Genomic DNA, 72,089 nt, shown 5'->3' with positions numbered 1-72,089 from the left:
AAAAGAAGAGGAAAAGTGTAGTTTCTAAAGGAACAGATTATTAAATATGCTGTATATTACTTATGTACATTATGTTATACCTATCAAAGTGTAAATGAAAATGTACAAAGTTAAATATAATAATATAAAAACATTTTGTGCGATTTTATTTTGTTCTTATTATTAAATTTAAAATACATGTATGTTAACCCCTTCACGTCATACGCCGTACATGTACAGCGCATGTTATATTTTCCCCTTTGATCTGGGCTCCGGCGGTGAGCCCACATCTTTCCCAACACATTTCAGCTACAGCTATTTTGAACAGCCGTGGGTGGATTGTGATTAACCCATTCAAACTCTGTTAGAGGCATTTAACGCGTGCTTTCGGCCATTGGGCCAGAAATCCGCCCCCTGGTGACCCCTGTCACGTGATCGCAGGTCACCTCTTGGTTGTCATGACAACCAGAGGTCTTCTACACACCTCTATTGTTGTCATTGCCAGCTTGCTATGAGCGTCACGCTGTGGTCAGCGCTCATAGCAAATCAGCAATTCTTCTACATATAGGTGATCTGATCATAGCCTGTAAGACCAGTCTCACACGTCCAGATAATTCCGGTACTGGAAAAATCGGTACCGGAATTATCCGTGTCCGTGTGCCCATGCGTTTCTGTGGCACATCAGTGTGGCACACATGCGGCACACGTGTGTCACCCGTGTGCCGACTGGGTACCACACACACCGTGCAGGAGACAGCACTAGAGATAAGCGCTGTCCCCGGCATCTGGTGCTGCAGCTGCCATTCATATCTTCTCTGCAGCAGCGTTTGCTGTAGAGAAGATATGAATAATTCTTTTTTTTTTTGTTTCTCGTGTTTAAAATAAAGATCCCTATGGGAGGTGGAGCCGCATATTCATGACTATAATGGGCGGCTCCACGTGACCGCTCATACAGTAAAAGGTGCGGCCAGGACAGGAAGCAGCGCCAGCGAGGGAGCCAGGTGAGTATTTTAATAACAGCGGGCGGGCGCACAGGGGGTTGGAGGGGGGAGGGGACGGGGATCTTTATTTTAAACACGAGAAACAAAAAAAAAAAGGATTATTCATATCTTCTCTACAGCAAACGCTGCTGCAGAGAAAGATATGAATGGCGGCTTCAGCACCACGTGGGGGGGACAGCGCTTACTGTAGCGCTGTCTCCTGCACGGCACACGGACTGCACACGGACAACGTCTGTGTGCGGTACGTGTTTTACACGGACCCATTGACTTTAATGGGTCCGTGTAATCCGTGCGCTCCCACGAACACTGACATGTCTCCGTGTTTTCCAAACGGACACACGGTCCGTGAAAACACGCTGACATGTGCAGAGACACATTGATTTCAATGTGTCTATGTGAGTCAGTGTCTCCGGTACGTGAGGAAACTGTCACCTCACGTACCGGAGCCACTGACGTGTGAAACCGGCCTAAGTAGCAGAGCTGATTGGGTTATGTCAGCTTGTAGTCTCCCATGGAGACTATTGAAGTATGCCAAGAGTGAAAAAAAAAATGTTTTTAAAAATATTTAAAAAATATAAAAAAATATAAACATTCAAATCATCCCCCTTTTGCCCCACTCAGAATAAAATGAAAAAAAAAAAATCAAACATACACATGTTTGGTATCGCCACTTTCACAATTACACGATCTATCAATAAAAAAAGGATTAACCTGATCAATGAGAAACAAAGTCAAAATTCCAGAATTAAATGTATTTGGTTGCTGTAACATTGCATTAAAATGCAATAATGGGTGATCAAAAGATCGTATCTGCACCAAAACGATATTATTAAAAATGTCAGCTATGCAAAAACTAAACCCTCATCCAACCTGAGATCACAAAAAATGGAGATGGTAATGACCTGGAGAATCATAATGGCAGGTCAGTATTAGCATTTAGTGAACATGGTAAAAAAAAAATCCAAACAAAAAACAATTGTAGAATTGCACTTTTTTTTTCAATTTCACTGCAATTAGAATATTTTTCCCATTTTCCAGTACACGATATGTTAAAACCAATGGAGTCATTCAAAAGTACAACTTGTCCCACAAAAAAACAAGCCCTCACATGGCCATATTGACCAAAAAATAAAAAAGTTATGGCTCTGGGAAGAAGAGTAAAAAGGGAGATTTGAAATTTTATATATTTTTTATATTTTTAAAAACATTTTTGTTTACTTTTGGCATGCTTCAATAGTTTCTATGGGAAGCTAGAAGCTGCCATAACTCAATTGGCTCTGCTACATACAGGCGATGATCAGTTCACCTGTATGCAGCAGAATTGCTGACTTGCTATGAGTGGCGACCACCAGGCAGCGCTCATAGCAATCAGGCAGTGACAATCATAGCGGTCTGCTGGAGACCTCTGGTTGTCATGCCAACTCATAGGCGACCCGCGGTCATGTGACACGGGTGCCAATAGTAGGGATTTCTGGCGCGCTTGTTAGAAGTGTGTGTTAAATGCCACTGTCAGAGTTTGACAGCGGTATTTTATGGGTTAACAGCAGCAGGTGGATTGTGATTCCTCCCTTGGCTGTTAGCGCCACATGTCAGCGGTTCAAAACAGCTGACATGTGCCAGGAAATATGTGGACTATTCGCCGGAGCCCACATGAAAGGGAGAGTATCCTACATTGGCGTATTATTACGCCCGATGTCGAAAAGGGGTTAATAATTATGGTAATCCTAATTTACCTAAAACAGGAAAGGTTTATTCTGATTTCATGCAGATATTGAGAAAAAAATGCAGATGTGTCTTTTTATATAGGGAACGTAAACCTCTGGGTTTAACTGTAAATAATTGATGAAACCACCACACATATCATTCATGGAGGGGGTGGCTGCCTAGTATTTTAAAGGCACATGGATGAGGCTTGTATAAGGTGCCTGTCACCTACAGTATAAAGGTGTAGTGCACAATGTCTGGCTTACAACATATTAGCGGCCCTCATGCTATTAGATCAGGAGATCCACACAGCACTATATAGGTGCACACCACATAGACAGATACCCCAATTTCCCAAGCCAACACTAAGGGGCCTAGCTGCTCTCTGCATAAGATGAAAAACTTCCATAAAACAATGAAAAATCTGTAAAGAATAAATGGGGTATTGGCCAATATTTTGGCCAAGATATGCAACCTTGCAACTCAAGTGACTGGTGCCATGTATACAAGCCTTATCATGTGTATTTGTAATAATAGGCAACCCCCCCTCCATGAATTGATGAATTGGTAGGTTGTGAGTGGTGGTAAGTGGTGGTCTCATCAGTATTTTGCACCTGTGTTGTCTCCGCCTTTATCATGGGGACCTGTGGTAGCCTTCAGTTCATTACTGTTGTGATGTGTGTTGGTAAGTAAGGCTAACTTTTTTTTTCTTTGGTGTTCTTGAATTTTATATCCTTTTTGGTGAGTTGTTTTTCGTTTTAGTGTAGGGATTCCCAAGAAAATGAGGACCCTTGTGGATGTTGTGAGCTTGCTTATTTTGGCCAAATATTAGTCAATATACTCCTGGGCAACCTGACCAGTGTTAAATTCAGGGTGTCACCGCAGACACTGCATTACACATATCAGGGCATCTCATGCATGTAATGAGTAATATGTAGATTTGCTGCTAGAAATACTATACTGTAGTTGTATGCTCCTTATTAGTTTTGCTGGCACACAGTATTTTATTCCTGCAGATTAATGTCCAGTAATTACACCACTTATCCCCCAAACCTACAATGTTGATAACAGTACAGTTGTGACTCACACTATTTCTATGACGTTGTATTCTGTTTTGTACTAGGTTGATGGCTAAAAAAAGCTTGAAGATACGACAGCGTTAAAGCCCTATAGCATAATGATCCCTGCAAAAATCTGGTCTAGTGTTTATGTGATCTAGAAAGACAAGAACATTTAGTATCTTTTCAACCCACCACTTGCATCAAAATAAATCACTTTCCAAATAAATGAATTCTTGTACTGTTATCCTGTCCTTAATTAACCATGTATTAGAATGTTTAACCAATAGCATTAACTGGATAAGAAGAGATTTTTTTTAAAGGATGCAGATTCGTGATTAGTAATACTCTGAACAGGCTTCCTCCTCTGTTTTATATATCTCACAGGCCTGCCCAGTCGTGCAGACAGTTGTTCAATTACATATACTAGAAATGAATTAGAAAGAGACACAAAAAGGAGTTAAAAGCAGGTCTGGCACACAAACCTCACCAGCCCTGATACTATATTGCCACCGAAGAATAGGGGCTGGAGTGAATTTTGCTATACTTGGTCACACCCATCCTGACCCCCCTACACATGCAAAACACACTATTAACATAATAAGGAAACTAAAAGTAAAACATACAGTAGAACACCCTCACTCCCCCAAAAAATCACATGGTTACACACAGGCTGTACTCTCCTTCATCAGTAAAGAACAAATGTACTCTGCTACTATACAAACACCTATATAACTGATAAGACCACATACAGTGATAATATAGTTGTCATAAGCTAGTTCTACAGAAGCACTGTGCAGATTATCACTTCTCTACTGTCCCCTCTACCTTCCAACTGTCCCACATTTGTATTCTAGATATAGATCAATGTTCCTCGTATAGAATTATTTTTAAGATAGCATTACATAATTTTCCGGCCAAGCTGGAAATGCAATCATTTAGTATTTCTAATATTATAAAGCTATGTGCACACAATCCAGAAGTGTCAGCGCTCTGGACATAGCACATCTTCACCATGAATATACCACTGCCGTCTATTGAACGCAGGTGAATCCACATGTGATCACTGAACCGTGCGGATTCACCACATCCAATAGATTCTATTGGTGACATTTCTCTTGCGCAGACTCGCGTCTCTACAAGAGATATTCTATAAAGGCACGGATGATTGACCTCGTGGAGACCAAAACATCCAACACCGCGGAGACACCATCACGTGTTTCTCAACGCAGTGATCCAGTACACTGCCCACAAATATGCAAATGCATGTAGAGGAGCTGCAGAGACACCATCACATGTTTCTCAACGCAGGCAGTGAATAGCCAGGCCTTTCCCCGGGAAGGAACAACCAAGGGAAGGGCAGCATCCAATAAAGCACCTATGCCAAGCATGGTATCCATCCACAGACAGCTGTTTTGGGGTTTTTGCCCTTCATCAGTGTGGAGTAGGAAACTGGCTATCAGGAGCAGTGCCTAGTAGAAAGTCTATACATGCACGGATGATTGACCTCGTGGAGACCAAAACATCCAACACCGCGGAGACACCATCACGTGTTTCTCAACGCAGTGATCCAGAACACTGCCCCCAAATATGCAAATGCATGTAGAGGAGCTGCGGAGACACCATCACGTGTTTCTTTATTGGATGCTGCCCTTCCCTTGGTTGTTCCTTCCCGGGGAAAGGCCTGGCTATTCATTGCCTGCGTTGAGAAACACGTGATGGTGTCTCCGCATCTCCTCTACATGCATCTACAAGAGATATTGACATGCTGCAGTCTGGATAGATGCGTCACATATCCGTCTCCGCGGGTGAGCCGAGGGTGTCTGTGGACGCATAGTGGACAAGGGATTTCTTGAAATCCACTCCACTATGCTGTAACATCTGGACATTGCGGGTTTGATGCTGCACAAGTACAGTTCGTGGGCACATGTCCTAAGTGATGTAGACTCATCTTTGCTTACACTGTATTGTCATTTGCTAAAACTGAAGCCTGTATAGCTTTCCTTCAAATGATACTTGTTATTTAACCTGTATTTATATCTTCGCTAGATTGTAACAGAAAAAATATTTCAATAAAATGAAAATACATAAAAAAGCTGCATTTACTCTGCATCTCATAGAGGAGGAGGAATAATAGGACATGCAAAACAGTTGACTGTCTTCATGAGCACTAAGATTAAGTTAGATATAACAAAAAAATCTTAAAGTGTAACTATTGTATTACACTGTGTGCAGAATTATTAGGGAAGTTGTATTTTGATCAGATGATACTTTTTATACATGTTGTCCCACCTCCCTAGTGTTCGGGTTCCGTTCAGTTCGTCGAACAGGGAAGTGTTCGACGTACACCGTTGAACCCCATTGAAACCAAAGGCAGGCAAACACAAACACATACAAACACATGGAAAACACATAGAAAACACCTTAAAAGGTGTCCAAAAGCTGACAAACACATGGAAAAGTCACAACTACATATAGTCATGCGAAAAGAAAGGAGGTGGCGGAGTAAAAGGAGGAGGAGACACAGATATAGGCATGTCATGCCCTTCTAAAATCAAGAAAGGCTGGAGTAAAAATCTAAACTCACTCTACCAACACCCAGACGTCTTGACAAAAAAATAAAAAAATAAATATCTTTAGGTAGAATGGCGGCGGGTCCATTCAGAACACTTTCCTTAGAAGACGTAGTGGTACCCCCGTTGGGAGTTGTGCCAAAAAATGAACCCAATACATTCAGACTAATCCACCATTTGTCATATCCAAGGGGCAGGTCAGTAAACGACAACATCGATGTGGAACCAAGTACAGTACTATGTACTGTACCTCCTTTGACGAGGCAATCAGGCGGATCAAGAAGTTGTTAAGGGGCACCCTAATGGCCAAAACAGACATTGAGGGGGCATTCCGGTTATTTCCTGTGCCTCCGAATAGTGTCCTCCCATTGGGCTGCTTCTGTGAAGGAGCATACTACATAGATCGCTGTTGGCCATGGGGTGCTCCATATCCTGCTCACTATTTGAGGAGTTTAGTTGCTTCCTCGAATGTGTTGTCATGGACGTTTGTAAGGCGGCACATATTATCCATTACCTCGATGACTTCTTATGACTTCTTATGAAAAGATTTGCCACAGTGTGAAAAGACGCGGTAGTCCACCTGTGAGGAGAGAGAAGATACAGAGGATCGACGAGAGAGATACAGAGGATCGACGAGCAACTCGTGGGGACAGCAAGACTTGGACAGCAGCCCCTTCTCCTGATGTCACCATAGTTACCCAGTGCTCAGTCACCGACATGTAACGCCCCTGTCCATGTCTACTCGTCCAAGTGTCTGTGGTGAAATGCACCCTGTCACACACAGAGTTTCTCAAGGAAGCGGTGATGTTGTGTGTAACATGCTGTGAGGAATCTAGGGGAGAGAGGTGGACCCAATGAGACCATGACGACGAGCCCCTTACGGGCGTTGCTCAGCAGGCTTGAGGCGATCAACCTGCATGGGTTCAGGAGAGGTAGTGGAAACAGCCGAGGTAACTAGAGGAAAAGAAGACCCACGAGAGGGTGTTGACTGACGGAGGGGTTTCTTCTCTCTGACAAGCTCGCGAGAGCGCTCCTGTATGGCCAAAGAGATTAGATCATCCAGAGAGGTGGGAGTATCTCATCCTGCCAACTCATCCTTAATCCGAGAGGACAAACCACGCCAGAAAGCACCAACCAAGGCCTCGTTGTTCCAACCTAAATCAGAGGACAGCGTATGAAAACGGATGGCGTACTGAGCTACAGAAAGGGTCCCCTGAAGAAGGTTGAAAAGAGACTCAGTAGTAGAGACCAGGCGACCAGGTTCGTCAAAAACTTTATGAAAGGTGTCAAGGAATGGTGCGAGTTGGGTGACTAACGGATCTACTCGTTCCCAAAGGGGATTAACCCATGCCAGCGCCTCACCCTCCAAATGAGAAACTATAAAAGCTATTTTGGCCCGGTCTGTGGGGTAGAGTAGCGGAGACAATTCAAAGTGCAGCTGACACTGATTAAGAAATCCGCGGCAAAGTTTAGGTTCCCCTCCATACCGAGGAGGCCTGGCTAAACGAGGCGATGGTTGGGGAGCAGAGGCCTGGACAGGAGCAGAGGCGACATTTTGGAGACAGCGAAGCCGATCATCCACAGAGGCCATGAAATTCAAAATATGGGATTGAGTATCCCGCTGTTGACCGAGCTCCTGCTGAAGAGTGGTCAGCTGAGTGGCGTTAACAGGATCGGACGACTGTAAAGCCGCTAGACGGGACTCCATACTTTTAAGGAAAGACATGATCCTGGTCTGATTTTCACGCAGGAAAAGTAATTCCTTCTGGGTGGCAGAGACTCCAGCGGGGTCCATGGCCTGATGATACTGTGAGGAATCTAGGGGAGAGAGGTGGACCCACTGAGACCGTGACGACGAACCCCTTACGGACGAGCTGACCAGGTGGACCACCCCCTATACAGGGAGTGTTAGGGGCAGGAATGCAAGGGACTATCGCCATGGAAGCTGGGTGACCAAGGAGGAAGGAAAAACCAAGAGAACCACGGGGAGACAGGGATAAGAAGGAACACGGTACCGCTAGAAACAGAAGGAGAGCTGGAAACGCAGGAACAGCGACGAAACAGGAACTTCAGGAAACCAAGGACTGACGCAGGGACACTGGAAACAGAAGGAGAGCTGGAAAAGCAGGAACGGTGACGAGACTGGAAGTTCGGGAACGGAAGCCACTGACGCAGGACTGCGGGAAAAACGAACAACAATACACAAGATCAGAGCACAGAAGATGCATAGAGATAATGTGCGACCAGGAGCACTTGCAAAGCACAAGTGATCATCAGGCACAGAGGCATGAACGAGACAGGAAGAAATAGCAGCGCAAGATCTTACTTCCGGGTGGCGAGGGTCCTCCAGGATCATGGAGAGGACCGGGCAGGCAGCATAGAAGAGACTAGAGGTGCGCACATGCAGAATGGAAGCCAGCGTGCGTGCGCACCCGATGATCAGCTGACGCCGGGAGCGAGCGCTGGAGAAGGGACGCTGCAGTAGCAAAGCTGCGCCGGGACGCCGAGGACAGGTAAGTATAGCAGGGAGATGCGGGTGGCGGCGGCAGCGTAACACATGCTGGTGTAGTGCAGGCACAGCTTTCTTTGAGAAGTAGTGGCGACTGGGCATCTGGTACTGGGGCACTGCGACGGACATAAGGTCTCGAAAATCCTCTGTGTCCACCAGGCGGAAAGGCAGAATTTCTGTAGCCATCAGCTTGCTGATGGAGAAATTCAACCTCTTAGCTTTGTCATGGCTAGAAGGAAATGGTCTTTTACTTGTCCACATCTGAGGGACAGAGGGCTGGCTGCCGTGCTTAGAAGGAGTTGAGTAGGGTGTCCCCGGCAAACTGCTGGTCTGTGAGGAAGGTGCAGGTGGAGATGTTATGTTGCCTTCATCAAAATGTGGTGTCGATGTCGGCGAGCGCTCAACACCAGTAGGTGTTTCCACTAGCAAATTTCCTGACGACCTGCTAATCACACTGGCTGCAGCGGGTAAAGAGGTGGAAAGTCTGCACCCAAAACCATGTGCGACTGCTGTCCCCACAGTCACAGAAGATGAAGAGGATGCGGATGCACTTGATGGGGCAGATGGTGGTTGACCCAGCCCACTAGGCCGCATTGTAGCACAGTGAGCTTCCCACTGCAACTTATGCCTCATATCCATGTGACGGTTCATGCATGAAGTACTCAAACTAGTGATTTTTTGGCCTCTACTGAGATTTTGTTGACAAATCTTACAGACAACATGAGTTGGGTCATCCTTTGCGATGTCAAAAAATGCCCAGGCTATGCAAGGCATAGAGCCCGTGTGACCTGAAGAGCAACCAAGACTTCTGGTCTGAGGCACAGTTGGGGTTGAGGATGCACTTGTTGACGTGCTTCCAGTACTCCATCTTTGTCCAGGAAGGTGCACCGTTACCTCATTGTCAGACTTGTCACTAGCATCCTCCTCCACTGCCTCTGCTGACCTCATGGACTGGTGGACTGGAGGTTGACAGTAAGTGGGGTCTATAACCTCGTCATCATCATCCTGTGTGTTCGCACACCTGTCGTCCTCAGAGCCAACCTCTTCCTGCCCCGACCGAAAAGTCAAGTTTTCGTTCCAATCAGGTATCTCAGTCTCATCATTATCTTCCTCATTGTCTCCACCAACAGGAGTTACAGTTTGGGAATGAGGGTCTACATTATGCTCAGAACCTTCTTCATCTGGGCCTTGATCTGACTCACAAAGATTCTGGGCATCAGTGCAGATCATTTCCTCGTCTGGATTTACAGAAGCTCTGGAGCAGACCTCTGATTCCCAGGCTATAGTATGCGTAAACAGCACTACAGACTCAACCATGTGTGTTACCCCATGCTCAGACGGGCAGCTGGAGACTTGGGAGCTGTGAGGAAGCAAGTGCGATTGGGGTGACAACTCTGAGGACTAGAGTAGTTGTGATGTTGAAGTTGACATGGTGGAGAGCCCACTTGAATGAGCACTTGATATCCGTTCAAGCACCTGCTGTTTTTGTGCCTAATCTGGAATTTTTGGCGATGCTTGTAGCGATGGTCATAAGAAAGGGATCATATCAGATTGTCCACGAAAAAAGTAGACATCTTAGTTTGGCTGGAAGATGGTCTTTCTTCTGCAGATGTTACTGTTGCTTTACCACCTACCCCACGGACACAACCTTTTATTCCCTTTCGAACACGCCTATTCCCCTTTCCACCATCAGCAGGCCTTTTGCCACTCATTTTAGTGCTTAACTAATTGGCAACTCTGTATCTGTACTTGTTGGCATAACAACCGATGGATGAAAACTGAGCAGAACTGAGTGGCCAAACTGCGGTACTAGGCCCAAAACTATTAACTGGATTAGATGCAGTGAAAATAGAGATACACAGGTGGTGTAGTTAGTTTCACAGGCGGGCTACTCAGATGACTATCAGACAATACTACTAGCCCAAAAGGATTGGCTGAGCTATATTACACCAAATGCTGTGACAAACACTTGCACAGCACTGGCACAGACCTGCCTGGCAAACAGTGCTATGAACTGCTGTAACCTACCCTGAAAAGGGCTAGTCCCGACTCCTCCCGACTCCCTAAACCTTTCTCTCTGATAATTCGCTCAAAAAAACACTCTTTGTCTGTACACCACCCACAGCAGCAGCGCCATCTAACACTAAGCTGCAGCAGTGAGGAAATGGTGGTGACGGGGCAAATGGCTGGTTCTTATAGGGCAAGGAAATGTGACATACACAGCCAATGACACATGCCCTTGCTTGTGTGCATCACATGCACATTGCTGTGTGTGTGCACTGCTGATAGGCTGAGAGACTGCACCGCCCCACTGTAAATGCAGGAAAAAAAAAATGGAGATCGGCGTTATTTCAGCACAGATCTATCCCCTGTCCCCCCCCCACCCACTATACACTGAAACAGTCTATTAACAATGATAAACAGTTTTCATGTGCAAATCAAGCGAGGTTTTGCTGAACGAACAGTTATCAAACAGAAACTCGAACAGCCAAATTTTAAGCAAATTGTTTGGGTTCGTCGAACGACTCGAACACCGCCCAAAACAGCTCGAATTTGAGATTGGCGAACAGTTTGACTCGAACACCGTTCATCTCTACTGTTCAGGCTTGAGAGCCAAATACCAATTAAGTAAATCAGGTGATGTGCATCTCTGTAATGAGGAGGGGTGTTGTCTAATGACATCAAAACCCTATATAAGGTGTGCTTAATTATTAGGCAACTTTCTTTCTTTTGGCAAAATGGGTCAGAAGAGAGATTTGACGGGCTCTGAAAAGTGCAAAATTGTGAGATGTCTTGCAGAGGGATGCAGCAGTCTTGAAATTGCCAAACTTTTGAAGTGTGATCACCGAATAATCAAGCGTTTCATGGCAAATAACCAACAGGGTCGCAAGAAGCGTGTTGGGCAAAAAGGTGCAAAATAACTGCCCTTGAATTGAGGAAAATCAAGCATGAAGCTGCCAAGATGCCATTTGCCACCAGTTTTGCCATATTTCAGAGCTGCAACGTTACTGGAGTAACAAAAAGCACAAGGTGTGCAATACTCAGGGACATGGCCAAGTTAAGGAAGGCTGAAAAACGACCACCTTTGTACAAGAAACATAAGATAAAACGTCAAGACTGGGCCAAGAAATATCTTAAGACTGACTTTTCAAAGGTTTTATGGGCTGATGAAATGTGAGAGATTCTTGATGGGCCAGATGGATGGGCCAGAGGCTGGATCAGTAAAGGGCAGAGAGCTCCACTCCGACTCAGACGCCAGCAAGGTGGAGCTGGGGTACTGGTATGGGCTGGTATCATCAAAGATGAACTTCTGGGACTTTTTTGGGTTGAGGATGGAGTGAAGCTCAACTCCCAGACCTACTGCCAGTTTCTGGAAGACAACTTCTTTAAGCAGTGGTACAGGAAGAAGTCGGTATTGTTCAATAAAAACATGATTTTCATGCATGACAATGCTCCATCACATGCCTCCAACTACTCCACAGCGTGGCTGGCCAGTAAAGGTCTCAAAGAAGAAAAAATAATGACATGGCCCCCTTGATCACCTTATCTGAACCCCATAGAGAACCTGTGGTCCCTCATAAAATGTGAGATCTACAGGGAGGGAAAACAGTACACCTCTCGGAACAGTGTCTGGGAGGCTGTGATGGCTGCTGAACGCAATGTTGGTCGTAAACAGATCAAGCAGCTGAATCTCTGGATGGAAGGTGTCATCATATAGAAAGGTGGCTGAAATAGAAGAAGATTTTTCTGATAATATACATTACAAAGTGTCTTATTTTCTCATGTACCACTGATTTATTAAATAAAAATGAAAACTCTGGTTACACTTTAAAGCGACCATTCTCCCTTGCTCTGAAAAGTGTCTTAACAATAGTCATGTTTAGTCACTTGATCCATGCCTTTACCACTCAGACTGGCATTCGGTCTTTCGCGCATCTAAGTTGGCCACTGCAGTGCCATATGGAGGAATGGTGAGAACGAACTGCGCCTTCCCAGCCTTTCCTGTGCTGTAGAGGCCTGGTATAGATGAAACACTGCTACAAATGCCACTGTGGTGGCCAGCCTTCCCAGTACAGCCTTTCTCTCTAAGGGCTCGTGCACATGACTGTATTTTCGGGTTCGAGCGCGATCCGACTAAGCACTCGAACTGATGTAATTCTATTGTACCATGCACATGTCCAATTTTTTCCTTGGACAGGCTCTGCCAGAGGAAAAAAGACACAGCACTCTCGATTTGCATCGGATATTCGGATCATACTTAGCCATGCAAGTCAATGACTCCATTGAAAAAATTGGATGACATCTGAGTGCAGTCCAAATTTCATGAGCTGACAGAATGGAGAAGATATAAATATTTCTCTTCCATCTTCTATTCATCCAAGATAATCGGATCACACTCTGATCACACTCTGATCACAGTTTGATTAGCATAATGGGCTCCGATTCTCTCGGATGAGAGAAAGTATGGTGGTGTTATCTTGGCCTATTTCTGTGCCAGTCTGTCACTAAAGGTACCGTCACACTAAGCGACGCTGCAGCGATACCGACAACGATGTCGATCGCTGCAGTGTCGCTGTTTGGTCGCTGGAGAGCTGTCACACAGACAGCTCTCCAGCGACCAACGATCCCGAGGTCCCCGGTAACCAGGGTAAACATCGGGTTACTAAGTGCAGGGCCGCGCTTAGTAACCCGATGTTTACCCTGGTGACCAGCGTAAACGTTAAAAAAACACACTACATACTTACCTTCAGCTGTCTGTCCTCTGGCGCTCTGCTTTCCTCTGCACTGTCAGCGCCGGTCAGCCGGAAAGCAGAGCGGTGACGTCACCGCTGTGCTTTCCGGCTGGCTGGCGCTGACACAGGATGCAGGAGGAGTGCAGAGAAGCACAGTGTCGGGAACAGACAGCTGAAGGTAAGTATGTAGTGTTTGTTTTTTTTAACGTTTACACTGGTAACCAGGGTAAACATCGGCTTACTAAGAGTGGCCCTGCGCTTAGTAACCCGGTTTACCCTGGTTACCAGTGAAGACATCGCTGGATCGGTGTCACACACGCTGATCCAGCGATGTCAGCGGGAAGTCCAGCGATGAAATAAAGTTCTGGACTTTCCTCAGCGACCAACGATCTCCCAGCAGGGGCCTGATCGTTGGTCGCTGTCACACATAACGATTTCCTTAACGATATCGTTGCTACGTCACAAAAAGCAACGATATCGTTAACGATATCGTTATGTGTGACGGTACCTTTAGACAATTTATTGTGCTTGTTTTTTCAGTGTCTCATGTTATGTATTTAAACTCATTCATATTTCATAGGTATAGTGCTCTAGTATTTACATTGGGTTGTCCAATGAAAATACACTGCTCACAAAAATAAAGGGAACACTTAAATACCACATCCTAGATATCACTGAATGAAATATTTCAGTTGCAAATCTTTATTCATTACATGGTGGAATGTGTTGAGAACAATAAAACATAAAATTGATCAATGTAAATCAAAAGGAATATCCCATGGGGGCCTGGATTTAGAATCATGCTCAAAATCAAAGTGGAAAATCAAATTACAGTCTTATCCAACTTCAGTGGAAATGCCTCAAGATAAGGAAATGATGTTCAGTTATGTGTGTGTAGCCTCCATGTGCCTGTATGATCTCTCTACAATGCCTGGGCATGCTCCTGATGAAACGACGGATGGTCTCCTGAGGGATCTCCTCCCAGACCTGGACTAAAGCATCCGCCAACTCCTGGACAGTCTGTGGTGAAACGTGACGTTGGTGGATGGTGCGAGACATGATGTCCCAGATGCGTTCAATCAGATTTAGGTTTGGGGAATGGGTGGGCCAGTCCATAGCTTCAATGCCTTCATCTTGCAGGAACTGCTGACACCCTCCAGCCACATGAGGTCTGGCATTGTCCTGTATTAGGAAGAACCCAGGGCCAACCTCACCAGCAGCATATAGTCCCACAAGGGGTCTGAGGATCTCATTTCAGTGCCTAATGGCAGTCAGGCTACCTCTGGCGAGCACATGGAGGGCTGTGCGGCCCTCCAAAGAAATGCCACCCCACACCATTACTGACCCACTGCCAAATCGATCATGTTGCAGGCAGCAGATCGCTCTCCACTGCGTCTCCAGACTCTGTCACATGTGCTCAGTGTGAATCTGTTTTCATCTGTGAAGAGCACAGGGGACCAGTGATGAATTTCCCTATCCTGGTGTTCTGCGGCAAATTCCAAGCGTCCTGCACGGTGTTGGGCTGTGAGCACAACCCCTATCTGTGGACGTCGGGCACTCAGAACATCCTCATGGAGTCGGTATCTAACTGTGCAGACACATGCACATTTGCGGCCTGCTGGAGGTCATTTTGCAGGGCTCTGGCAGTGCTCCTCCTGTTCCTCCTTGCACAAAGGCTGAGGTAGCGGTCCTGCTGCTGGGTTGTTGCCCTCCTGCGGCCCCTCCACATCTCCTGGTGTACTGGCCTATCTCCTGGTAGTGCCTCCAGCCTCTGGACACAGCCTCTGTGATATTGATTGTCAAACAGTGTTGCTTCCTAAGTGGACAGTTTGATTTCACAGAAGATTGATTTACTTGGAGTCATATTCTGTTGTTTAAGTGTTCCCTTTATTTTTTTTTGAGCAGTGTAGAATGCTTTGATGCATTCCCAAGCTAAATATAAAGAATTTATAGATTTGTTTTCCTAAAGGTGGCTCTTTCTTTTGCTATTAGCCTCAGCCCTGGACCCAGCACCTCCTCTTCTGGTTTGTGCTTGACACAGCACAAAGCTAAAATCATCCTGGTTGCTATGGGCAAGTGCACCAGTTCTGATTTTACTATTAATTGGTAAGCACAGTGCAGACAAAACACAAAAGCTAGGTTCATTTTGTTCACCTATACAGTCATAATGACGGGGGACTGGCTAGCTGGTTCATTTGAATATCTAAATCAGCCCCCCATTGAGGCTCACAATCCAGATTCTGCAAACACAGGGAGAACATGCAAACTCCGTGCAGATATTATACTTGGTGGGATTTGAACCCATGACCCCAGCACTGCAGTACTAACCACTGAGCCACCGTGCTGCCCATATTGAAAACTATACTGTATGAACCAGAAGTGGACATGGGACCAAGGCTGATAGTTGAAACTCAAGATAGTTATATATGAAATATAATTTTTTTCGACTCGACAACCCCTTTAATAATGTAATAAAATTAATAATTATATAATCCTTCTTTCTACCTTCATCTTATTAAATTATGTTTTTTATTCTTTACACTTTTATATAGTATTTTAAACAGAGCATTGACTCGCTCAGAAATCTCATTTTCAGCCTTGTGAAAGTTATCATAAGATATCAACAGAATCCAGACGTTCTTTAAAGCACTCCGAACAAAGTGCTGTTGTTCAGCTTTTGTCTCATCATTAAAACTTCCAGGAAATAGGAGAACAAGTCCTCTGTGTTTCATCAATGCATTATGTTTATTCATTCTATCCTTTGTTTGCACTGGTAACAGACAGCAAGCACTTTGTACACATCAAGGTGAGCACAAGTATAGGTTAGCACAATAGGAGGCTTTATATTACGTATATTTGTGTCTTTTACATAGTTGCAAGATGTACAGGTGCTTCTCACAAAATTAGAATATCAACAGAAAATTAATTTATTTCAATTCTTCAATACAAAAAGCTAAACTCATATACTATATAGGGTCATTACAAACAGAGTGATCTATTTCAAGTGTTTATTTCTGTTTAGCAATGGCCTTTTGTGGCTTACCCTCCTTGTGTAATTGTCAATGACTGCCTTCTGGACATCTGTCAAGTCAGCAGTCTTCCCCATGATTGTGGAGCCTACGGAAACAGACTAAGGGACCTTTTTAAACACTTAGGAAGACTTTGCAGGTGTTTTACGTTAATTATTCTAATTTACTGAGATAATAACTTTTGGGTTTTCTTTGGCTGTAATCCATTGTCATCAACATTAAAGGGACTCTGTCACGTGAATTTGGCGGGACTGGTTTTGGGTCATATGGGCGGAGTTTTCAGGTGTTTGATTCACCCTTTCCTTACCCGCTGGCTGCATGCTGGCTGCAATATTGGATTGAAGTTCATTCTCCGTCCTCCATAGTACACGCCTGCGAAAAGCAATCTTGCCTTGCGCAGGCGTGTACTATGGAGGACAGAGAATGAACTTCAATCCAATATTGCAGCCAGCATGCAGCCAGCGGGTAAGGAAAGGGTGAATCAAACACCCGAAAACTCCGCCCATATGACCCAAAACCAGTCCCGCCAAATTCAGGTGACAGGTTCCCTTTAACAGAAATAAACACTTGAAATAGACCATTCTCTTTGTCATAACTATATACAATATATTAGTTTCACGTTTTTTTATTGAAGAACTTAAATAAATTAAATTTTTGATGGTATTCTAATCTTGTAAGAAGCACCTGTATATGGATATTTTCACTAGCATGAAGTGGTCCATAACAAAACAACATGGTAAATTTTCATAAAAATGAGCTTGAAAATGTTGAAAAGAAATAATGAAACAAATATATCGACTGCTCTTTCTGTACTGCAGTTCAAACTATTCATGCATTAGTACTATACCCCACTCTCTTTTTCTCCCTGTATGCGTCAACACTGCCCACCTTCTGGAGGTGCTTAGCTCATACTGGCTCCCTCAATCATATCTTCTGGGAATGTAGCCTTATCACCCCTGTATGGGTATGATGAGGGAGTTGTCAGAGGATCTCTTCTCCATTCACCTTCCACCTTCAGCTGAGGGGATTAGGAAAGAAGATGGTCTGGCTGCTCCTATACATTTGCATAACCACTAAGTCTCTGATAGGAGCATGGAAACAAACAGCCCCACATCTCATCTAGTTTTATATAGGTAAATTAAGAATATCTGCTCATTGGAGAACCTTACAGCCTCTCTGAACAACATCATGGACAAGCTTGTGTTCATCTATTACCACTGGGACGTCTATGATGCCATAACCAAGTTCCTACTGTTTTTCTTGTGACAGGTTCCCTTAAAATCTTGCATCCCTGTGTTGCTCAATGCCCTATGTGGGCCAAGGTGAGGGTATATGCCATTATTACTTTTTCACAATTAACGCAGAGCCAGATGGTACCCTCAGCCACATGTGAATGAAACCCTAGCCACATCTTTGGTCAATTATACTCCTAAACTTTGAAATGGCAATAACAAGAAGGAAGAGTTGTGGAATTATGGAAAATTCAAAGTTGATACACAAGTTAATGATATGCAAATGATGAAGAAATGTAAATAAAATTTTCAAAACATGTCGATTTATACAGTATTGAGTAAATACATAAATTATCATAACATAAATATACAGACTTATACACCTTGGCATACTATAATTGAGGTTATTAATGGTTGTCTGAGGATTGTTCCCACACTGAGCACCCTCGGTAAACAAATCATCATGATCCACTGATGACAGTGTAAGTGGGTGTGGAGTTGAAGATGCAGTTCATCAAAGTTCTACAGATCTTGTGACCAGATGTTGCCATCTATTAAGCAAGCTGAGTAAGATGGAACCAGAAGATGGAGGAAGGGTTTCTAGGGGCGATAGCTGTGACGCAGTTATCAAATATAAAAGAGCAGAGAAGCAAAGCGGAAAGACAGTTGATGCCAGCAAGTGACAGAGTAAGGACGTGTGAATGGCGGAACACCGAGGCAGAGCAACCAAGGATTGGCTGGTGCCCGAGACCAGTGGAACATTGTGGGTTAAACAGTCCAGACTACGCAGGTCAAGAAGCGAAGCCAAGACAGCACCAGTGAAGATCCAAAGCTCAGACTGCGCCGGTCAAGATCTGATGTCCGGATGTCGCAATTCAAGCACCAGAGGTAACACTCTGATCATCATACAGGGCCTGACATCTGCCGTGGTGACCATGAGACACGAGTGAACCAGGCCATTACTTCCAGGGTAAATGCACGGTATAGGTCGTGGGCTGGGGTCATACAATGAAAGGGACCAGGGCCTGTCAGTGTGAAGAGAACACATAGAGTATTAAGTGACTGGCTACTAAAGACTTGTAGCCTTGAAGGAAAGACTGATGACTCATGTTAGTGCCAGTATCATAATTGAAAATGCTTGAAGGAATATTGGAGTGATGGGCCATGCTGCTTGTGAAACTTAAAGTGATAGGACATGAAAGTACCGTTCACACTGGAAGATAGTGAGATAGAATAAAGAATAAGATGTTGAAACTGTTGAATTGCTGTTATTGCCATTAGTGATAATTTTTGTGTGACTTGATACCCTGTGTCCAAACAACTGACTGTTTCCATAATTAACACCTTCATTTCTGTGTTAGAAAAATAAATAGCTTAGTTGGTTACTTACTCCTCATCTCTATCTGCGTATTTCATTGTAGTAACCTGTTCACAATTTTCGTAGTCAGCAGGACACAACATTCTAGGGTGGAAATTGAGGATCATTCAGTACCTGAGTCTGCAAGGGGAAGCATTCCCCTGGGGTTATGCAGAACAACCTCTCAAAGTTTATGGGAAGCAATTTAAAACTATGGGACTGGATGGAGCGACTGAGGGGCATGTTATGCATGCACCACCCCATGACACCTGCCTTACATTCGAAGATGACTCTGCTGACCCTAAACGGAGAGGCTTGACAGACACTTTTGTTCCAACAGCCAAGGGACCTTGATTCGGTAGACAAAGTGATCAGAATTCTAGAGGACATTCATGTGACAACACTGACCTGGGTAACTTACACTTGCATCTATTCCGTCAAACTCAGTGTGGGGAGAAGTCAGAAGAGGAATATCTCTCTCTTCCTATGGCCAACCGCATCGATCACATCACACAACAGAAGAATGTGGTGTAGAATGCTGGACTTGTGATAGAAGAGGTCACATCTTGTGGAAGCGTCCGAATAAAGAAAAAAATAGGAAAGGGTGGCCTATAAACTAATGCAAAGTTTATCAAGGAGAACACTGTGGTTCTCTGCATTGTTTCCAAAGGACCAATTACATGGACAGAGTGCAATATGCAAAGGATCTGCTGTTTAATGGAAACCGGGTTCCAGGTGACAACTATGCCATACTCACCATGCCAGTCTGGGCCCATGTGTCGTTGAAGAGGGTGGAGCTATAAGTCAAACCTTCAGAGAGGGAAGAAGCAACCTTGGTGTTGCTGGTTGCCTGCACGCTAGCCACCGTACACCAAGGTGCATTAACATGAATGGGGAAAACTTACAATTAAACCATAGAAAGGAAGTGACTCAAGCGTACATGATGTCGGAAGATCTCACTCGGTCCAATGCCTTAGAAGTGATTCCCTTGAAAGGAGACCCATGGACCCTGTCAGTATCCATCAATCCAAAATTGTAAATACACACCTGTACTTTGTATCTCCCCCACCTCATTGTAGATTGTAAGCTCTCACGAGCAGGGTCGTCTTATTTCGCTTTAATTATTGTATTGTTAACGTTGTTACTTATGACTGTTGTGTTTGAAACTGTTAAACTGTAAAGCGCTGCGGAATATGTTGGCGCTATATAAATAAAGATTATTATTATTATCGAAAGAGTCTTGCAGATGTTCTTTTTGTTGTTTTCTTCACGATAAAAAGAAATCCAAATGCCCACAGTTGTAGGCATATTCTTTACATGACTTGATGCAAACCTTCTATAAAACCAGGGAAATTCCACGTTGTCAGGTAACAAAATAAGAAAAATGACAACGGGGTGAATACTTGCGCAAGCCACTGTTTAAGAATGTAGCAATTGTGGTGATCAGCTAATCACAGTGGATCTGGTTTCCGTTATTTCCGACAAACAATTGACAGTTATAACAAAGCTTAGTTTTCCACACAATGGCTTAAAGTATGGCAAAGCAATGCCCAAATCTGGTTAAATATTAAAGTCTACAAATCTATTATTGTTAAAAACTCAATAAAAAGGGAATAAAATACATAAATAATGTGTAAACTAAAGAGAGGTATGACTTGTACTTATTGAAAGTATATGATGTTTTATTTTCTTTGGGGTATCTTTTTAGGTAACATGTTAACAATTGTTTGATTAATAGCACTAGCTAAATTGTTGTCAAGATCCACCTGTTTTTCAAACCTACATAAATTAAATCCTTGGCGTGTCTACAAAAACATATTGCACATAGCCTCGAAGGACAGCAAATCTGGGATTGTCAAAGAGAAAATAGGTTATTACGTGATGTTACTATCGTAATGATAATATATTTTCTTGAATTTGTAGATGGTGAATTAAGCTATACCATCTCTTAAATTAAACTATAGCTCCAATTATATTTCAGACAATCAGCTTTATTTATACTGGTTAAATATATTTAAAAATGTTTTGCTAGGACAAAATCTATATTTATATATAATGTTTTCAACATGTATTCTCATCATGTTTTCAACAATTCTTAAAAAGGTTGTTTAAAGATCTTTCTTTAGTAGCACATCACTCTACTTCCTCAAAGATTTTTGCTTGTTTTTTAGGAGGGAGGTGAATTGCTCCTGATGATTAACAGTTTGGACCAGCAACATTTTTAAACCACTGGCCTAAAGGTACCGTCACATTTAGCGACGCTGCAGCGATCTAGACAACGATGCCGATCGCTGCAGCGTCAAGGTTTGGTCGCTGGAGAGCTGTCACACAAACAGCTCTCCAGCGACCAACGATCCCGAAGTCCCCGGGTAACCAGGGTAAACATCGGGTTACTAAGCGCAGGGCCGCGCTTAGTAACCTGATGTTTACCCTGGTTACCATTGTAAATGTAAAAAAAACAAACACTACATACTTACATTCCCGTGTCTGGTCACGTCCCTCGCCTTCAGCTTCCCGTACTGACTGAGCGCCGGCCGTAAAGCACAGCGGTGACGTCACCGCTGTGCTTTGCTTTACGGCCGTCCGGTGCTCACAGTGAGTGCGGGAAGCTGAAGGCGGGGGACGTGACCAGACACCGGAATGTAAGTATGTAGTGTTTGTTTTTTTACATTTACAATGGTAACCAGGGTAAACATCGGGTTACTAAGCATGGCCCTGCGCTTAGTAACCCGATGTTTACCCTGGTCACCAGAGAAGACATCGCTGAATCGGCGTCACACACGCCGATTCAGCGATGTCAGTGGGTGATCCAGCGACGAAATAAAGTCCTGGACTTTCCCCAGCGACCAACGATCTCCCAGCAGGGGCCTGATCGTTGGTCGCTGTCACACATAACGATTTCGTTAACGATATCGTTGCTACGTCACAAAAAGCAACGATATCGTTAACGATATCGTTATGTGTGACGGTACCTTAACTTTAAGCTCAGAAAAACATCAGGGAGCGGAACTAGCTAAATCCAGCCAACCCCAGAGAAGCACATGCAAGCTCTAAAGCAAGCGTGGAAAATCTCAGGCCGCAGGCCACTTACAGCCCTCGATGACCTTTTATCTGCAAATGGTTGGGCCAGCAGCTGTATATTGCCGGCCGCCGGCCTATTAAACTCTTCTTGCTCTGCAAGCACCCTCACGCAGTGTTGACCATTGCTGAACGCTGAAGCCATTGCTATGAAAGATTACATCCTGACACCAGTGACAGTGTCAGTGCGTACTTTGTGGTCAGAGTTATAGCTCACAATTTGTACGGCCCCGAAGGATGGTATAAATAGCTAAATGGCCTTGGAGGAAAAAAAATCCTCATCCCTGCTCTAATGGAAAGACCTTGTAAGATCTGTTGTTATGACCTATGAGACCAGTCACCTCTAATAGATTGCTGAGGTGTTTGGTAAATAAGGCAATAAATAACAAATTATAGAATTAAAAATCCCTTTTCTCTTGAGAAAGGAGATTTTTTGATACAGTGGCATGTAAAAGTTTGGGCACCCCTGGTCAAAATTACTGTTATTGTGAACAGATGAGCACATTGAAAATGAAATTATCTCTAAAAGACCTTAATTTAAAGGGACTCTGTCACCTGAATTTGGAGGGAACAATCTTCAGCCATAGGGGCGGGGTTTTCGAGTGTTTGATTCACCCTTTCCTTACCCGCTGCCTTGCGCAGGCGTGTACTACGGAGGACAGAGAATGAACTTCAATCCAATATTGCAGCCAGCATGCAGCCAACGGGTAAGGAAAGGGTGAATCAAACACCCGAAAACCCCACCCCTATGGCTGAAGATTGTTCCCTCCAAATTCAGGTGACAGAGTCCCTTTAAAAATGACACATTTCCATTGTATTTTAGGCAAAAAAATGTAAATATATATATTTTAATCTTTCACATTTTAAAGATTTACAAAAATGAAAAGTGGGCCTTTGCAAAAGTTTGGCCACCTTGCATGATTAGCACCTAGTATCACACGTTTTGAAAGTATCACAGCTTGTAAACACTTTTTATATCCAGACAAGAGTCTTTCAATTCTTGTTTGAGAGATTTTCATCCATTCTTGCTTGGACTTGGAAAATTCTTCCATTTCTGTGAGATTCCTGGGTCGTACTGCATGCACTGCTGTTTTGAGGTCTAGCCACTGATTTTTAATGATGTTGAGATCAGGGGACTGTGAGGGACATTTTAAAATCTTCAGCTTGCACCTTTTGAGGTAGTCTATTGTGGATTTTGCCGTGTGTTTTGGATTATTCATTACCCATTTGTAGACGTCATCCTCTTTTCAACTTCATCTCTTTTACAGATGGTGTTATGTTTACATTAAGAATTTGTTGAAATCTAATTTAATCCATTCTTCCCTTTACCTATGAAATGTTCCCCTTGCCATTGGCCGCAACACAACTTCAAAGCATGATTGACCCACTCCCATGCTTAATGATTGGTGAGATGTTCTTTTCCTCGAATTCTGTGCCCTTTTTTCTCAACACATACCTTTGATCATTGTGGCCAAATAGTTCTAATTAAACCTCTTCAGTCCACTTGTTTCCAAAATACATCAGGCTTGTTTAGATGTTCTTTTGCATACTTCTGATGCTGAATTTTATGGTGAGGAGTGAGGACACAGGAGAGGTTTTTTTCTGATGACTCTTTCGTGAACAGTAGAACAACGTACCACAACTCAAGAGTGTGCTAAATTTTTCTGAAGGTCTTTTGCAGTCAAGTGGGGTATCTGGTTTACCTCTCTAGCAATCCTATGAGCAGCTCTTACAGTCATTTTTGCTCGGTTTTCTGGACCTTAGCTTGATCTCCACTGTTCCTCCTAACTATCATTTCTTAATTACATTTCACACTGAGGAATTTGAAAAGCTCTTTGCTATATTCTTATAGTCTTGTCCTTTTTTAAAGCGATGCAAGAAACAATTATTTTTTCCATAAAATAGTTTTTATTCTGTAAGAGCGGCAAAATAAAACAATGATATATGTGAGGTATCGCCATAATCATACTGACCCGAAGAATAAAACTGCTTTATCAATCTTACCACACATGGAACAGCTTAAACCCCCAACAAAAAATTCCTGAATTGAAGGTTTTTGTTGATTCTGCCTCCAAAAAATCGGAGTAGAAAGTGATCAAAAAATGTCATGTGCCTGAAAATGGTACCAATAAAAACATCAACTCGTCCCACAAAAAAACAAGCCATCACATGACTGTGTGCCAAAATATGGAAAAATTACAGCAGCCAAACATAAAAATCTGCTATAACTCTGGAATCGCTCACAGACCCAAAGAATAAAGTTGCCTAATCACTTATACTGCATGAGAAACGATGTAAAAAAGAACATTTTCACCTATTAGTAGTGTTGAGCGATACCGTCCGATATTTGAAAGTATTGGTATCAGATGGTATCGCCCGATATCCGAAAAATATCATGTATCGCCGATACCGATATCCGATATCAATACAAGTCAATGGGACACAAATATCGGAAGGTATCCTCTATGGTTCCCAGGGTCTGAAGGAGAGGGAACTCTCCTTCAGGCCCTGGGATCCATATTCATGTGTAAAATAAAGAATAAAAATAAAAAATATTGATATACTTACCCTCGGACGCGCCCTGGTTGTCACCGCTGCAACCGCCATGCTTCCCTTCTTAAGAATGAGCGTGTTAAGGACCTTTGATGACGTCGCGGCTTGTGATTGGTCGCTGAGCGGTCATGTGACCGCTCACACGACCAATCACTAGCCGCGACGTCATCGAAGGTCCTTAACGCGCTCATTCTTAGGAACGGAAGCATGGCGGTTGCAGCGGTGACAACCAGGGCGCGTCCGAGGGTAAGTATATCAATATTTTTTATTTTTATTCTTTATTTTACACATGAATCTTATTCCCGATACCGATTCCCGATATCACAAAAATATCGGAACTCGGTATCGGAATTCCGATACCGCAAATATCGGCCGATACCCGATACTTGCGGTATCGGAATGCTCAACACTACCTATTAGTCAATTTTTTATTCTGCGTCACAAAGATTGCAGAAAGGTGTATATTTATCCTGCGCTGTTGGTTGAGGGCTTACACTGGAGTTTCTGTGTAAATGTCTGAAATGCATGATTAAGATGTAACCTCTGGCGGAAGATTCCCTATATTGAGTCAGATGGAGGCACTGTGGATGCTGTATGACCTATCATTCAGCGCTGTCCATCTTTTAGGATTGCATAAAATTGCCATCGGCCATAGCTTTGTGCACTTCTGAAATGAAGGACACCATTGAACAGAGGCCAGACAGAGTCTGCTGCCTCATTATAGTGAATGGATCCCTCGGGAGTTTCATCTGAATAACATCACTCAGAAATTTAGATGGAAACCCAAAAGTAAGTGCTCAGCGTAGAATTCCGGATAAATGAGATCCCAAATATTATGTAAAATGTTTCCAATAACAGCTTCAATCAATCCACAAAGAAAGCAAGCCTTCACACAGGTCTGTCATCTGTTAACGGAAATATAGGGGGCTTCCACGATACTGGTAGCACAAAGGCTCTGAAAAATCAAAATGGCTTCATAACCCTCCAAAAGAAATGCAGCAAATTCTGTGCTCCCAAATCCTAATACCACCTCCCTTTTGAGCCCAACAGTGTACCTAAACCACATATAGCGTCCACATGTTTGGCATTTCAGAAACGATGAGAGCCCGCCCAACTTATGGGTGCATGCCTCCAGAAGCGCGAGCTGGACATAACGTACTGGTGACTGTAATGTACTGGTCACTACAGAGTACTGGTCACTATTATGGCAGTTTGCAATTTTCACTCGACAACATTAATTGCTTTTTGTTTCTGGAAAATACCCATGAAGTTAAAATCAGCACTTCACCTGTAGATAAATTCCCAAAGGGGTATAATTTCCAAATTGGGGTCACTTGAGGGAGGATTCTGCTCTTCTAGCAATTAGGGGCTCTGTAAGTCCACAAACTCTTCTAGGAAAATCTTGGTCCCAGGAGGCAAATAGCACTCTGTTCCTCCAGAGTCTCTCCGTATGGCTAAATAGTACTGTACAGCCACATATGGGGTACTGCCATGTTCAGTAAAAATTGTGGGACACATTTTTGTGCCATTTTACCCCCCTTGTTGTGTGAAAATGTAAAATCTGGGGCTAAACCTAAATTTTGATGGTAAAAATGTAGTTATTTGTAAAAAAATGTCCTACAAGCCCTTATAAAAATAAAAAACTTGGGGGTAATTAAACATTTTTGTGAAGAGGGGGGGGGTTTCCACTGTTTAGGCACACCAAATGGGACATGGCATCAGCTAATGATTTCAGGAAATTTTGCATTCAAAAAGTCAAATGACGCTCTTTCTCTTCCAAGCACTGCCGAGCACCCAAACAGTAGTTTTCTCCCTCATATGGGGTATCAGCGTATTTACGAAAAATTGCACTACACATTTTATGTTCAATTTGTTCTGTTATCCTCATAAAAATGCAAAATATGCTGCTAAAATAATATTTTTGTGAGGAAAATGTGATTTTATTATTTTCATAGCTCAATGTTATAAACTTCTATGAAGCACCTGGAGTTCAAGGTGCTCACCACACATTTAAATACATTCTTTGAAGGGTCTCGTTTTCAAAATGGGGTCACCTGTGGGGGGTTTCCACTGTTTAGACACATCAGGGGCACTTCAAATGGAACATGACATCCGCTAATGATTCCAGGATATTTTACATTCAAAAAGTCAAATGACGCTACTTCCCTTCCGAGCCTTGCCATGCACCCAAGCTGTAGTTTTCTCCCTCATATTGGATATCGGCGTACTCAGGAGAAATTGCACAACAAATTGTTTATCCAAAAAATGATACAATAATAATTTGTGCTATAAACTAACTATCCATTCCGTCCATATCACATATAACTGTAACCAGTAGTGACACAGAAAAGCACAACCATCTTTTTTTTAACCAATTAAAATCGTTTTTATTAAATAATTAAAAACATACACCATTAAAGTAAACAAAAAACCAGGTATCTCAAATGTGAGGGACCGATAAACTACTCAACTCATAAAACACAAAGCATATATTATCCAACAATTTGCTTAAATCTCCTCAGCTGGACTCCGGGATATAGATCACCCTCTTTGGTATCTGTGGTATAAACCACAATTAATCCACATTTTAATGGGGTATTACCCACCTTTGTATGCTATATATAAAGTTACTGCCGCCGTAACATTAACCTCAGATTGCCTAAATATTGTCCTCCCAATAGGAAGAGCTATGTATAATTATGTTGCCAGGCGGCAGTAAATGAACCATTATACTTACTGCTAAGTGTATGTAAGAGTGTCCAGTCCCTCTACAACCTGGAGTTCAAGGTGCTCACCACACATCTAAATACATTCTTTGAAGGATCTAGTTTTCAAAATGGGGTCACCTGTGGGGGGTTTCCACTGTTTATACACATCAGGGGCACTTCAAATGGAACATGACATCCGCTAATGATTCCAGGATATTTTACATTTAAAAAGTCAAATGACGCTACTTCCCTTCTGAGCCTTGCCATGCACCCAAGCAGTAGTTTTCTCCCTCATATTGGATATCGGCGTACTCAGGAGAAATTGCACAACAAATTGTATAGTGCAATTTTTCCTGTTACCGTTATGAAAATGCAATATTTTGGTCTAAAAACATATTTGTGGGAAACATGGGATTTTTTTTATTTTTACAGCTCAACATTATAGATGCTAGGAGTCGAGTTTCCTCTGCTGCACAGGGGGAATCTCGATCCGTCTCCGCTGCGGTCTCCCATTCTCCTCCAGCCGCAGTGGAACCTGCTCAGCAGGGACGTCGATCCCAGCGTCTCGCTCAGTCTGACTCTGTGAGAAGAGTTACTGCTGCTTCTCCAGCTTCTGCCTGTAAAGCCTATACTGGTCAGCAGCGAGTGGACTTGTCTGGGACTAAGTCCTTGTCTGCGCACACTGAGCATGCCCAGGGCAAGATCTCCCGTTGGAGATCGAGGGTCATGTGCTCAGACTCTGCAGCGCATTCTATTGGTCCTCTTGGCAGGTCTTGGAAGGGCAAAGTTTCTGTGGCCGCTTCCTGTCCTGCAACTATATAGGCTGCGCACGACCGCACGGCCATGCGCTAGTGTACAATTTAATACGTGTGTTTGTTGTGAGTGCAAGTCGTTCTTTAAATACCATTGTATGATTGTTCGCGTATGGAGTATGGCTGCTATCTAGTGCCCGACTTATCACTCAACGTGTCACACACGTGTCAGCGTCTACTGCTGTGACCGCCAGTGCGGTGCCACGCGCCAGTGTGCGCTTCCTGACCCACGTCTGGGTGCTTAGTGGTGCCTGCCAGCACGGCACAGTTCGCACTTCGGTGCCTTTATTATATAATTCCTTTCACACCCAGTTGCGGTGTAGTGCCAGCAAGGGTCTAATCGGACTACAATCCCTGTTGGGGTTTAGTTCGCTGACCACTTGCTCGCGCTCTATGTGCGGTACCGCGGTCCTGTGACGCAACAGGATCGCTTTCTTCACGCTGGGTGAGGTTTAACCCACGCGTGTATACTTTTGAATACCGCCATATTGTCTGTCGTTTCCTAGCAGCAGGTTTCACCTGCACGGTGGACCCCGGACTGCGAACGCATCTATATCATCTCTCTTGGTGCGTTCCGCCAGTCCTAACATTACACTAGCGCCAGGGTCTGGCTAGTGATCACAGACAAACAGCAATCTCTGCGGCATATCCAGCAGCTGGAGGGTAGGTTGGCGGCTCTCGAGAGCGCGACCTCAGCTGTGGATGTTACTGCAGTAGCTGTACAGGCTGCCAGCGTGGCTGCAGCTACTATGTCCATTGCCACCCCTGTTCCGACATTATCTCGCCTCCCGCTGCCAGAAAAATTTTCTGGTGATAGCAAGTTTTGTAGGGGATTTGTGAGTCAGTGCTCTATTCACCTCGAGCTCCTGGCTACACGTTTTCCCACAGAGCGGGCTAAGGTGGGATTTATTCTGTCTCTATTCTCGGACAGGGCGTTGGAATGGGCTACGCCGCTGTGGGAGCGTGGCGATCATGTGGTGCAGAGTGCTCCGCTGTTTCTGAGCGCTCTGAAACAGGTCTTTTTAGGACCTCAAGTCACCCATGATACTGCGCTCCAATTGCTGGCATTAACTCAGGGTGAGTCCTTGGTCAGTCATTTTGCCGTCCAATTCCGCACCTTAGCATCTGAGCTGGATTGGTCGGATAAAGCTCTTATCCCCATATTTTGGAGGGGCTTGGCTGACCACGTAAAGGACGGTCTGGCCACTAGGGAGATTCCTGCCACACTGGAGGAGTTAATAACTGTCTCCACTCGAATTGACCTCCGTTTTAACGAGCGGAGGCTAGAGCGAGCCCAGTGTAGGCAGAGGTTTCGGCTGGCTCCTACTTTCGCCAAACCTCTGGAATTTCCGGTCCTGGTTCCTGAGTCACATGAGGCCAGGGAAGTGTCACAAGCAGGATCTAAGTCCCGGACCGCTTGTGCACTCAGGGTCTGTCATGTTTGCCAGCAGTCAGGACATCTAGCCTCCAGATGTCCTCAGCGGTCGAGGAAACGTCAGCGTCTAGTGGTAGTAGGTGGAGGTAAACTAGACACGGCGACGTTTGCCTCTAAGTTGTCCTTTAAGGGGACAATTACTATTGGCTCATTCTCCCACTCGGTAGAGCTCTGCGTGGATTCTGGGGCGGAGGGCAATTTTATGTCTTCTGCCTTTGCCCAACGTCACGCAATACCCCTGGTTATGCTTGCTCAACCAGTAACGGTGCGAGTGGTGAATGGGTCGACATTGCCCTCACAGATAACACACCAGACCATCCCTTTTACTCTGTCCATGTCGCCATCTCATCAGGAGATAATTTCTCTGCTCGTCATTCCGGAAGGAATTGATGAGGTCCTGTTGGGAATACCTTGGCTACGGTACCACTCTCCTCATATCGAGTGGTCGTCAGGCAGAATTCTGGGTTGGGGTGAATCTTGTGGGGGTAGGTGTCAGTGGGAGTGCGTTCAGGTTGCTACTACTGAGGTACCCGCAGATCTATCCTCTCTCCCCAAGCAGTATTGGTCTTATGCAGACGTGTTCTCCAAAAAGGCGGCGGAGGTCCTTCCGCCTCATCGCCCCTATGACTGTCCTATTGATCTCTTGCCTGGTGCTGAGCCTCCCCGGGGTCGAGTTTATCCGCTATCTCTCCCGGAGACGGAGGCAATGTCACAGTACATCCAGGAAAATCTGGCAAGAGGATTCATTAGGAAGTCAGTGTCACCTGCTGGGGCAGGGTTCTTCTTCGTGCAGAAGAAGAATGGGGAATTGCGCCCATGCATAGACTACAGGGGTCTTAACGCCATCACCGTTAAGAATAAGTATCCTTTGCCCTTGATATCTGAGTTATTCGATAGACTTTGGGGAGCAAGGGTATTTACTAAATTAGATTTGCGGGGTGCTTACAACCTGATTCGCATCCGTGAGGGGGACGAATGGAAGACGGCCTTTAACACCAGGGATGGGCACTATGAGTATCTGGTGATGCCCTTCGGGCTCTGTAATGCCCCAGCCGTTTTCCAAGACTTTGTGAACGATATCTTCCGGGATATGCTTTCCACCTCGGTCGTAGTCTATCTGGATGATATTCTTATCTACTCTCCAGATATTGACTCCCACCGGAGAGATGTTTGCAAAGTCTTCGACCTCCTACGGGCAAACTCCCTCTATACCAAATTGGAGAAGTGTATGTTTGAGCAGGAGTCTTTACCTTTCCTGGGCTACATCATCTCGGCCCAGGGATTGGCTATGGATCCTGTCAAACTACAGGCAGTGATGGACTGGCAGGAACCCCATTCTCTGAAAGCGGTGCAGCGCTTTATGGGGTTCATAAATTACTATCGTCAGTTCATCCCCCACTTCTCAACCCTGGTAGCTCCCTTGGTATCCCTCACCAAGAAGGGAGCGAATCCTAAATCGTGGTCCGAAGAGGTCTCCAAGGCCTTCACTTCTATTAAGTCCCACTTTGCTAGCGCTCCCATCTTACATCGTCCCGAGGTGGATAAGCCATTCCTAATGGAGGTGGATGCCTCTTCCGTTGGTGCAGGAGCAGTCCTCTATCAAAAGGATGCTCAAGGTCGGAAGCATCCATGCTTCTTCTTCTCAAAAACCTTCTCACCAGCGGAGAGAAATTACTCCATCGGGGATAGGGAGTTGCTGGCAATGAAGTTGGCCTTTTCGGAATGGCGACATCTCTTGGAGGGTGCTCGGTTCCCATTCCAAGTCTACACGGACCACAAGAATTTGGTCTATTTACAGACAGCCCAGCAGCTGAATTCTCGTCAGGCCAGATGGTCCTTGTTTTTCTCCCGGTTCCACTTCACTCTACATTATCTCGCCGGGGAGAAGAACATTCGTGCTGACGCTCTCTCTCGCTCCCTGGTGTCAACTGTGGAGGAGGAGGACGAGCCTCGGCTCATTGTCCCTTCAGAGAGTCTGAGAACCGTAGCTCCGGTTTCGCTTGAGTCTGTGCCTCCGGGCAAGACTTTTGTCCCCATCAATTTGCGTCCGGAGGTTCTCTCGTGGGCTCATTCGTCCAGAGTGGGTGGACACTTTTGGGCAAAGAGGACATCTGAGTTGTTGGCGAGAATGTATTGGTGGCCACATATGGTTCGTGACGTTGGAGACTACGTTCGGGCATGTGTCTCTTGTGCCAAAAATAAGTCTCTCCGTCAACGGCCAGCTGGGTTGTTATACCCTCTGCCGGTGGCAGACAGGCCCTGGGAGATGGTCGGGATGGACTTTGTGGTGGGTTTGCCCAAGTCACGTGGCTGTACTGTCATTTGGGTTATCACCGACCATTTTTCTAAAATGGTGTATTTGGTGCCGCTTCCCCGGCTACCTTCTGCACGGGCCTTGGCAGCATTGTTTGTTAAACACATCTTCCGTCTTCACGGTATGCCAGACAAAATTGTCAGTGACCGGGGTCCCCAGTTTGCGTCTCGGTTCTGGAGAGAGCTTTGTCGCCTTCTCAGTATCGAGTTGAATCTCTCTTCGGCATATCATCCCGAGACGAATGGGTCGGTGGAGAGAGCCAACCAGACCTTGGTCACATATCTGCGACATTTTGTCTCTGCTAAACAAGATGACTGGGCATCTTTGCTACCGTGGGCGGAGTTTGCTCTTAACAATGCTGTAGCTGACTCCACTGGACAGACCCCATTCCTCCTTAACTATGGTCAGCATCCGCGGGTACCTGTGCCCATGCCCGTGTCTTCCGCCGATTCCAGGGTGGCAGACTGGGCTGTGGAGGCACGGGACATTTGGGATCGCACTCAGGAGGCCATTCGGGCTTCCAAGGAGAGAATGAGGTCCTCCGCCGATGTTCATCGGCGCCCCGCTCCGACCTTTGCTCCTGGCGACTTGGTGTGGCTCTCCGCCCGTAACATCAGGCTGCGAGTTGAGTCCACTAAGTTTGCGCCTCGCTACTTGGGTCCCTTCAAGGTTCTCAAACAGGTTAATCCTGTGGTCTACCGCCTCGCTCTTCCTCCACGCTTGGGTATCACCGACACCTTTCATGTGTCCCTCTTGAAACCCGTATACATGTCCCGGTTTTCCGAGTCATCTGCCGGGACATCGGGTTCGTCTACGAACGATTACGAGGTGAACGCTATTTTGGAGTGTAAGGTGGTACGCGGCAAAAAGTTCTATCTGGTGGATTGGAAGGGTTATGGTCCAGAGAACAGGTCATGGGAGCCTGCTGAAAACATTCGGGCCCCACAGCTCATTGCTGCCTTCAAACGTAGCGAGGCCCAAGGAGGGGGGGTAATGTTAGGAGTCGAGTTTCCTCTGCTGCACAGGGGGAATCTCGATCCGTCTCCGCTGCGGTCTCCCATTCTCCTCCAGCCGCAGTGGAACCTGCTCAGCAGGGACGTCGATCCCAGCGTCTCGCTCAGTCTGACTCTGTGAGAAGAGTTACTGCTGCTTCTCCAGCTTCTGCCTGTAAAGCCTATACTGGTCAGCAGCGAGTGGACTTCTCTAGGACTAAGTCCTTGTCTGCGCACACTGAGCATGCCCAGGGCAAGATCTCCCGTTGGAGATCGAGGGTCATGTGCTCAGACTCTGCAGCGCATTCTATTGGTCCTCTTGGCAGGTCTTGGAAGGGCAAAGTTTCTGTGGCCGCTTCCTGTCCTGCAACTATATAGGCTGCGCATGACCGCACGGCCATGCGCTAGTGTACAATTTAATACGTGTGTTTGTTGTGAGTGCAAGTCGTTCTTTAAATACCCCTACCCTATTGTATGATTGTTCACGTATGGAGTATGGCTGCTATCTAGCGCCCGACTTATCACTCAACGTGTCACACACGTGTCAGCGTCTACTGCTGTGACCGCCAGTGCGGTGCCACGCGCCAGTGTGCGCTTCCTGACCCACGTCTGGGTGCTTAGTGGTGCCTGCCAGCACGGCACAGTTCGCACTTCGGTGCCTTTATTATATAATTCCTTTCACACCCAGTTGCGGTGTAGTGCCAGCAAGGGTCTAATCGGACTACAATCCCTGTTGGGGTTTAGTTCGCTGACCACTTGCTCGCGCTCTATGTGCGGTACCGCGGCCCTGTGACGCAACAGGATCGCTTTCTTCACGCTGGGTGAGGTTTAACCCACGCATGTATACTTTTGAATACCGCCATATTGTCTGTCATTTCCTAGCAGCAGGTTTCACCTGCACGGTGGACCCCGGACTGCGAACACATCTATATCATCTCTCTTGGTGCGTTCCGCCAGTTCTAACATTAGACAACTGTGAAGCACCTGGGGGTTCAATCTGCTTACCACACATCTTGATCAGTTCTTTGAGGGGTATAGTTTCCAAAATGGTATCACCTGTGGAGGATTTTCACTGTTTAGGCTCATCAGAGGCTCTCAAAACGCGACATGGTGTCCGCGAATTGTTCCAGAAAATTTTGCATTAAAAAAGACAAATGACGCTCCTTCCCTTCCGAGCCCTGCCATGTGCACAAACAGTGGTTTTCTCCCTCATATGGGGTATCAGCATGCTGAGAAGAAATTACACAAACAATTTTGGGGTCCATTTTTTAATGATACCATTGTCAAAATAAAAAAATTTGGATCTGAATTCAATTTCTGGTAAAAAAAAAAAGTAAAATGTTAATTTTTAGTTTTTTTTCTTCAAAAAATTCCTGTGAAGTACCTGAAGAGTTAATAAACTTCTTGAATGTCGATTTGAGCACCATGAGGAATACAGTTTATAGCAGGATGTCACTTTTGGGTATCTTCTATCATATAGACCCCTCAAAGTGACTTCAAATGTGATGTGGTCCCCAAAAAATGGTTTTGTAAATTTTGTTGGAAAAATGAAAAATCGCTGGTCATCTTTTAACCCTTATAATTTCCTAACAAAAAAATGTTTGGCTCCAAATTTATTCTCATGAAAAGTAGACATGTGGGAAATGTTAATTATTAACTATTTTGTCTGACATATCTCTGTGATTTAAGGGCATGAAAATTCAAAGTTGAAAAATTGCAAAATTTTCCATATTTTTCAAAATTTCTGTTTTTTTTCCACAAATAAATGCAAGATATACCGAAGAAATTTTACCACTATCATAAAGTACAATAGGTCAAGAAAAAACAGTCTCAGAATCACCAGGATTCATTGAAGTATTCCAGAATTATTACCTCATAAATGACAGTGGTCTGAATTGTAAAAATTGTCCCGGTCATTAACATGCAAACCACATTCGGGGGTAAAGGGGTTAAAGATCATGTAATTTTCAAATTGCTTAACATTTCACAATAACAGTAATTTTGACCAAACTTTAACATGCAACTGTAAGGGGTAAATTGAAAAGTTGAATATTTTTGCACTCAGTTTACAATTTTACCTTTTATGATATGCAGAAAACTCAATTACCGTATTTTTCGGATTATAAGGCGCTCTGGATTATTAAATGCACCACAAAATTTAATGAAAAAATTGGAAAAAATTTTTTTTAAATAAAATGGTGGTGCTTCTTATAATCCATGCTTTTATTGCTTTCCAGGGGTGGTGGCTGCGGTGAAGCGAGGTCCCAGCGTCGCTGCTGGAGGCGACAAGAGTGGAGCGTTGCCGCAGGCTGAGATGAGGGGGTGTTCCAATGTGGGGCACGCCGTTGAGGGTGTCCCAGTGGTGTTGCTGCACTGTGTCCAGGTGGCAGTACTGTGCTGTGTCCTGGTAGCGGTGCTGCGCTGTGTCCCCAGTGGTAATGCTGCTCTGTGTCCCCGGTGCTGCAGGGGGCTCTGCTGACATTTTGTGAAAGGCCAGAGTCCACGCAGTGCTTCCATGGTTTCCTGTGTGGCAGTGGACTCCGGGAAAATGGCCAACGGAAGGCAATGCATGTGCAGATGGAGATCTCGGCATCGAGATCTCGGGAGATGAGATCTCCACCGCCACACAGGAAAATATGGAAGGACTGCTGGGGGCTGTGGCCTTTCACAAAATGTCGGCAGAGCCCCCTCGCAGCAACAGGGCTACGGCGCAGCACCGCACTGCCACCTTGGACACAGAGCAGCACTGCTACTGGGGACACAGCACAGTACCACCACTGGGGAAACCGCAGAGCACCGCCCCCAGGACACCCACAGCAGCACGCCGATAAGGTATATCCACATTATAAGATGCACCCCCATTTCCCCAAAAAAAATTTTGGGAAAAAAAGATGCCTTATAATCTGAAAAATACAGTAAGTTATATTCCACAAATAGCATAAAGCAGCCACTTTTTATATGCAGGGATTCACCACTCTGGGCCTGGACATCCACCTTACTATATCATTTTTGCCATCAGTGTTTAATCAACATCCAGTACTCTGTCTTATTTAACCCCATAGTGAGGGAGCCAATTTTCTGCCCATAATGGCCAGGCCAAATTTTCTAAATCTGACCAGTGTCACTTCATGTCGTGATAACTCTGGAATGCTTCAACATATTCCAGTGATTCTGAGATTGTTTTTTCATGACACATTGTACCTTATGAGAGTGGCAAATTGAGGCTGATACGTTTTGCATTTATTTGTGAAAATATTGGAATTTTGGCTAAAATTTTGAAAAACTTGCAATTTTCAAACTTTTAATTTTTATGTCCTTTAGCCAGTTTGTCTTAATGTACAAAATAATTAATAAATATCATTTCCCATATATCTACTTTACATCTGCATCATTTTACAAGCATAATTTTATTTTGTTAGTATTTTAGAAGGGCTAGAAGTTGAGCAGATATATTTTCAAGACATGTACAAAACCTGTTTCTTTAGGGACCTATTCAGAATTAAATTAACTTTGAGGGGCCTATATATTGGCAACTCAGACTCCCCCAAAGTGATGCCATCTTAAAAACGCACCAAATACTTCAAAACTGTTGTCAGGAAATTTTTAAACCTTTCGGGTGCTACACAGGAATTAATGTAAAGTGGATTCTCTCCGTTTTTGCTTGAGTTTCCTCATGGTTCTCCGGTTTCCTCCCACAACCCAAAGACATATTCAAAGGGAATCTAGATTGTGAGCCCGAATGGGGACAGTGCCAATAATGTCTGTAAAGCGCTATGGAATTAATGGTGCTATAGAAGTGATTATAAGAGATAAAGTGGAGCAAAAAGAAAAATTGTAATTTACAAGGAAGAGCTGAGAAAATGGACCCAAAATGTGTTACCCCTCTTCTTTTGATCGCGGTGATACTCCACATGTGGTCAGAAACCTTTATTTGGACAAATAGCACTGCTCATAATGGAAAGAGCACCATTTATATTTTAGAACACAAATTTAGCTGAAATAGATTGTGGGCGCCATGTCACATTTCCATGTGGTTGTACACTACTCTTTAAGAACATGGCAGGGATTAGATGGGAAGGAGTGCTACGTGACTTTTAGAATGCAAATTAAAAAGATTGTGGATGCCATTAACCAAGCCCTTGAGATGCCAGCCAGGCACATACCCTCTTAAGTGACCCCTTACTGGAAGCTTCATTTCTTAAGGATTTCATCTGGGGTGTATTTTGAACCCACAGGTGCCTCACAGAATTTTATAACATTGGGACGTGGAAATATAACATTTTAGTGGTAAAAATGTATTTTTTTATTTTCTGCAAATTTAACAGTTACATAAGTGTTAATAGATGAAACTTGACCACACAATTAATTACACAATTTCTCCCAAACGCGGCAATGCACCAAATGTCATCAGAAACTACAGTTAGTTCACACACCATGGCTGAGAAGGCAGAAGCACTGTTTGGCTTTTGGAACACAGACTTTGCTAGAATAGTTTCCCGGCAATATTTAGGAATCCCCTCAGGTGCGAGAACAGCAGAAAAAAAACAGAAGTGACCCCATTTTAAAAATTGCCCCAATGAATGTATCTATGGCTGCAGTGACTATTTTGTAAAATCCACACCATGCTATATTCTGGAGAATTGCAATTATGACAGTTTAGTGCCAAAATGTTGTGCCCCCATACAAAGACATGCACCCAGAAAATTGTTAATTGAGCTCTCCCTACTAGGGTTGAGCGACTTTTCGTTTTTTGAGGTCGAGTCGGGTTTCGCGAAAGCCGACTTTCTCAAAAGTCGAGTCGAGTGAAATCGGCCAATTATCTTGAAAAGTCGGGGTTGGGGAATCGGCCGAAACACGAAACCCAATGCAAGTCATTGGGAAATCTCTATATATTTATATTTACTTCAGCGCGATAATGTTGAAAAGCCGGTAATTCAATTGCCGGCTTTTCATTTCTCCTTCCTAAACCCGACATGATATGAGACATGGTTTACATACAGTAAACCATGTCATATCCCCATTTTTTTGCATATTCCACACTACTAATGTTAGTAGTGTGTATATGCAAAATTTGGGCGCTGTAGCTATTAAATTTAAGTGTTAAATCACGGAAAAAATTGGCGTGGGCTCCCGCGCAATTTTCTCCACCAGAGTAGTAAAGCCAGTGACTGAGGGCAGATATTAATAGCCTGGAGAGGGTCCATGGTTATTGGCCCCCCTGGCTAAAATCATCTACCCCCAGCCACCCCAGAAAAGGCACATCTGTAAGATGCGCCTATTCTGGCACTTGGCCACTCTCTTCCCATTCCCGTGTAGCGGTGGGATATGGGGTAATGAAGGGTTAATGTCACCTTGCTATTGTAAGGTGACATTAAGCTAGATTGATAATGGAGAGGTGTCAATTATGACACCTATCCATTATTAATCCAATTGTATGAAATGGTTAAAAAACACACACACACACACACACATTATTACAAAGTCTTTTAATGAAATAAAGACACAGGTTGTTGTAATATTTTATTAGACAAATATGATCGGGTCGGGTTTCACGAAACCCGACTTTGCCAAAAGTCGGCGACTTTTGAAATTGGCCGATCTGTTTCGCTCAACCTTACTCCCTACTACAATAATGCCAAACATGTGACCAGTTACTGCGAATTAGGCACAGTGTAGCTCAGAAGGAGGGGTGCATTTGGACTTGGGAGCGTAGATTTCACTGGTGGGATCTGTGATCCCTTTTCCAGAAGTCTTTGTTCTACCAGTAATGTGGGAAACCCCTGTATTTCCAATGAAAGATGACGCACCTGAGTGAGGGGCTGTTTTTGTGCAGGATAAGTTAGGGTTTTTCTTGGTATCATTTTTTTATTGCTTTCAGTGTAATACTAGGATACATTCTTGTGTTCTACGCTGAGCACTTTACGTTGGGGCTTTGCATAAATTTCACAAAATGTGATTCAGACAAAACCCTCTAAAAATCCCCTGACTGAACCACCCGCCTAATGAAGCAGATGTAGACACTTTGCACTCCGTTTGGCGTCGAGTGGTTTATATCTTTTTAGGTGTTCACAGAACTGTGTTTGTCCAGACTTATGCACTTAAAAGACACTTAAATTAATGTGACATCACTAGAACAGAGATCAGACAGAGTCCAAAGTAATTCCATTTGCCTCCAAAGTGTGTGGTTCAGTTAGGGACACAATGAGATGTCCGTAAATATTACTTGTAATGTCTTTATAAGTGTCCATGTTGTGCATTTCCCTGCTATGTATAATTACTGTTACAGGTGTAGGGAAAGCGTAGTACCCTAGTGTGGCCATTAGATGAGGGTGCAGAGTTATTCAGCTTGTAAATAGTTAAGTGGGAGTTGCTAATGGCAGTTAATCTGGGAAACATCTGGAAATTTGAATCAGTTGGGCGAGAGCGCCCTGTCAGGGCAGTCAGCTCTGCAGCAGCTCAAGATCCAGTCAGGCAGCATCAGGGCCAGGAAGGCTATGAGAGAAAGTAGTAAGGCATTCAAACGGTCACTGACAGTGCAGTATAAGTGGGACTACGGCTGTAGGTGCTAGAAAATAACTAAGCAGTACAGACAGGTCACTCAGAATCTGGCAGCTTGCTAAGTGAATGGATGTACTTGTGACCAGGGCGAAAATGGTTTAGAGGAATCCCTACTAAAGTAAGACTGGGCACAGAGGATGCTGGAGTATCGGTGAGCACAGTCTGTCCCGGAAGCGGGCTTAGAGAAGATGATGGAAAGACAGAGAAAGAGGAGAAGCTGTGTAATGCAAAGCCTGATGTAAATGCTGACAAGTAAAGAGAGGAGACAGGGACAGAGAAGAAACTGTGTATTGTAAAGCCTGCTGTAAATGCTGAAAAGAACCGTTATGTGCCTATTTCAAGTAAAGTTCATTATTCAAGCGTTCAATGGGACTGTGACGCTGTTTATTCTGCTTCGGCTGAGGAAAACGTGCAGATCTTCATATGAAGCCCCAAGGGAAAATGAGCTGCAGGTATGCTGACTGAGAGTCGTGGAATGTATGTGAGGGGAGGTCAGGGTGTGCAAGAGACTTCTACTTCAGCCACGACTACCACCCTACCACCCTGCCCTACCCTTACACTTGGCGTGGTAGGCAGGATGCCAAAAACATGCAGCGTGGGAATGCTGTGAGAAAAGAGAATGATGTGCTGAAAGCAGCAAGTGAAGTCAATTTGATTGAAGCTGCAAATGAGAGAAGAAGTGATGCTCTGCAAGGGGCAGACAATATGGACATGACTAAAACTGTGAATCCAGATGCCCTGGAAATGACAATCTTTGACACCTTGCCAGTAGAGAAAATTGTGAGGAGAAAAGAGACTAGAGACTTGAGGAAAGTAACAAGTGCTTCAGATGCTGTGGAAACCCTGGAAAATTATATGCTGCCATGTGGAGATACCACAAAGAGAATAAAAACTGAAACTGCCACTTTATTGGATGTGACTAGAACAAAGGACTTAACAAATCCCATGAGTTTGACTAAAGTGCTTTTTGTGCCCAAGATAGTGACCATAAAGATGGTGGTGAGTGTCTCTGAGGTAAAGAACGACAGTGGTGACTCCACCCTTCATGGGCTTCTCAAAAAGAGTGCGAAAATTTGACTGCCAACAGTGTCTGACCTGCCCATGGTGGGTGTGGCTAAAGAAGAGAGGGGGAGAAGAGGAGGCCATAGCTTACCTGCCCCGGAAGTCCTGCCAAGCACTGGACTGGTGGCTGCCTGAGCAGGGAGGAGTGATGAGCTTGTCCAGCGATACCGGGAGTAGAGGCCTGCACCAGCGATGCTGACCTTGCCAAGTGACGAGTCTGTTCTGCGTCCCTGCTAATGTGGTGCTTGTTGCACTCAGATAATAAGGGACTGTTCCGTGTCCTTGGCCAAAAATTGAATGGGACTGTTCCGCGTCCTATAGGGCCGAAAGAGTCCATACTGCCCTTAAAGGAAGTTGGGGGGGGGGGTAGCATGATCGGATCGGGTCACAAAGGAACTTTTTTTTTGCACCCTTCTGCTTAAAAGCAGAACTATGCCCAAGGACTGTATTGTAGCTTTCGCTGCAGCAACAGACTGTCTTTAGGACAGGCAGCACACATTGCACAAAAGACTGCTATTTTCTAAGGAAGAGGGACAACGTCTCTCCCCTCAAAGACTGTGCACCTTATTTTTGTAAATATGTTTACGTCCCATGAACAGGAATGGGACTGATTTTCAACATTCGTTGTCGCGGAAAGAGACTTTCCTTTATCACAGATAATCTGATGGCCTAGTCATATTTTGAAAAAATGTTGTATCTGTAACCTGGAGGACTGGGAGCCAGGTACCCATTAAGAAAAAAAAGGACTCTTGCAGTGTTCTCCCTGAGTGGTGTATTACTTATACATAATAAAGTTTTGGGTTAAATAGTCTAGTCAGGCAGCATCAAGGCCAAGAAGGCTACGAGAGAAATAAGGAAGGTATTGAAAGGGTCACTGACAGCGCAGTATAAGCGGGACTGCGGCTGTAGGTGCTAGAAAAGAACTAAGCAGTACGGACAGGTCACTCAGAATGTGGTGGCTTGCTAAGTGGATGGATGTACTTGGGACCAGTGCAAAATGGTTTAGAGGAATCCCTACTAAAGTAAGACTGGGTACAGGGGACATTGGAGAACCAGTGAACACAGTCAAGACAGAAAAAAGTCAAACCGCACCCTTTTTTTTTCTTTGCAAATAAAGGTCTCAGCGGACACAGGGGCGCACGTCCAAAGCCAGGGAGCCCATCCTGGACAACGTACCAAGACCTTTATCAAGGTCTGTTGACCGAAACGTCGCTACAGAAGGCAGAATAAATGTGAGTTTTTATTTTTTCACCATCCATTGATTGTGGCGCTGTCTTTTTTCTTTGAAGTCTCAGTGAGCACATTCCGTCCAGTAAGTGGGCTTAGTAAAGATGAAGGAAAGAACGAGAAAGAGGAGAAGCTGTGCAATTTAAAGCCTGCTGTAAATGCTGAAAAGAACCGTTATGTGCCTGTTTCAATTAAAGTTCATTGTTCAAGCATTCAACGGGACTGTGACTCTGTTTATTCTGCTTCAGCTGAGGAAAATGTGCAGATCCTTATAGGAAGCCCCAAGGGAAAAGGAGCTGCAGGTATGCTGACTGAGAGTCATGGAGTGTATGTGAGGGGAGGTCAGGGTGTGCAAGAGACATTTACCTCAGCCACGACTACCACCCTGCCCTACCCTTACAGTTCCATTGAGGGTTTTGTCTGAATTGTGTTTTTAGTTATTTAAATGGAAGCCCCGACATAAGCGAAGAGCATAGGATAAATGTGAACTGAACCTTATTCTGATTTTTTGGGAGGTACAATAAACAAATAGACAACAGTACAAGAACAGTTCTTATTTTTATTTTGCGTGGTGCACCGTGCGGTACAAGTGATGACATGGCTTTATTCTTCAGGGTTGGTGAGATTACAGTAATACCAGATTTATATAGTTGTGTTAATGTTTTGCTACTATCACACAGTAAAAATGCTTCTTTATAAAAAAAAATGTTATTTCATTGCCATATTCTGAAAGCTGTAATTTTTTTTATTGTTTGGCGAACAGAACTGTATGAGGGCTTATTTTTTGCACGATGAATTGGACATTTTTTTGGTACTCTTTTGGGGAACATAACATTCTTTGATTGCTTTTTATTCAGATTTTTCAGACACAGAATGAACAAAAACCAGGTGTTCAGTTTTTAAATACAGGTACATCTCACAAAATTAGAATATCGTCAAAAAGTTAATTTATTTCAGTTCTTCAATACAAAAAGTAAAACTAATTTACTTTTGAGACAAAGAGAGTCATGTATTTCAAGTGTTTATTTCTGTTAATGTTGATGATTACGGCTTACAGCCAATGAAAACCGAAAAGTCATTATCTCAGTAAATTAGAATACTTTATAACACCAGCTTGAAAAAATAACATCCGAAATGTTGGCCTACTGAAATGTATGTTCAGTAAATGCACTCAAAACTGATTGGGGCTCCTTTTGCTTCAATTACTGTATCAATGCAGCGTGGCATGGAGGCAATCAGTCTGTGGCACTGCTGAGGTGTTATGGAAGCCCAGGTTGCTTTGAGATCAGCTTTCTGCTTGTCTGATTGGTTGGGTCTGGTGTTTCTTATCTTCCTTTTGACAATACCCCATAGTTTCTCTATGAGAATTAAGGCCAGATGAGTTTGCTGTCCAATCAAGCACAGTGATACTGTTGTTTTAAACCAGGTATTGGTACTTTTGGCAGTATGGACAAGTGCCAAGTCCTGCTGGACAATTAAATTTCCATCTCCAAAAAGCTTGTCGGCAGTGGGAATCATGAAGTACTCTACAATTTCCTGGTAGATGGATGTGCTGACTTTGGTCTTGATAAAACACAGTGGACCTACACCAGCAGATGACATGGGTCCCGAAACCATCATTTATTGTGGATACTTCACACTAAACCTTGGAAATCAAGGTCCCAGAGTCTGGAGGAAGAATAGAGAAACAAACAATCCAAGTTGCTTGAGGTCTAATGTGAAGTTTGGAGATGGAAATTTAGTTCTCCAGCAGGACTTGGCACCTGTCTACACTGCCAAAAGTACCAGTACCTGGTTTAACCCCTTTCTGTCATTAGACGTTCTATTCCGTCCATGTGGGGTGGGCCTTACTTCCCAAGGACAGAATAGTACGTCCAGCGCGATCGGCCGCGCTCACGGGGGGAGCGCGGCCGATCGCGGCCGGGTGTCAGTTGCCTATCGCAGCTGACATCCAGCACTATGTGCCAGGAGCGGTCACGGACCGCCCCCGGCACATTAACCCCCGGCACACCGCGATCAAACATGATCGCGGTGTGCCGGCGGTATAGGGAAGCATCGCGCAGGGAGGGGGCTCCTTGCGGGCTTCCCTGAGACCCCCGCAGCAACGCGATTTGATTGCGTTGCTCCGAGGGTCTCCTACCTCCTTCCTCGCTGCAGGCCCCGGATCCAAGATGGCCGCGGCATCCGGGTCCTGCAGGGAGGGAGGTGGCTTACCAAGTGCCTGCTCAGATCAGGTGCTTGGTAAGCCTGCAGTGCTCTAAGTCAGATCGCTGATCTGACAGAGTGCTGTGCAAACTGTCAGATCAGCGATCTGTGATGTCCCCCCCATGGGACAAAGTAAAAAAGTTTAAAACATTTTTTCCACATGTGTAAAAAAAAAAAATCCTAAATAAAGAAAAAAAAATATTATTCCCATAAATACATTTTTTTTATCTAAATAAAAAAAACAATAAAAGTGCACATATTTAGTATCGCCGTGTCCGTAACGACCCGACCTATAAAACTGGCCCACTAATTAACCCCTTCTGTAAACACCGTAAGAAAAAAAAAAAAACGAGGCAACAAACAATGCTTTATTAACATACCGCCGAACAAAAAGTGGAATAACACGCAATCAAAAAGACAGATATAAATAACCATGGTACTGCTGAAAACGTCATCTTGTCCCGCAAAAAATGAGCTGCCATACAGCATCATCAGCAGAAAAATAAAAAAGTTATAGTCCTGAGAATAAAGCGATGCCAAAATAATTATTTTTTCTATAAAATAGTTTTTATCGTATAAAAGCGCCAAAACATAAAAAAAGATACAAATGAGATATATCGCTGTAATCGTACTGACCCGAAGAATAAAACTGCTTTATCAATTTTACCAAACGCAGAACGGTATAAACGCCTCCCCCAAAAGAAATTCATGAATAGTTGGTTTTTGGTCATTCTGCCTCACAAAAATCGGAATAAAAAGCGATCAAAAATTGTCACGCGCCCGAAAATGTTACCAATAAAAACGTCAACTCGTCCCGCAAAAACAAGACCTCACATGACTCTGTGGACTCAAATATGGAAAAATTATAGCTCTCAAAATGTGGTAACGCAAAAAATATTTTTTGCAATAAAAAGCGTCTTTCAGTGTGTGACGGCTGCCAATCATAAAAATCCGCTAAAAAACCCGCTTTAAAAGTAAATCAAACCCCCCTTCATCACCCCTTTAGTTATGGAAAAATTAAAAAATTAAAAAAATGTATTTATTTCCATTTTCCCATTAGGGTTAGGGTTAGGGCTAAGGTTAGGGTTAGGGCTAGAGTTAGGGCTAGGGTTACAGCTAGAGTTAGGGCTAGGGTTAGGGCTAGGGTTAGGGTTAGGGTTAGGGCTAGGGTTAGGGTTAGGGTTAGGGCTAGGGTTAGGGCTAGGGTTAGGGTTAGGGTTGGGGCTAGGGTTAAGGCTACAGTTAGGGTTGGGGCTAAAGTTAGGGTTAGGGTTGGGGCTAAAGTTAGGGATAGGGTTTGGATTACATTTACGGTTGGGAATAGGGTTGGAATTAGGGTTAGGGGTGTGTCTGAGTTAGAGGTGTGGTTACGGTTACCGTTGGGATTACGGTTAGGGGTGTGTTTGGATTAGGGTTTCAGTTATAATTGGGGGGTTTCCACTGTTTAGGCACGTCAGGGGCTCTCCAAACGCGACATGGCGTCCGATCTCAATTCCAGCCAATTCTGCATTGAAAAAGTAAGACAGTGCTCCTTCCCTTCCGAGCTCTCCCGTGTGCCCAAACAGGGGTTTACCCCAACATATGGGGTATCAGCATATTCAGGACAAATTGGACAACAACGTTTGGGGTCCAATTTCTCCTGTTACCCTTAGGAAAATACGAAACTGGGGCTAAAAAATAATTTTTGTGGGAAAAAAAGGATTTTTTATTTTTACGGCTCTGCGTTTTAAACTGTAGGGAAACACTTGGGGGCTCAAAGTTCTCACAACACATCTAGATAAGTTCCTTGGGGGGTCTATTTTCCAATATTGGGTCACTTGTGGGGGGTTTCTATTGTTTAGGTACATTAGGGGCTCTGCAAATGCAATGTGACGCCTGCAGACCAATCCATCTAAGTCTGCATTTCAAATAATGCTCCTTCCCTTCCGAGCTCTGTCATGCGCTCAAACGGTGGTTCTCCCCCACATATCAGGTATCAGCGTACTCAGGACAAATTGGAGAACAATATTTAGGGTCCAATTTCTCCTGTTACCCTTGGAAAAATATAAACCTGGGGGCTAAAAAATAATTTTGGAGGGAAAAATGTTTTTATTTTCACAGCTCTGCGTTATAAACTGTAGGGAAACACTTGGGGGTTCAAAGTTCTCACAACACATCTAGATAAGTTCCTTGGGGGGTCTAGTTTCCAATATGGGGTCACTTGCGGGGGGTTTCTACTGTTTAGGTACATTAGGGGCTCTGCAAACGCAATGTGACACCTGCAGACCATTCCATTTAAGTCTGCATTCCTAAAGGCGCTCCTTCCCTTCCGAGCCCTCCCATGCGCCCAAATGGTGGATCCCCCCCACATATGGGGTATCAGCGCACTCAGGACAAATTGGACAACAACTTTTGGGGTCCAGTTTCTCCTGTTACCCTTGGGAAAATACAAAACTGGGGGCTAAAAAATAATTTTTGTGGGAAAAAAATATTGTTTTATTTTTGAGGCTCTGCATTAAAAACTTCTGTGAAGCCCTTGGTAGGTCAAAGTGCTCACCACACATCTAGATAAGTTCCTTAGGAGGTCTACTTTCCAAAATAGTGTCACTTGTGGGGGGCTTCAATGTTTAGGCACATCAGTGGCTCTCCAAATTCAACATGGCATTCCATCTCAATTCCTGTCAATTTTGTATTGAAAAGTCAAACGGCGCTCCTTCCCTTCCGAGCGATCCCATGCGCCCAAACAGTGATTTACCCCCACATATGGGGTATCAGCGTACTCAGGACAAATTGTACAACAACTTTTGGGGTCAAATTTCTTCTCTTACCCTTGGGAAAATAAAAAATTGGGGGTGAAAAGATGATTTTTGTGAAAAAATATGATTTTTTACTTTTACGGTTCTGCATTATAAACTTCTGTGAAGCACTTGGTGGATCAAAGTGCTCACCACACCTCTAGATAAGTTCCTTTGGGGGTCTACCTTCCAAAATAGTGTCACTTTTGTTTTTTTTTCAATGTTTAGGCACATCAGTGGCACTCCAAACGCAACATGGCGTCCCATCTCAATTCCTGTCAATTTTGCATTGAAAAGTCAAACGGCGCTCCTTCTCTTCCGAGCTCTCCCATGCGCCCAAACAGTGGTTTACCCCCACATATGGGGTATCAGCGTACTCAGGACAAATTGTACAACAACTTTTGGAGTCCAATTTCTTCTCTTACCCTTGGTAAAATAATAAATTGGGGGCAAAAAATAATTTTGTGAAAAAAAATGATTTTTTATTTTTACGGTTCTGCATTATAAACTTCTGTGAAGCACTTGGTGGGTCAAAGTGCTCACCACACCTCTAAGTTCCTTAGGGCGTCTACTTTCCAAAATGGTGTCACTTGTGGGGGGTTTCAATGTTTAGGCACATCAGTGGCTCTCCAAACGCAACATGGTGTCCCATCTCAATTCCAGTCAATTTTGCATTGAAAAGTCAAATGGCGCTCCTTCGCTTCCAAGCTCTGTCATGCGCCCAAACAGTGGTTTACCCCCACATATGGGGTATCGGCGTACTCAGGCCAAATTGTACAACAACTTTTGGTGTCCATTTTCTCCTGTTACCCTTGGTAAAATAAAACAAATTGTAGCTGAATTAAATTTTTTGTGAAAAAAGTTAAATGTTCATTTTTATTTAAACATTCCAAACATTCTTGTGAAACACCTGAAGGGTTAATAAACTTCTTGAATGTGGTTTTGAGCACCTTGAGGGGTGCAGTTTTTAGAATGTTGTCACACTTGGTTATTTTCTATCATATAGACCCCTCAAAATGACTTCAAATGAGATGTGGTCCCTAAAAAAATTATGTTGTAAAAATGAGAAATTGCTGGTCAAATTTTAACCCTTATAACTCCCTAACAAAAAAAATTTGGTTCCAAAATTGTGCTGATGTGGGACATGTGGGAAATGTTACTTATTGAGTATTTTGTGTGACATATCTGTGTGATTTAATTGCATAAAAATTCAAAGTTGGAAAATTGCGAAATTTTCAAAATTTTTGCCAAATTTCTGTTTTTTTCACAAATAAACGCAGGTAATATCAAATAAATTTTACCACTGTCATGAAGTATGATTTGTCACGGGAAAACAGTGTCAGAATCACTGGGATCCGTTGAAGCTTTCCAGAGTTATAACCTCATAAAGGGACAGTGGTCAGAATTGTAAAAATTGGCCTGGTCAATAACGTGCAAACCACCCTCGGGGGTGAAGGGGTTAAAAACAACAGTATCACTGTGCTTGGACAGCAAGCTTGTCTGACCTTATCCTCATAGTCTTCTTCCTTAAACTCCCACCCTCCTTTAACTCGCTACTCGACGGGCGAGAGTTCCTTTATCAGCTGTTCACACTTTTCTATTTCTTGCATAATTTGTTGCCAAATAAACTGGTCTTATTCATAATGAGTGGGAGGTATTCCAGCAGTTGCCTGCTCCATACAGCATAGTTCAGGTTGAGTGGTAGAGGACAGAAAAATATCTTGGTTTGACAAATCGGCCGTATCTGGGGTTTTAGGCCTGCGCACTTCCCTGGTACTATCAGACAGCGGACTATCCAAGTCTGAGAACAAGGCAAGTGTTTCCTCCTCATCACAGTTGAGAACAATTGGGGTGTAAGTTTCACTGGTGTTCGGCACTCTCTCTCCTTCAGGACCCTGTGACAAGCAAGGACGCAACATGCTGCGGTGGACTATTCGGGTAGGCACTCCTTCTTCCCGTTCGGGTTGAACTTCATATACTGGACCATCGGACTCAACTCAGCGTTTCTCTCGATATGGGGTTTTTTCCATCGATGTTCCAACTAGTACCGGGGCCGCTTGTCTCGAATAGGCGTCATTTTCTGGAGTTGAAGGTCCAGAAACGTAGTCTGCACCAGCCAGTGAAGCATCTGCAGTTGATATCGTTGTTCTCGGACTCATGAAAACACCCCCATTCGTGGGTAGTCTTCTTCCCGATCAAACTCTACCTCTGTAATTTCCCATCCCTTTCAGCCAAACAGCAGGGTATACGGAGTGTAAAAATCACAAAAAGAGGAAAAAATCCTCCAATATTCAAGAAAAAACAAAAACAGGCAGAGATGCTTACCTGTTTAACTGGGCCTCAATACAAATGCACTAACAGGGTGCAGTGGACCCAAGTAAAATGGTAACTGCACAGGTGCAATAATACCAAATGAGACAGCCAGCCTTCAATCAGGGATTGGCCGTGTGGCACACCAGTGTTAAAAAAAAATCTGTATGTGGCAATGTTTACACAAGGAATGCAGAGCATCTGGTTCTCAGCCAATTAATGATGCCCTATGGCGGGCTGCCCAGTGCTAACTATAATGCATCCTGTGTGAACAGAGGCCACAGTTTACAGAACCATTTGGGCCCAACTGCACCCCAAAATAATATATAAAGTGCACAAAAACATATCAATATATGTAAGGTATTGGTTGATATTCTGGCCATAACACGTAAGCTGACAACCCGCATCAAGGGTCCTTACACTTGCCAGTCCTACTCTAACATAAAAATCACAGTCTGTGCTTCTGTAGTCGACTCAATACTTTCTCCAGCCGCCGGAGATGTTCTTCAAAGGTGGATGCATAGACAATGATATCATCCATGTAGATAAGTGTTGCTTCGAAATTCAGATCCCCAAGCATCTTTGAATTAATTGCTGAAACGTCCCAGGGGCATTAGTCAGGCCAAAGGGCATTCGATTAAATTCAAACAATCCCATGGGCAGTATGAATGCTGTCTTTGGCTAATCCTGTACAGCCATGGGCAAGTGCCAATATCTACTGGCCAGATCCAGGGACAAGAATACTTCGCCTTTTCCAATGCGGATAACGACTCCTCGATTCAGGGTAATGGATAGGAGTCTGTTGTGAATTCTGTTTTGGAACTCCCTCCTGTGGTCATGAATGGTACTTCGGCGAGTTCTGTCCATGGACTCCCTCTGGTGGCTGTGAGTGGAGCTGCTGGTTCTGAGGTTCCTTCCACAGGTGACCTGGTTAATTCTTAGGCTGGCTGCTCTATTTAACTCCACCTAGATCGTTACTCCTTGCCACCTGTCAATGTTCCAGTACTGTTTCAGTTCGCTCTTGGATCTTTCTGGTGACCTGTCTACTCCAGCAGAAGCTAAGTCCCTGCTAGTTTATTTTGTTGTTCTTGTTTTCTTGTCCAGCTTGCTAATATGATTCTGTCTGGCTAGCTGGAAGCTCTGGGAGGCAGAGTGGCAATGGTTCCCTCCGCTGACCCTCCTGCCCCGGTGTTGGTCGAAGGGGAGTTGGAGTATGTGGTGGAGAAGATTTTAGATTCTCGTATTTCGAGACGGAAACTCCAGTACCTGGTCAAGTGGAAGGGTTATGGTCAGGAAGATAATTCCTGGGTTGTTGCCTCTGATGTTCATGCTGCTGATCTGGTTCGTGCCTTTCATTTGGCTCGTCCTGATCGGCCAGGGGGTTCTGGTGAGGGTTCGGTGACCCCTCCTCAAGGGGGGGGGTACTGTTGTGAATTCTGTTTTGGAACTCCCCCCTGTGGTCATGAATGGTACTTCGGCGAGTTCTGTCCATGGACTCCCTCTGGTGGCTGTGAGTGGAGCTGCTGGTTCTGAGGTTCCTTCCACAGGTGACCTGGTTAATTCTTAGGCTGGCTGCTCCATTTAACTCCACCTAGATCGTTACTCCTTGCCACCTGTCAATGTTCCAGTACTGTTTCAGTTCGTTCTTGGATCTTTCTGGTGACCTGTCTACTCCAGCAGAAGCTAAGTCCCTGCTAGTTTATTTTGTTGTTCTTGTTTTCTTGTCCAGCTTGCTAATATGATTCTGTCTGGCTAGCTGGAAGCTCTGGGAGGCAGAGTGGCAACCTCCGCACCGTGAGTCGGTGCGGGGGTCTTTTTGCACACTCTGCGTGGTCTTTTGTAGTTTTTTGTGCTGACCACAAAGTTACCTTTTCTATCCTCTGTCTGTTTAGGTAGTCTGGCCTCCCTTTGCTGAAACCTCTTTCATTCCTGTGTTTGTGTATTTCATCTTAACTCACAGTCATTATTTGTGGGGGGCTGCCTTTTCCTTTGGGGAATTTCTCTGAGGCAAGGTAGGCTTTACTTTCTATCTCTAGGGGTAGCTAGCCCTTAGGCTGTGTCGAGGCATCTAGGCCTGTTAGGTACGCTCCATGGATATTTCTAGTGTGTGTGATAGGATCAGGGATTGCTGTCAGCAGAGTTCCCAGTTCCCAGAGCTTGTTCTGTGAGTTTAACCATCAGGTCTTTCCGGGTGCTCCTAACCACCAGGTCCATAACAGTACAGGTGGCCCAAAGTGTTAATGCATCTCAATAGAGGGATAAGAGAAGTTCTGAGACCATTTTTTTTTCTCTGCAGTGTGTTTTGTCTTTCTTTTCCCCTTTACCTCTGGGTGGTTCAGGACACAGGTGTGGATATGGACATTCAAGGTCTGTCCTCTTGTGTGGATCATCTCACTACAAGGGTACAAAACATTCAAGATTTTGTAGTTCAGAATCCAATGTAAGAGCCTAGAATTCCAATTCCTGATTTGTTTTCTGGGGATAGATCTAAGTTTCTGAATTGCAAAAATAATTGTAAATTGTTTCTTGCTTTGAAACCCCGCTCCTCTGGTGACCCAGTTCAACAAGTAAAAATCATTATTTCTTTGTTACGTGGTGATCCTCTAGACTGGGCATTTTCCCTTGTGCCAGGAGATCCTGCATTGTGTGATGTAGATGCGTTTTTTCTGGCGCTTGGATTGCTTTATGATGAACCAAATTTAGTGGATCAGGCAGAGAAAAACTTGCTGGCTTTGTGTCAGGGTCAGGATGAAGCGGAGGTATATTGTCAGAAGTTTAGAAAGTGGTCTGTGCTTACTCAGTGGAATGAGTGTGCCCTGGCGGCAATTTTCAGAAAAGGTCTTTCTGAAGCCTTTAATGATGCTATGGTGGGATTTCCCACGCCTGCTGGTCTGAATGAGTCTATGTCCTTGGCCATTGAGATCGATCGGCGCTTGCGTGAGCGCAAAGCTGTGCACCATTTGGCGGTATTCTCTGAGCATAGGTCTGAGCTTATGCAGTGTGATAGGACTTTGACCAGAGCTGAACGGCAAGAACACAGACGTCAGAATGGGCTGTGTTTTTACTGTGGTGACTCCACTCATGCTATCTCTGATTGTCCTAAGCGCACTAAGCGGTTCGCTAGGTCTGCCACCATTGGTACGGTACAGCCTAAATTTCTTTTGTCCATTACTCTGATTTGCTCTTTGTCATCCTATTCTGTTATGGCGTTTGTGGATTCGGGTGCTGCCCTGAATTTGATGGACTTGGAGTTTGCCAGGCGCTGTGTCGTTTTTTCTTGGAGCCCTTGCAGTGTCCCATTCCATTGAGAGGAATTGATGCTACGCCTTTGGCCAAGAATAAGCCTCAGTACTGGACTCAGTTGACCATGTGCATGGCTCCTGCACATCAGGAGGATATTCGCTTTTTGGTGTTGCATAATCTGCATGATGTGGTCATTTTGGGGTTGCCATGGCTACTGGTACATAATCCAGTATTGGATTGGAAATCTATGTCTGTGTCCAGCTAGGGTTGTCAAGGGGTACATGGTGATGTTCCATTGCTGTCAATTTCGTCTTCCACTCCTTCAGAAGTCCGGAGTTTTGTCGGATTACCAGGATATATTTGATGAGCCCAAGTCCGGTGCCCTACCTCCTCATAGGGATTGTGATTGTGCCATTAATTTGATTCCTGGTAGTAAGTTTCCTAAGGGCCGACTGTTCAATTTATCTGTGCCAGAACACGCCGCTATGCGGAATTATATAAAGGAGTCCTTGGAGGATGGGCATTGATTTGTCTTTTTCTTCGGCTTTCCATCCTCAGACAAATGGCCAAACCGAACGAACCAATCAGACTTTGGAAACATATCTGAGATGCTTTGTTTCTGCTGATCAGAATTTTTGGGTGTCTTTCTTGCCTTTGGCTGAGTTCGTCTTAATAATCGGGCCAGCTCGGCTACTTTGGTTTCGCCTTTTGTCTGTAATTCTGGTTTCCATCCTCGTTTTTCTTCAGGGCAGGTTGAGCCTTCAGACTGTCCTGGTGTGGATTCTGTGGTGGACAGGTTGCAGCAAATTTGGACTCACGTAGTGGACAATTTGACATTGTCCCAGGAGAAGGCTCAGCGTTTCGCTAACCGCCGTCGTTGTGTTGGTCTCCAACTTCGTGTTGGGGATTTGGTTTGGTTGTCGTCTCGTTATGTTCCTATGAAGGTTTCCTCTCCTAAGTTTAAGCCTCGTTTCATTGATCCTTATAAGATTTCTGAGGTTCTTAATCCGGTGTCATTTCGATTGGCCCTTCCAGCTTCTTTTGCCATCCATAATGTGTTCCATAGGTCGTTGTTGCGGAGATACGTGGTGCCTATGGTTCCCTCCGCTGACCCTCCTGCCCCGGTGTTGGTCGAAGGGGAGTTGGAGTATGTGGTGGAGAAGATTTTAGATTCTCGTATTTCGAGACGGAAACTCCAGTACCTGGTCAAGTGGAAGGGTTATGGTCAGGAAGATAATTCCTGGGTTGTTGCCTCTGATGTTCATGCTGCTGATCTGGTTCGTGCCTTTCATTTGGCTCGTCCTGATCGGCCAGGGGGTTCTGGTGAGGGTTCAGTGACCCCTCCTCAAGGGGGGGGTACTGTTGTGAATTCTGTTTTGGAACTCCCCCCTGTGGTCATGAATGGTACTTCGGCGAGTTCTGTCCATGGACTCCCTCTGGTGGCTGTGAGTGGAGCTGCTGGTTCTGAGGTTCCTTCCACAGGTGACCTGGTTAATTCTTAGGCTGGCTGCTCCATTTAACTCCACCTAGATCGTTACTCCTTGCCACCTGTCAATGTTCCAGTACTGTTTCAGTTCGTTCTTGGATCTTTCTGGTGACCTGTCTACTCCAGCAGAAGCTAAGTCCCTGCTAGTTTATTTTGTTGTTCTTGTTTTCTTGTCCAGCTTGCTAATATGATTCTGTCTGGCTAGCTGGAAGCTCTGGGAGGCAGAGTGGAAACCTCCGCACCGTGAGTCGGTGCGGGGGTCTTTTTGCACACTCTGCGTGGTCTTTTGTAGTTTTTTGTGCTGACCGCAAAGTTACCTTTTCTATCCTCTGTCTGTTTAGGTAGTCTGGTCTCCCTTTGCTGAAACCTCTTTCATTCCTGTGTTTGTGTATTTCATCTTAACTCACAGTCATTATTTGTGGGGGGCTGCCTTTTCCTTTGGGGAATTTCTCTGAGGCAAGGTAGGCTTTACTTTCTATCTCTAGGGGTAGCTAGCCCTTAGGCTGTGTCGAGGCGTCTAGGCCTGTTAGGTACGCTCCACGGCTATTTCTAGTGTGTGTGATAGGATCAGGGATTGCGGTCAGCAGAGTTCCCACTTCCCAGAGCTTGTCCTGTGAGTTTAACCATCAGGTCTTTCCGGGTGCTCCTAACCACCAGGTCCATAACAGGAGTCCCACACTATACAGTCATTCCGTTGTCAGTAATCGACACATAAGTGCAGGGTATTGTCCTTTTTTGGACTAAAACAATGGGAGCCACCCACGGGCTCTGGCTCTCCCATATGACTCCACTTTGCAGCATGTGAGCCAGCCGACATCTCTCCCGGACTATGGCAGCACTTCTAGGGATTTCGTGGGCTATAGCCGTGGTACACGCAAAGTCATCTTCATGATGAGCAAAGACTTCCTGTTGCGAGGAGAGTCTCATCTGTTTGGCCGCATCTGTTCCAGAATTTGATGGCCCTCCTTCAGGCTTCCAGGCAGATGTTCTGGTGTCATTGTGATGGCTAGGGTCCAGGGGTCCCCTTGCATGGCTGCCAATTGTACGGCCTCCAATTGTATCAGCTCTTCTGGCATTACCAGCACCTGAGCCACTTCACTCTTAGGTGGGAGGGTGTGATCTTCTTCCCCCAGATTGACGCACCGCACTACCACATTACCATCATGGACTGTGGCTGTGTCCGTGCGTTGAGAAGTCCCGAGGGTATCTGATCATTATGGTTGACTTGAGCTGCACTTCCGCACCCTCAAGAGGCATACAAGCTTGCACTGGCAACATGAACATGGTCTGACCAGGCAGTAGAACGAGTTTAGCTGCTTAAAATTACTATCACCTTTCCTAGAACTTTCCCTTCGCTTGACGTCTCCTGGGCCTGGGCAACCCATATCAACTGTTGAAACACCTTCCTCTGGGGGGGGGGGTGTGGGCTACATGAGTCCAGGAAAGCATTTTGTGGCTCACTAATCAAGAGGTTCCAAGGTCGTTCAGCACATTCATCCCCAAAGTCAGTGCAGGGCCGCTGCCAGTGTTTCCGGTGACTAATATGACTCCTTTCCGGCCCAAATCTTTGCCGCACACCGTAATCTGCATTTGACCACCCCTGCGACCGGGATGGGCAACTGACTAGCTTCAATCAGCCTGATTACTGGGCCCCATTCTGGTCGCTTCACCTCAGGAAAATTACATCTGAAATACATTTCCGGCTTGGTGGTTAGCAGCGAACCGGTATCGACCAGACAGCGAATGGTTCGCCCATTGATCTCAGCCTATATGAGGGGACTCATAGAAACTAAAATTTCAGGACTGCCTTCTCTCCTCCTTGGCCTCTCAGTCTGCGTGCGGCGTCCCCCAGCCATGGAGCCTACTAGTTTAACGGCTGCCGAGCTAGGGGCCACCCACGTCTCATGCATCCTCGGGCATTCTGTCCGGTGTCCCCGCACTTGAAACAGGTTAGATTCCTCTCTGTGAGGAGTTGTCCCATTCCTGGAGGCTGTTCAACTAGCAAGCGAGGCTCGGAGTCACTCCTGTCTATAGGCACATTTAGAGCTGCAGTGGGGACCCCTCTGAGGCTGGACCACTCTTCTTGCATGTCCTGTATTTCCTTCTGGATCTATAGAAAACATGAAAAAACCAGAGCTTTTAAATTCCAAAACATAAGAAAAATACTACAAAAAAATAAATAAACTAGTGTAAGGCAAGAAAGGGGTGTATAAAAATGTATAACTTTATTTTCCTTCTGGATCTGTCTGGCCCACTCTGGTTCTGCTGCGGGCGAGATGGGTACCCCATGGCTGTGGACCATCCTTGCCAAGGTTGCTGTCCCCTGCTCCTGCTCTCTTTTGCGCGCTTCTGCCCCAGCTTCTAAGAAGGTCATACCAGGCCTAGGACACACATGATATTACTCCTTGTAAATTTAGGGAGGTTGCTGAGCATGGCCCCCAGCAGCAAGCTGGGCATTGGGGCACCCATGATAGCTTGGTCAGCCGCCTATGTGTTTGCGGACTGCATCCGATCGACTACGCCAAATATGAGAATGTGCGAGGACGCAGTAGCACAGGGATTGCAGAACCACTCTGTATAACAATATTATTTAATTTGTTAGCAAAAGGTTAACAGTGACCTCATTGCAGGGAGTTAGTGAACAGTAAACTATCAACAAGCAAAGTAAAGTTTTAACGCGACAGTCTGATATTTAAACGGCACTTATCGGAGTCTTCTCTGGTCCTCATCCACATACAGTCCAATGGGAGTTGCGGTACCGACATTGGCCGGAGTGATGTCCTCAAATGAACTGTAGCAAATCACGGTCCAGCTTCTGGCGGCAACGGGCGGTTACCGGTTTTGCCTGCTGAGCCCCTAGTCCATAAATCTGTGCAAAAGAAGTGGGGAGCACTTCAGGAGTCTCTGTCCACCACGTGTACTTCTGCATGTCAGTAATGGAGACCTCAGGGTCTTGCACCTGGCACCCGCTACTCTGCGCGAGCACTGCACTCTGTCTAGCTGGGTGCATGGAGCACTGCACACACCCCGGCTCACCAGAGCGTCCGTGCAAGTTCTGCTGGGGCATGACTACATGCTGCTTTTCTCACTGAGGAACACGCTGTGCACCTTCCTCCAGTCTCACTGTCAACGGGAACCTGACCTCTCTTTCCCATGTTTCCTGTACACTGACAGGCTTAGCAACGCCCCCTCTACTCGGGTCATGGCACCTGTCTGATCCCCCATTCTTTCCCCCCAGCAATGCTGGATGCAGCCTTAACAGTTCCGGACACCTTACACCTGCATAGTTGTTCTCAGGGTTACCTGGTTTGAGGCCCACTCAAATGTTTCAGCCCCTGAGCTGAACGCTTAGTTATGCTTCAGTGTGTAATATATATTTGTCATGTTTTATATATGTGACCACCTGATGAAGCTACTTGAAAATATGCCGTGTGTGTAAAACTGTCATGAAAATAAAATGGAAAAATTTTGATAAATTTTAGGTTTAACGGATTTTCTCGTTTTTTCACACATACAGTATTTCTTTACTCCTCTTTTCCATATCTTTCCCTCTGTGGTTTTCCTGTCTTCAGTCTGAATCTACAATGTGCACATATCAATAAGAGCAAGGAAAAACACTGACTAGACAGGTGTGTCCAAACTTTTGATGACCAATACCGTATATGCTGCATATTTTTATATATGTGTTTTTCCTCATCATATGGTTCTTTAGAATGTAATACTTCTAAATCATTTTACATAATATTTCTTTGTCTCTGTACTGGTAACTTCCATAGTAAGTTGTAAATTAAACAGTAAGGCTTCTAAACACATCTGTCTGTATCTAACTGCATAGCGGGCCTAATACCATTAACTCATCCAGAGAAAAGGTTTCAGGAACAGCTATGGTGTCTGGGGACAACTTCATTTGGACCCTCCTGATAGACAAAAGATTTCAAAATGCCAAAATCATTGTGCAATATGGACAGCCAGCTGTGCTGCTCTAATGCTTCAACTGTTTAATAACCAGAAATAGTAATTTTCTGTCTTTCATGACAATGCTAATAGAAAAATCATAAAGATTGTGTATTTGGATAAAAGATGACAGTGTCTGGAATGAGGCTTTTTATGTAATTAAATCAATGATAAGCACACATGCTATGTGGCAGTTGTATGTAGTAATATACAGTATATATTAGCGTTCTGACCTTCATCTTTGTGACCCAAAAATAAATATTTGAGCAGAGATTACTTAATTAGTAGATATGAGCGAGCACTAAAATCCTTGGAAGCTCGTTACTCGAACCCAGCAATTCCTAATGCTCAAATGCTCGATTCGAGTAGAATGAAAGTCAATGGGAAATCAGAGCAGAGTCACACTACAAATAGGTCTGGGGGTAGTGAAAATGTAGAAATGGATGGAAAAAGTGTTGAATGGAAGAAGAACAGAATGGGGAACAATCCTGGAAGCATCTGTGACTCCCAGATTGCTGCTGAGAACAATGATGTCACACTTTTACTTCACTTTAAGGACTGACAATAAACATTCAAAATCGACAAGAAATTGGAGTTTACAAAAAAAAAATGTTAAGACATTCTTTCTTGTATAATGACTTTTATATAAGTCAAAATTTAAAAAGTAGTTTAAAAAAAATAAACCAAAATTGAAATTTTTAGTAAAAAATTGGAAATTTCAGTGTAATATATGAAGGAAGCTAGAGCTGCCAATTATGTGATGTAAGAGGGACTCAGGTACACCATACATTATACTTAAAGGAGGGTGTTATACACATTCTATTCAAATTGTAATGTAGTGGTACTCCTAGACTCCTAGACTTCCAAAAATTACAAGCAGGATCATCCATACACCCTTGAAGGTGCCAGCTGTAGTATCTCATTCACATATTGTGAGTAAAATATAGTTATGGTACTCCTACACTCCAAAACGTTATGCAGAGGGTAAAGCCTTCCAAAACTTACAAACAGGGTCACCTATACACCCTTGATGGCAACAACTGGATGGCCTCATTAAAATATTAAGAAAGTATACACCTGTAGCAGGCCAATTTTGTTTTTTTATTTGAAACCAACAAACTTTCACACACAGCAGGTCCAACAGTATACAGTATATGACAATAGTTAATTTCTTTACCAAATTTTTTTTTAACTGTACCAGGCCAAGCAGTTTTTAAATTTTTTAGTACACTAGTTTTACACAAAGCATGTTAAATTGTATGCATAAATCATTGAAAACAAACATTTTTGTAAGCTTTTTTGTGAATTTAATATACGAGCGAAAAGTAACAAGAACCGCGTTACAGTGTATGGATGACTAATCGAATCCCTAAAAATTTTTGGAAGGGTTTTTGTAAGTTTAATATATCAGCAAAATGTAACAAGAACCACACTACAGTGTATGGATGCATCCTTGAATTCATAAAAAGTTTTGGAAGGTGTTTTTTTTAGTGTTTTACCCCTTCACCTTCAAGCTTGTTTTCACCTTCATGACCGGGTCAAATTTTACCTTTTTTTACATTTTATGTGGTAATAACTCTGGAATGCTTCAATCCCACTGAGTCTAAGATTGTTTTTTTATGACATATTGTACTTCATGAGAGTGGTAACATTTCTTTGATAAGACTTGCGTTTATTTGTGAAAAGAAACAGAAAGTTGGTGAAAATTTAGCAATTTTCAAACTTTTAATTTTTATGCCCAAAAGTGACACCATTCTAAAAACTGCACCAGTCAAGGTGCTCAAAACTACATTCAAGATGTTTATTAGCCCTATGCGAGGGTGATCGCCATGACGTGTATATACTGCATTGATTGGGAAGTCCATCCTGATTATGACATATATATATCCCTCAAATGTCGAGAAGGGGTTAATATACTAGCAAAATGTAACAAGAACCATGTTACAGTATATGGATGAATAATTGAATCCATAAACATTTTTTCAAGGATTTTTTTTATTTTTGTATAACACCGAAATGTAACAGAAAGCATGTAAACTGTATGGATGAATGATTGAATCCAGACAAATTTCTAACTGCTTTTTTGGAGTGTTATATACTGTATATACAGTGTATATATATAATGAGATGCAGGCCTATAACCGGGGCCAGGGACCTATCAGACCAGTGTTTGTGTGATCTCATATCAGTAAATCCAAGACGCTAAACATGAAAACTCCAATAGAAAACTTTCTATAAACCCCTTAATGACGGGGCCAATTTTTACAATTCTGACCACTGTCCCTTTATGAGGTTATAACTCTGGAACGCTTGCATGGATCCTGGTGATTCTGGCCTTGAATGTTCATGCCCTTAAATCACAGGGATGTGTCACACAAAATACTTAATAAGTAACATTTCCCACATGTCTACTGTACTTTACGTCAGCAGTATTATGGAACCAACTTTTTTTGTTAGGAAGTTATAAGGGTTAAAATTTGACCAGCAATTTCTCTTTTTTACAACACCATATTTTAGGGACCACATCACATTTGAAGTCACTTTGAGGGATCTATATGATAGAAAATACCCAAGTATGAAACCATTCTAAAAACTGCACCCCTTAAGATGCTCAAAATCACATTCAAGAAGTCTATTAACCCTTCAGGTGTTTCATAGGAATTTTTGGAATGTTTAAAAACAATGAACATTTAAATTTTTTTCACAAAAAAATTACTTCAGATCCAATTTGTTTTATTTTACCAAGGGTACCAAGAGAAATGGGACCCCAAAATTTATTGTACAATTTGTTCTGAGTATGCAGATACCCCACATGTGGAGGAACCACTGTTTGGGCGCATGGCAGAGCTCAGAAGGGAAGGAGCGCCGTTTGACTTTCCAATGCAAAATTGGCTGGAATTGAGATAGGACGCCATGTCGCATTTGGAGTGCCCCTAATGTGCCTAAACAGTAGAAAACCCCAGAAGTGACACCATTTTGGAAAGTAGACCCCCTAAGAAACTTAGCTAGATGTGTTGTGAGAATTTTGAACCCCCCAATTGTTTCACTACAATTTATAATGCAGAACCGTGAAAATAAAAAATCTTTTTTTTACACAAAAATTATTTTTTAGCCCCCAGTTTTGTATTTTCCCAAGGGTGATGGGAGAAATTGGACCCCAAAAGTTGTTGTCCAATTTGTCCTGAGTACACTGATACCCCATATGTGGGGGGAACCATCGTTTGGGTGCATGGCAGAGCTCAGAAGGGAAGGAGTGCCGTTTGGAATGCAGACTTAGAATGTTTGTGGGCATCACGTTGCGTTTGCAGAGCCCCTGATGTACCTAAACAGTAGAAACCCCCCACAATTGACCCCATATTGGAAACTAGGCCCCCCATTGAACTTATCTGGATGGGTTGTGAGAACTTTGAACCCCCAAGTGTTTCACTACAGTTTATAATGCAGAGCCGTGAAAATAAAAAATATTTTTTCTCAGAAAAATGATTTTTCAGCCCCCAAATTTTTATTTTCCCAATTGTAACAAGAGAAATTGGACAAAAAACTTTGTAGTCCAATGTGTCCTGAGTATGCTGATACCCCATATGTTGGGGTAAACCCCTGTCTGGGCGTACAGGAGAGCTTGGAAGGGAAGGAGCACTGTTTTACTTTTTCAACGCAGAATTGGCTGGAATTGAGATCGGACGCCATGTCGCATTTGGAGAACCCCTGATGTGCCTAAACAGTGGAAACCCCCCAATTCTAACCCAAACCCTAACCCCAACACACCCTTAACCCTAATCCTACTTTTAGCCCCAACCCTACCTTTAACCCCAACCCTAAGCCTAATATTAGCCCCAACCCTAACCCTAGCTTTAGCCCTAACCCTAACTATAGCCCTAACCATAACTTTACCCCTAACCCTAATGGGAAAATAAAAATAAATCATTTTTTTTATTTTACTTTTTTTCCCTAACTAAGGCGGTGATAAAGGGGGGTTTGATTTACTATTTATAGCGGGTTTTTATAGCGGTCCATGACTGCTCCACTCACATAGTGCCGGATGTCAGCTGTAATAATCAGCTGACACCCGACCGTGAGCGCGGCTGATCGGCTATGAGGTACTATCCCGTCCCTGGGAATTAAGTCCAAGGTCACCTCGACGTAATAGTACGTCAGACGGCAGAAAGGGGTTAAAAAAAGTTGAGGCTGAATACTTATGATCAGTAGCCAGACAGAAGAAAAAAGAAACAGCCAGTGTGTGCATATAGAAAGTTACATATGGGTGCAGGCTCCTGAACATATACTCAGTCTAGACAGCAAGACCCCAAAGGGGGAGAAGGGAAAAAGAGAGGAACAGAATCTGTAGATTGATAATATTCTACCTCCCTCTCTTTCTTCTGGTTCACTCCTTTCTGATTCCCTCTTTGGGGTCTTGTCCATTCAGGGAGCTATACCCATACACTGGCCTCTATACACACCCACTATCTGTTTCTATTTTCTTCTGTTTAGCTCTTTGTCATATACAGTGGGGCAAAAAAGTATTTAGTCAGTCAGCAATAGTGCAAGTTCCACCACTTAAAAAGATGAGAGGTGTCTGTAATTTACATCATAGGTAGACCTCAACTATGGGAGACAAACTGAGAAAAAAAAATCCAGAAAATCACATTGTCTGTTTTTTTAACATTTTATTTGCATATTATGGTGGAAAATAAGTATTTGGTCAGAAACAAACAATCAAGATTTCTGGCTCTCAAAGACCTGTAACTTCTTCTTTAAGAGTCTCCTCTTTCCTCCACTCATTACCTGTAGCAATGGCACCTGTTTAAACTTGTTATCAGTATAAAAAGACACCTGTGCACACCCTCAAACAGTCTGACTCCAAACTCCACTATGGTGAAGACCAAAGAGCTGTCAAAGGACACCAGAAACAAAATTGTAGCCCTGCACCAGGCTGAGAAGACTGAATCTGCAATAGCCAACCAGCTTGGAGTGAAGAAATCAACAGTGGGAGCAATAATTAGAAAATGGAAGACATACAAGACCACTGATAATCTCCCTCGATCTGGGGCTCCACGCAAAATCCCACTCCGTGGGGTCAGAATGATCACAAGAACGGTGAGCAAAAATCCCAGAACTACGCGGGGGGACCTAGTGAATGAACTGCAGAGAGCTGGGACCAATGTAACAAGGCCTACCATAAGTAACACACTACGTGCCACGATGGACTCAGATCCTGCAGTGCCAGACGTGTCCCACTGCTTAAGCCAGTACATGTCCGGGCCCGTCTGAAGTTTGCTAGAGAGCATTTGGATTATCCAGAGGAGTTTTGGGAGAATGTCCTATGGTCTGATGAAACCAAACTGGAACTGTTTGGTAGAAACACAACTTGTCGTGTTTGGAGGAAAAAGAATACTGAGTTGCTTCCATCAAACACCATACTGTAAAGCATGGTGGTGGAAACATCATGCTTTGGGGCTGTTTCTCTGCAAAGGGGCCAGGACGACTGATCCGGGTACATGAAAGAATGAATGGGGCCATGTATCGTGAGATTTTGAGTGCAAACCTCCTTCCATCAGCAAGGGCATTGAAGATGAAACGTGGCTGGGTCTTTCAACATGACAATGATCCAAAGCACACCGCCAGGGCAACGAAGGAGTGGCTTCGTAAGAAGCATTTCAAGGTCCTGGAGTGGCCTAGCCAGTCTCCAGATCTCAACCCTATAGAAAACCTTTGGAGGGAGTTGAAAGTCCGTGTTGCCAAGCGAAAAGCTAAAAACATCACTGCTCTAGAGGAGATCTGCATGGAGGAATGGGCCAACATACCAACAACAGTGTGTGGCAACCTTGTGAAGACTTACAGAAAACGTTTGACCTCTGTCATTGCCAACAAAGGATATTGTATTGAGATGAAATTTTGTTTCTGACCAAATACTTATTTTCCACCTTAATATGCAAATAAAATGTTAAAAAAAACAGACAATGTGATTTTCTGGATTTTTTTTCTCAGTTTGTCTCCCATAGTTGAGGTCTACCTATGATGTAAATTACAGACGCCTCTCATCTTTTCAAGTGGTGGAACTTGCACTATTGCTGACTGACTAAATACTTTTTTGCCCCACTGTATATCAGAGATATGCAAATAGCAGCCCACAGAAAGGGACGGACAGTGACCAGAATCTAAGGAGTGGGAGCTATTGCAGGGTCCATTATACAGCGTGGGAGATAATGCCCCTCACATTATGCAGTGTGGTAGTTAATGTGGGGGTCATTATACAGTGTGGGAGCTAATGTGGGGGTCATTATACAGTGTGGGAGCTAATGTAGGGTGTTGTGAGTTCTGTTTTTGGGCTCCCTCTGGTGGTTACTGATGGTACTGGGTGATTTGTGTTCTGCTGTCTCTGGTGTCCACCTGTTCTATTAGGATTTGGGAGTTTCCTATTTAATCGGGCTTTCTTGTCATTTCCCCGCCGGCTATCAAGGTTATCAGAGTGTTTTGTTACCTCAGCTTCTGGCTTCAGTAATCTTCAGGACAAGCTAAATTTTTGATTTTCTTGTTCCACGTTTTGCTTTATTTTTGTCTTGTCCAGCTTGCATATAATTGTTTCTTTGCTGCTGGTTGCTCTAGTGGGCTGTAATTGCTCCTCATGTTCCTTGAGTTGGAACATGAGTTCAAGTAATTACAGGATGGTTTTTTTGAAGGGTTTTTTGCTGACCGCGCAGTTTACTTTTGTATCCTCTGCTATCTAGTTTTAGCGGGCCTCATTTTGCTGAATCTGTTTTCATACTGTGTATGTGCCTTCCTCTCATTTCACCGTCATTATATGTGGGGGGCTGCTATTTCTGTGGGGGATTTCTCTGGAGGCAAGAGAGGTCTGTGTTTCTTCTAATAGGGGAAGTTAGATCTTCGGCTGGTGCGAGACGTCTAGGATCAACGTAGGCACGTTCCCCGGCTATTGTTATTTGTGTGTTCAGGTTTAGGGTCGCGGTCAGCTCAGGTTCCATCACCCTAGAGCTCGTTGGTGCTTGTCCTTTTGTGATTCCCTGCCATTGGAATCATGACAGTATAGCCGGCCTAAAAAAATGTTTGGGCTGAAGTAGGAGGAAAAGTAGTCTGAGGAAGTTTTTTTTTTTTTTTTCTCTCCTCTGAGGTTGCTGCCTAGCCTTAATTGCAGCCTGGCTGATTTTTTTTTTCCCTCCTCTTAATCCTTGAATGGCTCTTACCTTAGCTGTTTATCATGGACGTCCAGAGTTTCGCTTCCAGCTTGAATAATCTTGCTGCTAAGGTTCAAAATATACAAGATTTTGTTGTACATGCTCCTATGTCTGAACCTAGAATTCCTATTCCAGAGTTCTTTGCTGGAGATAGATCTAGTTTTCTGAATTTTAGGAACAATTGCAAGCTGTTCCTTTCTTTGAAATCTCGCTCTTCTGGAGACCCTGCTCAGCAGGTTAAGATTATTATATCTTTCCTGCGGGGTGACCCTCAAAATTGGGCATTTGCATTGGCACCAGGGGATCCTGCGTTGCTTAATGTGGATGCGTTTTTTCTGGCATTGGGTTTGCTCTATGAGGAACCTAACCAGGAGATTCAGGCTGAAAAAGCTTTATTAGCGCTCTCTCAGGGGCAAGATGCAGCAGAAATATATTGTCAAAAATTTCGGAAATGGTCAGTGCTTACTCAGTGGAATGAGTGCGCCCTGGCTGCAAAGTTCAGTGATGGCCTTTCTGAGGCCATTAAAGATGTTATGGTGGGGTTCCCTGCGCCTACGGGTCTGAATGAGTCTATGACTATGGCTATTCAGATTGATCGGCGTTTACGGGAGCGCAAACCTGTGCACCATTTGGCGGTGTCTTCTGAACAGGCACTTGAGACAATGCAATGTGATAGAGTTCAGTCTAGAAGTGAACGGCAAAACTATAGGCGGAAAAATGGGTTGTGCTTTTATTGTGGTGATTCAGCTCATGTTATATCAGCATGCTCTAAACGCACAAAAAAGGTTGATAAGTCTGTTGCCATTAGTACGTTACAGTCTAAGTTCATTCTGTCTGTGACTCTGATTTGCTCATTATCATCCATTTCCGTCGATGCCTATGTAGATTCAGGCGCTGCCCTGAGTCTTATGGATTGGTCATTTGCCAAGCGCTGTGGGTAATCGGGAACTTTTGGCCATGAAGTGGGCATTTGAGGAGTGGCGTCATTGGCTGGAGGGTGCTAGACATCGTGTGGTGGTCTTGACTGATCACAAAAATCTGATTTACCTTGAGTCTGCCAGGCGTCTGAATCCTAGACAGGCTCGTTGGTCACTGTTTTTCTCTCGTTTCAATTTTGTGGTTTCATACCTGCCAGGTTCAAAGAATGTGAAGGCGGATGCTCTTTCTAGGAGTTTTGTGCCTGACTCCCCTGGAAATTCTGAGCCCACTGGTATCCTTAGGGATGGGGTGATTTTGTCGGCCGTCTTCCCAGACTTGCGACGTGCTTTGCAGGAGTTTCAGGCGGGTAAACCTGATCGTTGTCCGCCTGAGAGACTGTTTGTTCCGGATAGTTGGACCAGTAGAGTCATCTCCGAGGTCCATTCTTCTGCGTTGGCAGGTCATCCTGGAATATTTGGTACTAGAGACTTGGTGGCCAGGTCTTTTTGGTGGCCTTCCTTGTCGAGGGATGTGCGTTCTTTTGTGCAGTCTTGTGAGGTTTGTGCTCGGGCTAAGCCTTGCTGTTCTCGAGCCAGTGGATTGTTGTCACCTTTGCCTATCCCGAAGAGGCCTTGGACGCACATTTCCATGGACTTTATTTCGGATCTCCCTGTCTCTCAAAAAATGTCCGTCATCTGGGTTGTGTGTGACCGCTTTTCTAAAATGGTTCATCTTGTACCCTTGCCTAAGTTGCCTTCCTCCTCTGAGTTGGTCCCTCTGTTTTTCCAAAACGTGGTTCGTTTGCATGGGATTCCGGAGAACATCGTTTCTGACAGGGGATCCCAGTTTGTGTCTAGATTTTGGCGGACGTTCTGTGCTAAGATGGGCATTGATTTGTCCTTTTCGTCTGCATTCCATCCTCAGACGAATGGCCAGACGGAGCAAACTAATCAGACCTTGGAAACTTATTTGAGGTGTTTTGTTTCTGCTGATCAGGATGACTGGGTTACCTTTTTGCCGCTGGCCGAGTTTGCCCTTAATAATCGGGCTAGTTCTGCTACCTTGGTTTCTCCTTTCTTTTGTAATTCGGGGTTTCATCCTCGTTTTTCCTCTGGTCAGGTGGAGCCTTCTGATTGTCCTGGAGTGGACATGGTGGTGGATAGGTTGCATCAGATTTGGAGTCATGTGGTGGACAATTTGAAGTTGTCCCAGGAGAAGGCTCAGCAGTTTGCTAATCGCCGTCGCCGCGTGGGTCCTCGACTTCGTGTTGGGGACTTGGTGTGGTTGTCTTCTCGTTTTGTTCCTATGAAGGTCTCTTCTCCTAAGTTCAAGCCTCGGTTCATCGGTCCTTATAGGATCTTGGAAATTCTTAACCCTGTGTCATTTCGTTTGGATCTCCCGGCATCGTTTGCTATTCATAATGTGTTCCATCGGTCGTTGTTGCGGAGGTATGAGGTACCTGTTGTTCCTTCGCTTGAGCCTCCTGCTCCGGTGCTGGTGGAGGGAGAATTGGAGTATGTTGTGGAGAAGATCTTGGATTCTCGTGTTTCCAGACGGAAACTCCAATATTTGGTCAAGTGGAAGGGTTATGGTCAGGAGGATAATTCTTGGGTGGTTGCCTCTGATGTTCATGCTGATGATTTGGTCCGCGCTTTTCATAGGGCTCATCCTGGTCCCCCTGGTGGTTCTCGTGAGGGTTCGGTGACCCCTCCTCAAGGGGGGGGTACTGTTTTGAGTTCTGTTTTTGGGCTCCCTCTGGTGGCTACTGATGGTACTGGGTGATTTGTGTTCTGCTGTCTCTGGTGTCCACCTGTTCTATTAGGATTTGGGAGTTTCCTATTTAACCGGGCTTTCTTGTCATTTCCCCGCCGGCTATCAAGGTTATCAGAGTGTTTTGTTACCTCAGCTTCTGGCTTCAGTAATCTTCAGGACAAGCTAAGTTTTTGATTTTCTTGTTCCACGTTTTGCTTTATTTTTGTCTTGTCCAGCTTGCATATAATTGTTTCTTTGCTGCTGGTTGCTCTAGTGGGCTGTAATTGCTCCTCATGTTCCATGAGTTGGAGCATGAGTTCAAGTAATTACAGGATGGTTTTTTTGAAGGGTTTTTTGCTGACCGCGCAGTTTACTTTTGTATCCTCTGCTATCTAGTTTTAGCGGGCCTCATTTTGCTGAATCTGTTTTCATACTGTGTATGTGCCTTCCTCTCATTTCACCGTCATTATATGTGGGGGGCTGCTATTTCTGTGGGGGATTTCTCTGGAGGCAAGAGAGGTCTGTGTTTCTTCTAATAGGGGAAGTTAGATCTTCGGCTGGTGCGAGACGTCTAGGATCAACGTAGGCACGTTCCCCGGCTATTGTTATTTGTGTGTTCAGGTTTAGGGTCGCGGTCAGCTCAGGTTCCATCACCCTAGAGCTCGTTGGTGCTTGTCCTTTTGTGATTCCCTGCCATTGGAATCATGACAGTGGGGGTCATTTTACAGTGTGGGAGCTAATGCCCCTCGCATTATACAGTGTGGGAGCTAATGCAGGGGTCATTATACAGTGTGGGAGCTAATGTTGGGGTCATTATGCAGTGAAGCAATTCAGGCAGGCACAATCCAGGGTACTGGATCACAGGTGCTGGTGGTGGTCCGGCCAGCTTGGAAGCAAGTTGGAATTTTCCCCTTACCAGGTGGGGTTAGAAGCCTTCCCTCTTGCACTGTGGTGTAGTTCCTTGCTGCCTATAGCTGTCCAACAAGGTACTCACAAAGTTTCTGTCCTTTTGTGTAAGTGGGACACTAACCTGTATAACTCTATATGTAACTCCTTTCTCATGTACAGCACCATGGAATTAATGGTGCTATATAAATAAATAATAATAATAATAATAACAGGTGGCTTGAGCCTTTTCACAGGGTCTCTATCATGACCTGGGCTCTATACACCACTGTGTCTTCAGGTGTTAGGGCGGGCAAGTGACCTGTAGTTCAGTTATCCTGCCGATTTCTGCTGTGAGTCTTAGAGCCCCTCATAACTTCGGTTTCCCAGCCACCGGTATCTGCGCTCTGTCAAGAGGTAGCTAAATTGCAGCTATACTCCTCTGGTTTTAACTTGCCTTTGACTCTTTTCCTTTCAGTCTCTTTATCAGTTGCTCTGCTCTGTGTTTCCTTCCCAGGAGCTGCAGAATCACTCGTCTGCCCGGCTCCAGCTTTCCTTCCTCACACATAAGTCTCTTCTCAACTACTAACTCTTCCTAACTGCCTAGCAGCGACCTAGCAACTGACTCCTCCTCCTGACCAGAGAGAGCAGCTCCCCTGAAGTCAGATATAGAGATCTGTTGTGAATTCCGCTCTTGGGCTCCCTCCGGTGGTTGTAAGTGGCACTTTTGTGAGTTCTGCTCTTGGGGTCCCTCTTGTGGTTTCAAGTGGTATGGCTGCTCCTTGGATTTAGCTGTCCGCAGCTGCTTCTACTGATTATCTTTTCTGCTCGGCTATTTATGCCTGGCTCTTTCCTTCAGCCAGTGCCACTTGTAAATGGTTCCTGGTTGGATTCACATCTCTTTGGATTTCCCTGTTATCCTGACCAGTTCAGCAAAGCTAAGTTCTTGCTTGCTCTTTTCTGTCCACAGATTGTGGACTTATCCGTTCTGTGCTTTCTATGTTTGTCCAGCTTATCAGTATGAATTAACTCCGTGTTGCTGGAAGCTCTGGGAAGCAGATATACCCTCCACACCTTTAGTCAGGTGTGGAGATTTTTGTAATCTCTGCGTGGATTTTTGTAGTGTTTTATACTGACCGCACAGTATTCCATCCTGTCCTATCTATCTAGCCAGACTGGCCTCCTGTGCTCATCCTGGTTTCATTCTGTGTATGTCTTTTCCCTCTCCACTCACATTATTTGTGGGGGCTAATCTATCCTTTGGGGATTTTCTCTGAGGCAAGATAGCTTTCCTGCTTCTATCTTTGGGGTTGGTTAGCTCTTAGGCTGTGTCGAGGTGCCTAGGGAGAGTTAGGAGCATCCCACGGCTACTTCTAGTGTTGTGTTGAGCTTAGGGACTGCGGTCAGTACAGGTACCACTTCCTTCAGAGCTCGTTCCATGTTGCTCCTAAACCACCAGATCATAACAGAGATCCCCCTTCTGGCCTAAAGTCAGAATGGTGATGTATGTGCTGATTACCTGATAAAAAGATCCTTCCCTGCTTCCAAGCGTGACATCACTCTCCCCATGAGGAAAGTAATGCCACTGTAACAACAGGTTACCTGGGTTGTTACGCCATCCCATCACTCCATGGTGACTGTAATTGGGACAGTCTTAACTCCAACTAGTGGACATACAGCCAAGGGAGACCACATCAATATTATGCCCAGCTCAAGGAAAGGCAGGCCACATCTTTTATATGCACATAATGCAAACAGTCTGTGTAGAGTGTAAGCTCTTTCGTTCAGCTACTGTAGGTTCCAACTTTCTTTCTTCTGTAGAGTATCAGCTCTTATGGTCAACGGGGTCCTGTCACTTTCTTTTCTCCACCATGTGTGTTTTCTGAACAATTACAAGTTTTCTGGTATTGAGATTTGTGCACCAACTGTGCAACAATTCACCCCCCCAAAAAAAAAAAAATCAAATTTTGGAGGGAATTTGGTGAAGGCAGCCAATTCAAATTTAAAAATTTCAGCTCAGATCTATTCTTAATGCAGTGATATGTAAAGGTTTGGGCACCCCTGACCAAAATTACTGTTATTGTGAACAGTTAAGCAAGTTGAAGATGATTTGATCTCTAAAAGGCCTAAAGTTAAAGATGACACATTTCCTTTGTATTTTAGGCAAACAAAAAATATATTGTCATCGTTTACATTTTAAAAATTGCAAAAAGTTAAATTGGCTGATGCAAAAGTTTGAGTGGTGGTTAGTAACTAGTAGCACCCCCTTTTGAAAGTATAAGAGCTTGTAAGTGCGTTTTGTAGGCAGCCAAAAGTCTTTCAATTCTTGTTTGAGGGATTTTTATCCATACTTCCATGGAAAATTCTTCCAGTTCTGTGATATTCCTGGGTCGTCATGCATGCACTGATATTTTGAGGTCTAGCCACAGATTTTCGATGATGCTCAGATCAGGGGACTGTGAGGGCCTTTGTAAAACCTTCCAACCACCTTTTGAGGTGGTTTATTGTGTTTCTTGGCATACGTTTAGGATCATTATCCAATTATCCATTTGTAGAAACCATCCTCTTATCAACTTCAGCTTTTTTTTTACAGATGGAGCTATGTTTGCGTCAAGAATTTGTTGAAATTTCATTGAATCCATTCTTTCCTCTACTCGTGAAAAGCAACCCGTGCCATTGGCTGCAGCACAACACCAAAGCATGATTGATCCACCCCATGCTTATTAGTTGGCGATATTTTTTTTTCCTGAAATTCTGTGCCTTGTTTTCTCCATACATAACTTTGATCATTGTGGCCAAAGAGTGCTATTTTAACCTCATCAGTCTACAAGACTTGTTTCCAAACTGCATCAGGCTTGTTTAGATGTTCTTTTGCATACTTCTGATGTTGAAATTTATGGTGAGAACGTAGGAGAGTATTTCTTCTGATTACTCCTTAATGAAGGCCATGTTGGTGTCGGTGTCTCTGAACAGTAGAATAATGTAGCACAACTCCAGAGTCTGCTAAACCTTTCTGAAGGTCTTTTGCAGTCGAGTGGGGATTATTATTTGCCTCTCCTGCAATCTTATGCAATCAATTTTGCTTGATATTTAAGACCTTATCTTGACCTCCACTGTTCCTGTTAACTGCCATTTCTTTAACTTTGGCCTTTTAGTGATTACTTCAACTTTAACTTGCTTAAATGTTCACAATAACGGTAATATTGATCAGGGGTGCCCAAATTTTTACATGCCACTGTATAATCGTTTTTGCCAAGATTTTCAAAATACAGAATAAAGTGATCTTCAAATGAATTTAATGCAATGAGATACTTTGTTTCATATTAGAGTGTACATGAAACACGTTTCAAACTGTATCAATTCTTACTTTTTCTTATTTGCTTACCACATATCTTTAATTCATTCCTATTAACCTTGGCTAAGATAAGTAGAAAGTAGATTTAAACTCTTGAATTCTT

Source organism: Ranitomeya imitator, chromosome 1 (genome assembly GCF_032444005.1).
Source record: "Ranitomeya imitator isolate aRanImi1 chromosome 1, aRanImi1.pri, whole genome shotgun sequence".
In the NCBI taxonomy this organism is placed as follows: Eukaryota; Metazoa; Chordata; class Amphibia; order Anura; family Dendrobatidae; genus Ranitomeya; species Ranitomeya imitator.
Note: the sequence above shows the minus strand (reverse complement) of the source record.